The sequence below is a fragment of the Salvelinus namaycush genome, chromosome 6, assembly GCF_016432855.1.
Source record: "Salvelinus namaycush isolate Seneca chromosome 6, SaNama_1.0, whole genome shotgun sequence".
Classification (NCBI taxonomy): domain Eukaryota; kingdom Metazoa; phylum Chordata; class Actinopteri; order Salmoniformes; family Salmonidae; genus Salvelinus; species Salvelinus namaycush.
In genome coordinates, this window is record NC_052312.1 from 26,280,800 (window position 1) to 26,342,119 (window position 61,320).

General features: G+C 40.7%; 1 protein-coding gene across 1 annotated transcript; it reads right to left on the bottom strand.

Moving 5' to 3' along the window:
* Positions 1 to 20,353: 20,353 nt before the first annotated feature.
* On the bottom strand, positions 20,354 to 53,248 carry lgi2a (leucine-rich repeat LGI family, member 2a). Its single transcript, XM_038995557.1, has 8 exons — positions 53,002 to 53,248; positions 44,331 to 44,402; positions 34,314 to 34,385; positions 34,039 to 34,110; positions 31,573 to 31,644; positions 24,583 to 24,752; positions 22,629 to 22,793; positions 20,354 to 21,171 (listed from the first exon to the last, which is right to left on the bottom strand). Exons 1-8 carry the CDS (start codon positions 53,178 to 53,180, stop codon positions 20,354 to 20,356), a joined length of 1,620 nt encoding a protein of 539 aa, XP_038851485.1. The 5' UTR covers positions 53,181 to 53,248.
* Positions 53,249 to 61,320: the final 8,072 nt, after the last annotated feature.

Below are 61,320 nucleotides of genomic sequence, written 5' to 3' on the forward strand. Positions count from 1 at the left end.
GCAGGGCGCCAAATTCAAACAGAAATCTCATAATTAAAATTCCTCAAACATACAAGTATTATACAACATTTTAAAGATAAACTTCTTGTTAATCCAGCCACAGTGTCTGATTTCAAAAAGGCTTTACGGCGAAAGCACAACTTGCGATTATGTTAGGTCAGCGCCTAGTCATAGAAAACCATACTGCCATTTTCCAAAGAAGGAGAGGTGTCACAAAAGACGGAAATAGCGTTAAAATTAATCACTAACCTTTGATGAGCTTCACCGGATGGCACTCCCAGGACTCCATGTTAGACAATAAATGTGTGTTTTGTTCGATAAAGTTCATCTTTATGTCCAAAGACCTCATTTGAAATTGGTGTGTTATGTTCAGAAATGCATTGTCTCAAACAAACATACTGTGAAAGTGCAGAGAGCCACATCAAATTACAGAAATACTCATCATAAACATTGATAAAAGATACAAGTGTTAAATACACAATTAAAGATAAACTTCTCCTTAATGCAACCGCTGTGTCAGATTTCAAAAAGGCTTTACGGCGAAAGCACACCTTGCGATTATGTTAGGTCAGCGCCAAGTCAAAGAAAAACATATAGCCATTTTCCAAAGAAGGAGAGGTGTCACAAAACTCAGAAGTAGCGTTATAAATATTCCCTTACCTTTGATGATCTTCATCAGAATGCACTCCCAGGAATCCCAGTTCCACAATAAATGTTTGTTTTGTTCGATAAAGTCCATCATTTATGTCCAAATACCTCTTTTTAGTTGCGTGTTTAGTCCAGTAATCCAAATGCAAAGTACGCAAGCAATTAGTTCAGACAAAAAGTCCAAAAAGTTATATTACAGTTCGTAGAAACATGTCAAACGATGTATAGAATCAATCTTTAGGATGTTTTATCATAAATCTTCAATAATGTTTCAACCGGACAATTCCTTTGTCTTTAGAAATGAAAAGGAACGCAGCTCGCTCTCACAGCCGCACGCCTGACTTAGCTCATGGCATTCTGCCAGACCTCTTAGTCAAACAGCTCTTATTCGCTCCCCCTTCACAGTAGAAGCCTGAAACACAGTTCTAAAGACTGTTGATATCTAGTGGAAGCCTTAGGAAGTGCAATATGACCCCATAGACACTGTATATTGGATAGGCAAAGACTTGAAAACCTACAAACCTCAGATTTCCCACTTCCTGGTTGGATTTGTTTCTCAGGTTGTTGCCTGCCATATGAGTTCTGTTATACTCACAGACATCATTCAAACAGTTTTAGAAACGTCAGAGTGTTTTCGATCCAAATATGGCAGAATACAAACAGTGTAGTTATTCCCTCCACAATGCAATCAAACAGGCAAAACGTCAGTATTGAGAGAAAGTGGAGTCGCAATTTAACGGCTCATACATGAGACGTATGTGGCAGGGTCTACAGACAGTCACGACCTACAAAAGGAAAACCAGCCTTATTCGCCCGCTTTAAGGATAAGACAGTGCCACCGGCGCGGCTCGCTACCAAGGACTGTGGGCTACCCTTCTCCGTGGCTGACGTGAGTAAGACATTTAAGCATGTTAACCCTCGCAAGTCTGCCGGCCAAGACTGCATCCCTAACCATGTCCTCAGAGCATGCGCAGACAAGCTGGCTAGTGCATTTACGGACATATTCAATCTCTCCCTATCTCAGTCTATGTCCCCACATGCTTCAAGATGGTCACCATTGTTCCTGTACCCAAGAAAGCAAAGGTAACTGAACTAAATGACTATTGCCTCGTAGCACTCACTTCTGTCATCATGAAGTGCTTTGAGAGACCTGTCACCCTAGACCCACTTTCATTTGCTTGCCGCCCCAATAAATCCACAGATGATGCCATCACACTGCACACTGCCCTATCCAATCTGGACAAGAGGAATACCTATGTAAGAATGCTGTTCATTGACTATAGCTCAGCATTCAACACCATAGAACCCTCCAAGCTCATCATTAAGCTTGAGGCCCTGGGTCTCAAACCCGCCCTGTGCAATAGGGTCCTAGACCCAGGTGGTGAAGGTAGGTAACAACATCTCCACTTCGCTGATCCTCAACACTGGGGCCCCACAAGGGTGCATGCTCATTCCCCTCCTGTACTCCCTGTTGACCCATGACTGCGTGGCCATGCACACCTCCAACTCAATCATCAAGTTTGCAGATGACACAACAATAGTAGGCTTGATAACCAACAACGACGAGACAGCCTACAGGGAGGTGAGGGCACTCAGAGTGTGGTGTCAGCAAAACAACCACTCACTCAACGTCAACAAAACAAAGGAGATGATCGTGGACTTCAGGAAACAGCAGAGGGAGCACCCCCTATCCACATCAACGGGACAGCAGTGGAGAATGTGGAAAGCTTCAAGTTCCTCGGCGTACACATCACTGACAAACTGAAATGGTCCACTTACACAGACACTGTGGTGAAGGCGCAACAGGTGAAGAAGGCGCAACAGTGCCTCTTCAACCTCAGGAGGCTGAAGAAATTTGGCTTGGCACCTAAAACCCTCACTAACTTTTACAGATGCACAATTGAGAGCATCCTGTCGGGCTGTATCACCACTTGGTATGGCAACTGTACCACCCGCAACCACAGGGCTCTCCAGAGGGTGGTGCGGTCTGCCCAACGCATCACTGTGGGCAAACTACCTGCCCTCCAGGACACCTACAGCACCCGATGTCACATGAAGGTCAAAAAGTTAATCAAGGACAACAACCACCTGAGCCACTGCCTGTTCACTCCGCTATCACCCAGAAGGCGAGGTCAGTACAGGTGAATCAAAGCTGGGACCGAGGGACTGAAAAACAGCTTCTATCTTCTAGGCCATCAGCCTGTTTAATAGCCATCACTAGCTCATAGAGGCTGCTGCCTATATACATAGACTTGAAATCACTGACCACTTTAATAAATGGAACATTATTCACTTTAATAATGTTTACATATCTTGCATTACCCATCTCATATGTGTTGTGTCTTTGGCTATGCCGGATTAAGTGATATGACATGCTATTCTAGAAAATTCTTTCTCCGTAATTAATATTACCTGATTGAGCTAATCATGTAAATGTAATTAACTAGAGAGTCGGGGCACCACAAAATAATATTTATAGAGCTGTTATCTTCCGAATAAACTCTTAAAGACCTAGTAATATTTTACATCAATAGCAGTCAATATTAATCGTCACCTTATTTCAGTCTCATCTGAAAGTTGTAAATTCTTGGTTCTTCACGAACCCTGCTAACAAGTTGAATCAGTAATACAAAATCGGGTTTAATTATTTATTTACTAAATACCTAACTAATCACACAGAATTACATATACACAGAATGAATCATACCTTGATTACAAATTACGTCATAAAGGAAAACGTCCCTAGCGGGCGGAACAGATATGACATCTGGTTACACAAAAGAAAAGGGGCTGGGTTTGAGTGAAAGAGCGGGAAGACTGAGGAACAAAGGGCGAAGCCGTGCTATCGTAAATGCAGTATCTTATGCTTTTTCCATTTGGAAAAGGAAAATGCAATAAATATTTACTCTGAGCTGCGCTTCGGTAGGTTGGTGGTAGATGGGAGGCCGAGTTGCCCAACTGAGTCCTTTGTCCTTTGAAGAATGTCTCTGTTGGTAAAATGGATACGTTGTAGTAACGTCGTGGTGTGGTAGACGGGATACTCTGTCTGTCCTTTCCTAATTTACGTTTGCAGCTGCTGTTGCTAACTCAACGTCTAGCAGGTATCACTTCTGTAGTGAATAAGAGTTCAAAGTTCATACCATTCGCAACCAAAGCTCACGCTGATGTTGGCTTAGTTCTGTAGTTGACATGTTAGTCCTTTTTAACGCAGAGGCTGCAGACCTCACGTACTTGGAACAGGAGGTTACATTTTCGTCAAGGGCTTATATAGTGGAGGGAGAAAAGGGGTGTGTTTCATAATTTACAACCTATGTCTCTTCACGTGGGCGGGCCACTGAGTCGGGCCTAATTCACTCATGAAAACCCAATTCTCACATTTTAGAAGCTAAAATCACATTTCATCCCATCACGAATAATTTCATATTCAAACATTTAAATTGAACAACAATTCCATGTGAATCCGATACCTCTGATGTGTAGACTTTCCACTGTAGAGTTTATGTCATTCTATCATTGATGAGAATGTATCAGATGACAACCGAACTGACATCATATTCATTAAGTACCACCGCATATGTTCAGTTGGTCGGATTATCAGAATATAGTTCATTTCCCCCCACCTTCTGATGTTCCCAGAATCTCTATGTTAACCAAGGGGTTTTCTAATGTCACATCAGTAGGGTGGAGAGAGGAAAAAGGGGGGAAGAGGTATTTATGACTGTCATAAACCTACCCCCAGGCCAACGTCATGACATGTGTATATACTGTATTCTATACTATTCCACTGTATCTTAGTCTATGCCACTCTGACATTGCTCATCCATATATTTATATATTCTTAATTCCATTCCTTTACTTAGACTTGTGTGTATTGGGTATATATTGTGAAATTGTTAGATGTTACTTGTTAGATATTACTGCACTGTCAGAGCTAGAAACTCAGGCATTTCACTACACCCACAATAACATCTGCTAAACACGTGTATGTGACCAATACGATTTGATTTATCTCACATATTATCTTACTTTCTTAGCAGATGATGACAACATGACAACAACAGTAGCTGTAGAATATTTAATGAAAAGATGGAGGGTGGTTGGTAATGGAGGACATCAGGTGGATCTATGTCTGGGTGTTGGGCAGAACCTCCAGTTCCTGGGGAACAAGAGCAGAGTTAAAGGGAACAAGGTAGGAGACAGAGACATAAACAAGCAAACACACAGTTTACACTTTACTGTGAAAACATTTGATGGATTAGTGCAGTGTTATAAATGAGAGATATGTACTTTTCAACACTTTTAGAAGGTATAGCCTACCTCAAGCTGGTCCCCCTCCGACTCAGAGAATCAGACTGATCCGAACTCACTGGTTCTGGTGGATGGGATACCTCCTGGGGGGCTCTGACAGTTGATGGTCCTAATGTCATTTGGAGAGGTAAATTGATCAGGTACATTTTTATAAGCTCAGCATAACTACCATTTCTTGCTTTCTCAAATGTAAACCAAAGCTTAACATACTTGGTCTATTGGGCTTCACTGAAGTGTAGGGCGTCAGTGCTTTCAGTGGTCGACCGTCAAACTGCTCCAACTGTAGAAGATTGTTGACTTCCGCTGAGGTAACCCTAGGAAGACAAACAGAAAATATTAGTGTTACGGAATCTAAAACTAACTTCAGGTTATTTTGTGGGCTAATGCAAATAGTAATTATCTAAGAGGTTTTATATTTACTTTAACAGATGGTGACCCCAGCTAGGAGTGAAAAAACAGCGAGGTTTCCCAGGTCTCGCCTTCCTTTCGTCCTTCTTCCAAACCAAGTAATTCGCCCGGATGTCGTAGCACTTGGTCCCCTTCTTGATTCTGCTCCGGTAGCTCTCCTTCTGTTTTTTTTGCGCCTTGTCCATGTTCAGTCTCACCTTTATTGATAACAGGAATAAATGCAATTATATTTCATATTACAAATACATTTCTTACATATCTCATATCTACATATTTTCTTACAATAATTTTTACCTGGTCAAAAACCTCCACATCCTTCTCAGTCCATGCCTGAATTGAACCTCGAAGGCATTCTGATTTGGTTCGACAACTTCCACCACATCAAGTGGGGTTTCAGTTATCTGAAAGTACGTTATACAAAAATACAACAGACAAACAACACTAAGTCAATCACAAATTTGAAAGACTACAGCATATGTGTTACGGATACAAGTATTATGTGTGTATCCTGTGTGTATTTCTTTTCTCTCCTTCTCCCCTTCTCACAAGTACCCAATCACATCCCCTTTCCCTTGGTTTAAAAACCCTGTCAGTTGTTTTCTCTGGAGCTCAATCTCTCTGTCAATGCCATATGTCTGTAGATCTCTTGTGTGGTTTAGCACCTACATGTCACTTTGTCCCCACCTGTGAGTATTGTTTTTGTTATGGTGTTTGAGTGTTTGTTTGATGGTGGGAAAAGGGGGTAACCAGACAGGTCGCCCATGGGCATACACTACCCGTAGGTAAACTTTGTCTAAATACACTAGTTAGAACTGGGCGGACCACCCTCTGTATTTTTGGTTAGTTAGTTAGCTGTTGTTGAAGTAGGCTAGTCTAGCTTATGGGTGTTTTGGGATATTTTTTTCTTTCCTTGGGTCCAGCTATTGACAATGTAAGATATTGAAATATATCTGATTATGTACCATGGAAAAACAAACAAAAAATGTAAAAAAATAAAACACGCCATTGGTGACAGAATATAACCTACAACATCCGTACCTTGTCCCAGCGCTCATTACCTCGGTCACTCAAGATGACCTCAGGAGAACCATGTGTGTTGAAGATGTCCACCATCACCTTGGAGGTGGCCTTGCCAGTCTCGTTCTTGATAGGTATCATACAAAACGAAAATCAATTTATTTGTTCCAACCACCCTTTTTAATGGGTTACAGAAGGGAATTCCGAGCACATACTCTTCCTTTACTGATCTTAATGGGTATTGCCTCCACCCACTTGGTAAAGTGATCGGTCACCGTCAGACACCAGCTGTTGCCATTCCTGGATTTTGTGAAGGGTCCGATGAGGTCCACCAATAACATTCAAAGTGTTAGAGAGAAGATTACTTTTCTTACCCGTATCTGTGTCATACAGTATGCAGCTTTCATATTTGCAAGGATACTGACACACACACACATTCTATAATATTGAACTCTGCTGTGGTCAAATAAAGCAAACATTACAAACCAACTTATCAGGGCTAACTTTGAATTGGGACACTTACCAATCATGTGCCATGGTGAAACAACTTTGATGGGCTTCAACTCCGGTGCCACAGTCTTCGCCCTCTCAAACTTCTGGCAGGCTAGACAGTGTACTGACCTTTAAGCAAAAAAGTGACAAATTGAAACATTGTTTGCACTCTGATATGACATTCATTGAAATCATAATAATTTCAGATATAATATATATTAAAAAATATATATTTCACCTTCATTTAACCAGGTAGGCTAGTTGAGAACAAGTTCTCATTTACAACTGCGACCTGGCCAAGATAAAGCAAAGCAGTTCGACACATACAACAACACAACACATGGAATTAACAAAAATACAGTCAAAAACACAGTAGAAAAAGTCTATATACATTGTGTGCAAATGAGGTAAGATAAGGGAGGTAAGGCAATAAATAGGCCATGGTGACGAAGTAATTACAATATAGCAATTAAACACTGGAGTGATAGATGTGCAAAAGATGAATGTACAAGTAGAGATACTGGGGTGCAAAGGAGCAAGATAAATAAATAAATACAGTATGGGGATGAGGTAGTTGGATGGGCTATTTACAGATGGGCTATGTACAGGTGCAGTGATCTGTGAGCTGCTCTGACAGCTGGTGCTTAAAGTTAGTGAGGGAGATATGAGTCTCCAGCTTCAGTGATTTTTGCAGTTCGTTCCAGTCATTGGCAGCAGAGAACTGGAAGGAAAGGCGGCCACAGGAGGAATTGGCTTTGGGGCTGACCAGTGAAATATACCTGCTGGAGCGCGTGCTACGGGTGGGTGCTGCTATGGTGACCAGTGAGCTGAGATAAGGCGGGGCTTTACCTAGCAAAGACTTGTAGATGACCTGGAGCCAGTGGGTTTGGCGACGAATATGAAGCGAGGGCCAACCAACGAGAGCATACAGGCCGCAGAGCATACAGGCCGCACTGTGATAGACTGCATCCAATTTGTTGAGTAGAGTGTTGGAGGCTATTTTGTAAATGTCATCGCCGAAATCCAGTATCGGTAGGATGGTCAGTTTTACGAGGGTATGTTTGGCAGCATGTGAAGGATGCTTTTTTTGCGAAATAGCAAGCCAATTCTAGATCTAATTTTGGATTGGAGATGCTTAATGTGAGTCTGGAAGGAGAGTTTACAGTCTAACCAGACACCTAGGTATTTGTAGTTGTCCACATATTCTAACTCAGAACCGTCCAGAGTAGTGATGCTGGACGGGCGGGCAGGTGCGGGCAGCGATCATTTGAAGAGTATGCATTTAGTTTGACTTGCATTTAAGTGCAGTTGGAGGCCATGGAAGGAGAGTTGTATGGCATTGAAGCTCGTCTGGAGGATAGTTAACACAGTGTCCAAAGAAGAGCCAGAAGTATACAGAATGGTGTCGTCTGTGTAGAGATGGATCAGAGAATCACCAGCAGCAAGAGCGACATCATTGATTTATACAGAGAAGAGAGTCGGCCCGAGAATTGAACCCTGTGATTGATAAACAAAAGGTTATTTCACTTGCCCAGCTGTCCACCTTCTTGACAATTCCCTGTCAGAAGAAGCATAGGTTGATTTTGGCAATCATGCGCTTCATTCCGAAATGGCCAGCATGCATCTCGGTTAGCACGGCCTCCTCTCCTCCTTAGTAAAAATCACCCTCCTGTGTGTCTAGCCATCCTTCCCCCGTAGGTAGATATGATTGCCTAACAAGTTGGAAGAGAAGAGTTGTTGAAATACTCAAGCCTAAGAACATTTGCACTGATGTCTTTCTCTCTCTGGTTCTCTCTCTCCATCTCTCTCTGTCTTCCACTCTCTTCCCATCTTTCTCACTTTCTTCCCACCCCCTCCCTCTCTGTGTCTGTCTAGCGAAGACACCTATTTAAGGGAATTTGGAATTACCATAATTGCTTACACCTATCCATTTGATTGATCAGGTTTAATTTATAGCTAGACACCTCAATATGACAGACATATAACTCCCCTCAGCAGCCTCCACTGAACTATATGTATAGCTAGCAATTAGCTAAGTTAGATGGAAAATGGTTGTGGAAAAATGGTTGTACATCGCTAAATCTGTCCAGTTATTTAATAGAAGTAAACTGCTTAATGTTACCCTGAATTGTGAATTTCTCAGAATGTTACGCCTCTTTTCGAGATCAGTGCTGTTTTCTGAGTACTTCACCTGGTTGGAAAGATAAAATAAAATCTCCTCGAGGGATGTCATTAAAGTGCAAGCTACATACAAACAGAAAGCTACAATAACAGGTACAGTAGCTAGCTAACGTTAGCTAAATAAAACTGTCTGGCTAGCTAGCTGGCTAGCTGACTAGGCAGGCTGAGATAAATAAATACAGTAGCTAGCAACGTCAATCTAAAAACAGCTTAAATTATTTATTCCTATTTAACAATATGTTCTTACAGCCCTAGCAACAGAAGCTAGAACTCATCGAATCCCATTGTGACGCAGAGAGGGACACTATTTGGCCTGGTGCTCCAGTGTCTTGACACTTTTTCTAGCACTTTACATTGGTTCTTAAAAAGCCTCTCATCTTGCTCTGAGGCATTTTTCACATTTTGCTTTCTTTTCCCAATAAATGTTTTTTGAATGCATTATTACAGAAAATAATTCCAAAATGCGTATATTTCCCTTTGCCATGCATTTCCCTTTGCCATGCAAATGCACACTAACCTCTAGAATTAGTTTTTTCTCCACCTCCTTTTCATGCAAGCCAACTGTTTACCAGTAATCAGGTATTTCATCGCTTGACGAATTAAAACTAAGACCATTCTTGCCTTTTTTGATCAGCTTTGGAGCCAATTTATGAATACGAGATTCCCTCAACATAAAAAGGTCTATGTAGCTTGCACCTTATCCATTGCATAGGCTAGGTGTTTGTTATATATCGGGGAATCAATCTGGAATAAATAGTCAAAACTTCCAATGGACCTGCAGGTGCAACACTGAAGGATACGACAAACATCTACATAAACAGACCCAAACCCGACCTTCACAGTAATCAATAATACTCCAAATTGTCCGTAAGATGCAACAAGTCACCATTTAGCTATTGATAATCTAAGCAAGGTTTTACCTGTGGTCGTGGAGCTTGCAGGAAGTAGTTTAAATAAACATCTACATTTTGAAAGTCTTATTTATCATTATTCTATTAACGAAAACATAAAGATGTTGATGAACAAATATCGTATATGCATCTATATGCGTGTTACATGGTCCATTTACAGCTTCTTCAGACTAAGTAGAAACAACAACAAAAAGTATTTTTTGAGTGTGCGCACGGAACAGAGGAAGAGCAATTCATACTAATGTTTTAAAACCTCTACGGGATCGGTGTCCCTATACCGGGACGGTTGAGCAAACGTGCGCTAATGTGATTCGCATGACAGTTCTAAGTAACAGCAAACTTCCCAGGACATAGACATGTCTTATATGGGCAGAAAGCTTAAATTCTTGTTAATCTAACTGCCTGTCCAACTTACATTAGCTATTACAGTGAAAAAATACCATGCTATTGTTTGAGGAGAGTGCACAAAAACAAAAAACTTATCACGGCAACTGGCACCTCTGAAGGTAAATAATGTACTTACATTCAGTAATCTTGCTCTGATTTGTCATCCTGAGGGTCCCATAGATAAAATGTAGCATATTTTTGTTTGATAAAATCCATTTTTATATTCAAATGTAGGAACTGGGTTCTACAGTTTGAACCCCTGCTGTCTCTGTCTCCACACCCACCCAATCAGGCCATCTAGATGTGAGAAAGTTAGTGTATAAGCTAATGACCCATCATGTATGACATTCCTGGGAGTGTGTAAACTAAAATGTTGTATTACCATATCATTTTTGTATGTTCTCTATAGTTATGTACTTGAAAATGTAGAAATTGACCAATTCAGCACATTTGGGCAGACTTGATACAAAATATTGTCCAGTATTGCAATGCTTCATTGGATCAATCTGGAACTTTGCACACACACTGCCTAAACTGGAATATTATATTATAGGCTTTCTCTTGCATTTGAAAGATAATAAAAAAATATATATAATAGAAAACGCATGTTTTTTTTTGTATCATCTTTTACCAGATCTAATGTGTTATATTCTCCTACGTTAATTTCACATTTCCACAAACTTCAAAGTGTTTCCTTTCAAATGGTATCAAGAATATGCATATCCTTACTTCAGGTCCTGAGCTACAGGCAGTTAAATATGGGTATGTCATTTTAGGCGAAAATTGAAAAAAAGGGTACGATCCCTTAAGAGGTTTTAAATTCAATCTCTCGTCTTCTTCATCCTCATCATTCAGTTCATTCAAATTCAATTGTAATAGATTTTGTCATTCCTGTTCAACAACTCCAAATCGCTTTTGCATGTGCTCCAAAGGGATAACTTGAAATATCATGATATAGATCAATTAAACAATTGAAAGGAAAAATATGATTTATTTATTAGCCTAGTGGATATAAGTATTTTAGGCATATCATGTGAATTAGGCCTCATGTAAAATCATTGTCAAAAGTGCAAGAGATACTGTTGCATGACAAGCAGGTGCTGTTAAATTATATTGTAATCTATCTGCCAGTTTGGAACAGTGTGAATAACACTAAAGAAAGTAGAAGTAATACCAGAGAGTCTGTTCTAATGAAAAACATTGTAAAGCCTTTAATACAGCATAGCAACGTTTAAAAACAGACGGATTTGTGAATTTTTTTTATCCAACATTTTGCGGTTGCATGAGGCTTGGTGATCACAGAATCAGTAGGATATTAAACAAACACTCAAATAGGCAACAGAAGCAGGAACAGAAGCATAGGGCAGAGTGACTCATTCCTTGCTTTTTGTTCAAAATAAGTAATATTATAATGCATGCTTAAAGACACATTATTTCTATTTGTCTTTAGCATGCAGTCTCTCTCCTATAGCTACAGCTAATTTCGTTTGAATTATTATGTGCATTATAATACATTAGAATATATTTGTAGGGGTTGATGCAATGGCGCAATTACACTTGACATGTGGACTGACGATTTTCGAAAAATAGGATACCTGTGTCTTACAGCCCATTACATAAACGAAGAGTGGATGTTATCCACCACAGAGTGTGACAGTGCACCTCGAAACTGCAGATAACATAAGGCCAGCTAGTGTGAAAGAATACTTGCGGATCTTGTTGATTTCCTCTACTGCTTCAAGAGGCCTACTGTCCACCTGGTAATTGCGTGGTTCCAAAGGATAAAGCGTCACCTATAGATGGATGTGTGGTTTCAGAGAGAAGCCAGCAGCGAGCCTGCGACCAGGCACGGTGGATGACATCCTTTTCCTGCACAGCAATTTGAAGAAATCCAGTTATGAATGGACTGTTTATGAAGTTATTGTTTTAGTTTATTTATTTGTTGTCTCATATTAGAAGGTTCTTTAAAGCGATTTGAGTTGTCAATGTGCCGCATTGCATTGTGAAAAAAAATATATAGATCGTTCTTAATTCATGGCATGGTAAATTTTTTTGCCAAATGTTGAATAGACATGCAGACAAATTAATTAATGCAGGAAAAGAGGAATATTAGCCTACTGTCTGTAGTCATAAAAACAAATAGTCTAAATAAATTGATGTTATTTTGTTGGGTAACTGATCGGATCTCGGAACTCCTTTAGAGCCGGCTTCAATCTTCAATATAATCATTCATTAAAGAAGGTTAAGAGCCAGTTTGGACTGTTCTGTGAAGGGAGTAGTACACAGCGTTGTACGAGATCTTCAGTTTCTTGGCAATTTCTCGCATGGAATAGCCTTCATTTCTCAGAACAAGAATAGACTGACGAGTTTCAGAAGAAAATTATTTGTTTCTGGACATTTTTAGCCTGCAATCGAACCCACAAATGCTGATGCTCCAGATGCTCAACTAGTCTAAAGAAGGCCAGTTTTATTGCTTCTTTAATCAGAACAACAGTTTTCAGCTGTGCTAACATAATTGCAAAAGGGTTTTCTAATAATCAATTAGCCTTTTAAAATAATAAACTTGGATTAGCTAACACAACGTGCCATTGGAACACAGGAGTGATGGTTGCTGATAATGGGCCTCTGTACGCATATGTAGATATTCCATAACAAATCAGCTACAATAGTCATTTACAACATTAACAATGTCTACACTGTATTTCTGATACATTTTATGTTATTTTAATGGACAAAAAAATTAGCTTTTCTTTCAAAAACAAGGACATTTCTAAGTGACCCCAAACTTTTCAACGCTAGTGTAGATATGAGATGAGTAATGCAAGCTATGTAAACATTATTAAAGTGGCATTATTAAAGTGACAAGTTTATTATTATTATTTATTAAAGTGGCCAATGATTTCAAGTCTGTATGTAGGCAGCAGCCTCTCTGTGTTAGTGATGGCTGTTTAACAGTCTGATGGCCTTGAGATAGAAGCTGTTTTTCAGTCTCTCGGTCCCAGCTTTGATGCATCTGTACTGATCTCGCCTTCTGGATGGTAGTGGGGTGAACAGGCAGTGGCTCAGGTGGTTGTTGTCCTTGATCTTTTTGGCCTCCCTGGACATCGGGTGCTGTAGGTGTCCTGGAGGGCAGGTAGTTTGCCACCGGTGATGCGTTGTGCAGACCGCACCACCCTCTGGAGAGCCTTGCAATTCTTGGCAGTGCAGTTGCCGTACCAGGTTGTGATACAGCCCGACAGGATGCTCTCAATTGTGCATCTGTAAAAGTTGCGCCTTCTTCCACACACTCTCTGTGTGGGTGGGCCATTTCAGTTTGTTCGTGATGTTTATGCCGAGGAACTTAACTTTCCACTCTCTCCACTGCTGCCTCGTCGATGTGGATAGGGGGGGTGCTCCCTCTGCTGTTTCCTGAAGTCCACGATCATCTCCTTTGTTTTGTTGATGTTGAGTGAGTAGTTGTTTTGCTGACACCACACTCTGAGTGCCCTCACCTCCTCCCTGTAGACTGTCTCGTCGTTGTTGGTAATCATGCCTACTACTGTTGTGTCATCTGCACACTTTATGATTGAGTTGGAGGCGTACATGGTCACGCAGTCATGAGTTAATAGGGAGAACAGGAGGGGGCTGAGCATGCACCCTTGTGGGGCCCCAGTGTTGAGGATCAGCGAAGTGGAGATGTTGTTACCTACCTTCAACACCTGGGGGTGGCCCTTCAGTCCAGGATCCAATTGCACAGGGCGGGTTTGAGACCCAGGGCCTCAAGCTTAATGATGAGCTTGGAGGATACTATGGTGTTGAATTCTGAGCTATAGTCAATGAACAGCATTCTTACATAGGTATTCCTCTTGTCCAGATGTGATAGAGCAGTGTGCAGTGTAATGGCGATTGCATCGTCTGTGGACCTATTGGGGCAGTAAGCAAATTGAAGTGGGTCTAGGGTGACAGGTAAGGTGGAGAGGATATGATCCTTGACTAGCCCCTCAAAGCACTTCATGATGTCATAAGTGAGTACTATGAGGCGATAGTCATTTAGTTCAGTTACCTTTGCCTTGGGTACAGGAACAATGGTGGCCATCAGAGTTATCCTCAGTGAACAAGCTACCAAACATGGATACTATAGTATTATTCTATCACACATTCAATAGTCAGACCTCTGGATACTGTAACAGATACATTTTGGCCCCTCCGAGGGGCTGACTAGTCCTTGGACATTGTCCTTTGTGCTTTCCTTGTGCTCACACAATTTCTATTAGGCGCAAAATTTTTAAACAAAGTAACTGGGAATCAAAATGGCATGAATATACTGCAATATTTCACAATAATGCCTTACAATCTGCAGGGCTATAACGGACTAACATTTCAGTTGCCGAGGACGCAATAGGATAAAAGACCGTAAATACACAACTTGAAGCAACCACATATTTAGCCATCGAGCATGTTCTGATTGGCCAGTGAGGGGCCAAGCCTCGACACACCCACAACTTGTTTATTCATCAGAACCCAGGCCTGTTGCATCCCCCAATGGTCCAAATGTGGAATCCGTACCCTTGCAGATATCATGGACAATAATGGTTTGAGAACATTCCAAGATTTGAAAGATACATACACATTACCAGACAACTCCTTTTTTTCTATCTTTTTTTCTAACGTAAGTCATTCCCTTGGGAAACCGAACTGCTGAACCATCCAATAATGGGATATATAAATAAATTATCTGGGCTCCCAAAAGGACTGATCACTATAATATATATTGAACTTTTGGAAAGCTCATATTCTGTGCTAGCCATTAAAAAAGTATGGTCCACAGATCTAATTGAATCTGAACAACCCTTTAACTGGAACAGAATATAGACAAATAAAGCCTTGGCATCCTGTAATCCAAACCATCGTTTTATACATTTTAAGTTTGTTCACAGACTGTATTTAACACCAAGGAAACGTTTTACGATTAAAATGGCCCCAACTTCCAACTGTTGACTGTGTCCCCTAAATCAGGTAGGCACATTTCTTCATATGATGTGGGAGTACCCTGCAGTTAAATGCTTCTGGGCCAAAGTTACAAAATTCACTTTGAAGTGCAGAATGTACATATTCAATGCTTTTCATCTGTTATGTTACTTAATGATGATAGCTCCTTGAATCTCTCAATCAATCAGAGACGATTACTGCATACAGGCATTACTGCTGGCAAAAAATGGGGTGTGGGGTCTGGGGGGTGACGAGCAACCTTAGTTGCTAGGGGGAATGGGAAGCGGTAGGAAACGTGGTCCCCGGGGCAGGGGGCTGGAGACATGTTGGCTGGGTGGGGCTGGGGTTGGGGGAATGGGATGGGATGGGAGGTTGGTGGAGGCTCACTTCTTTTGTTGTTTTCTTTTCCTGTTTAAATTACATTTATTATTACTTAAACTCTAAGTATTTCATACTGTTGTTTTTCTTTTGAGTGGCAGCCTACAGGTACATATTTTATAAACGTATACATAGAAATGGATAATGTACCCCCCCCAATAAAAAATTACAAAACAAATACAAACTTGGCCAATAAAAATGTATATATAGTATATATTTAACAAATTACCCACTCGGCCTTTCTTATAAGGGTTTGGGACAGCTGGGACCATCACGTGATGTCCTGACGACTGGTAAAGCAAATGTCTTGAGAACATCTTACAAACGTCCTAAGATGGTCCTCAATGACATCATGGTAACTTACAGGGAACTAGACAAAGGTCCCAGAAATAGCTTTTCCTTGGGACCATCACACAATGTCCTAATAACTAGTAAAATAAAAAACCTGAGAACATCCTAAAAAGGTCCTGACATGGTCCTCAGTGACGTCCTGGTAACTTACAGGGAACTAGACAAATGTCCTCCAGAGAACGTTCCCTTGCGGCCATCACATAACATCCTAAGGACTAGTAAAATGAAAGTCTTGAGAACGTCCTAAAAAAATCCTGACATGGTCCTAACATGGTCCTCAGTAACATCCTGGTAACTTACAAGGAACTACCAAACGTCCCCCAGAGAACGTTCCCAAGCAGCCATCATGCAACATCCTAAGGACAAGTAAAATGAAAGTCCTGACATTGTCCTATAAAGATCCTGACAAAATGTGAAGAAATCCAAAGGGGATGAATACTTATGATAGGCACTGTATCTGGTAAAAAAAAGTGGACGTGTAAAAACATGTTTGCACCCCCTATTTTTATTTGCTCCATGGCTCAGGCACCCAAGTGGACTTCGAAAGGCTGTTCGGCTCAGCTCAGTCGCAACTCGCGAAGACTTATTAACTTAAATTGTTGTGCAACATCACGAGTAAGCTCTGGGCATCGTCTTTCAGCTGAAAAGGGTTGTTTTCACTGTTGTGGTTCTTTAAGGTACCTTGGGATTGGAATACGCCCATTTTGAAGGCAGCATCCTTGTCGATTGGGAGCCAGTGGGTGTGTTTGAGTAGTAAGGTTAACGAAGCTAACTGTAGACGAAAGTTGACGAGGGAGATTGGGGGAGGTACATCTGCGACAGCCGGAAGTCGGACACTGTAGTGGTTTTCCAACAGCAAAGCTCAGATCAACATGGCAGTGTCACCATAGCTGCTATTGGTTATACGTTTTTCTTTATAAATGTCGAAATAAGCTTTTCTATACCCCTATATCACACACTCACAAACTAAAAGTGATATTTGAGGTCTCTCAAATATCACTTTCATTTGTATCCCCTGTAGCTTTTAGAATTCCTTATTTCATTAGTTTATTTTTTGTACCCAGCATAAACTACTTTCGAAAACTAAACAATCATGAAACAGGAAGAAGCTCTCCGGACCAGCTAGTCTTCTGAGAATAATGAGCTGTCAATTGTGTGGGCTTTACCTTGTTATTAAGCATGTGCTAGAAATTTCCAGGTCGTCAGCGTATGAATATTACGGCAAATAATAAACCGATGTTTGGTATGTTTTTTACCAATACCTGTCAGTCCCATGTCACCCCCCATTGCTCAGCTTTGAATTTTCTGTGATCATGTGTCAGTCAAGAAAGTTGAATACATTGTAGAGTAACATCGTTTATCAAATCAAACTTTATTTAAAGTGCATTTAAAATCACAACACATATTACAGTAAAAACAATAAGAGGTAAGAGATTTTTTTAAACAGAAGGCAATAAAAGATTAAGAAAAGAAAATGAAGCAAAAAAGGATGTTAAAATAACAACAAAATCATATTTTAAAGGCAAAGTAAAAAGGTGGGTTTTCAAGCGTGATTTAAAAACCTCAATTGTCTCTGTCCCTCTTACCTAATAGGGTAAGTCGCTCCATAGCTATGGGTCTCTGATAGAGAATGCGCCGCTCCCGGCCTTGGTTCTACACCTAGGTATCGTCAACAGGCCACCTGGGGAGCGGAGCTTTCTCCCTGGGTTATATGGAACGAGCATGTCAGATAAGACTGAGCAAGGCCGTGCAATGATTCAAAAGTTTAAGAGTAAAATTTGAAAATTAGACTGATACTTTACAAGCAGCCAGTGAAATTAGGATAACATTGGAGTGATGTGTTCATGCCTTCTAGTTTTGGTTAAAATATTGGCAGCATTATTCTGTACAACTTTTTAATTTACTATTTAATCATTATAATTTACCTACACAAGTCATCTGTTCATGCAAGAACATCACAGATCAAAACGTTAGGCATAAACAATTGCTGTGGGAAATCACGCAAAAAAATACTTTACAATGCTAAATCTCTGTTGGTGACTGTTGAACTTCTAATTTATTTGGCCTGGTCTTTTGACTATATGCAGGTTATAGGTTGACTAAATCTATAAAAAGCATAAAACATGCCATTGTCTAATAGGCAGACATCTAGTTATTTACAGAGCTGTGACGCTGGAAGGGTCAGTGTTTTGCTAAAATAATTACTCACCCCTATCAATAATGCCTGCATGCAGTACATGAACTTGTCTGAACTCATTGGGGCCATGCTTACAATGTAGCATATTAGTGGCTAATGTAGAGGAACAAGTCTGGTTTAACACTCAGCTAACAACTTAAGCAGCTGTTAGGATTTCCCATAGGCAAACATGTCACACTTAGCCACCATACTAATGCTAGCTGGTTATGCCTAGTTGTATACTGGATATTTCAGCCTGCGAGTGAAAAAAATTATCATTGGGAGCCTGCAGACTGTGCAGGAATTTCCTCTAGCAGCCTATAGTCTAAAGTAGACTCATACTCTTAGTCGGCCTCATTTATCAACATGCAGAGAACATACATATATTTGTTTCTATGAAAAGCCATTTTTACTAGTCCTCAAGACAGGAGTTTACAGTGGACAGTTCCCCGCAGCATACACATGTGTTTCTTTAGAAGAGGAATTGTTGGAGGTATGGCTCAAATATTGGCATATGGTGGTTAAATACGCTACCAGTAAAATTATATACTATGCTAATGTTACATTTGAGGCCGGGAAATGTATGTAAAAACAACTACAATACAATTATTGTGTCTGTGTTCTCTTCAAAACAAATGATACATTTTCATTTGAACTCTGATCACTAACTCTAACTTTGCTGTTTTAAGGCAGAGCTTGATCCACTTAAGACAATTTCACAGAGCTGATAACAATGAGTTAGTACATGAGACTGACCAGCAAAGCACAAGCTGTGCAATATGGAGGGAGAATGCGATCATACTTTCTGTCAAGTATGTGTTAATATGTATCATTATTGTTCAAAAGAATACATCTGTAGAGCATTAATGTTGACTTGTTTGGTCAATGTTTTTAATAATAAAACTAGCATAGTCAATATCTATGATGATGCCTTAGGCCTAGACTCAATCAGATCAAGAGTTAACCGGCAACAGCCAAAACCCGCATTACTGATGTTTTGTAGGTGTCGGAGGTGTAACTGCATTGTAGCTGTCAAATCGGTGAGCAGATAAGCAGATCATTGTTACGAAGCCACAACCATCCTACTTGCGTTAGAAGTTCAGAACGAGAAAGTGTAGGCTATATATACAATGTAGAAATAATGATGCTCAAAATGAAAATCATTAAAACGAAAAAATGTCTATCAGCCTAATTGAGCTCTAGATTACATCTCACATTCCAGTGTTTGAACTTGTAATCAAGGCTGCATGGGATTTCTCGTAATGTGACTCCATGCAGCCAATGGCAATGTCTGCTTTAGGTACAGTATAATGCCATGTGCTGCTTGTGGATTTGACAGCTCTAACACATTTCCACCTCTGACACAGCCCCAAAAATACGGTTGTTGGCTAAAGCAGATCTGATTGAATATAGCCCTTAGTCAATCAATACACACATATCTAGTTGTACTCTGCAGCAAGGACTTGTTTAGGAACTTGAGTAATTGTACATTTATGTGTAATAAAGAACAAATCTGAGCAACGAAAACCTTTGTAAATCCCCAAATATTTGTGAAACTGCTTATATGAACGATATAAACAAGATACAAACATACATGTGTTCTGCTAATGATTGTTTTAGAGTTCTGGTTCTGTGTCACAAGGGTTCTGTGTCACATAATATTGTTATTAAAGGTTTGTGCTGCTGCGACTTTTCCCTGTATCTACAAAGCAGTTGGGAGTGATCACTGTTCATAGCTAGGTGGCGCAGCAGCAGGACAAACAAAACACTAAAATGCCTGTGCTGATAAGGCAATGTACATTGTGGAAAAGGAAAAGAGTTACCTTTTGAAAGACTTTGCAAACCGGAACTACCACGTATAGATCCACAACTTAATCACTGAGGTGACCAAATTACTTGAGATTTTAGTTCTGGGTTAACCGAGATTACCTGTGCGTATAAAAGTCAATAGAACAGTAGGGACATGACAGATTTTAAAATGGTATACAAACACAAGAGGTGCTTAATAGGAAAAAATATTTGATAATGCTGCTTGAGTTACCTCTCCCTCTCTTGGCCCCTTTTCCCCCACAAAAATGTCAACGTTTATAATGGAAGACAAGATGCAGGGGCTGAAGCCCTGGCTATCTCATAAGCTCAAGTCGATGATGATATGTTCAAAGATCTGCGTATTGCCCTTGAAGCTGGAGGAGAAAATGAAGTCCCGGCGGTCGGTGGATACCACGGTAAAGGAGCGTGGCGCCATGATGTACACCTCTTTGAAGCGCTCAAAGAGTTTCTTATCAGCGTCCCACAGGTAGATCTGTGAGAAGGTATAGTCGCTGCCCAGGGCCAGATAGTGGCGCTCTTTGAAGGAAAATGGCTGGAGAATCATAGCACCTCGTGAGGGCAGGGATTGGATCTCCATAAACTGTTTGCCACTCCAGCGAAGTACCTTAGAGTCACCTATATAGCGCGTCATGGCCAGGTAGAGGTCCTCCTTGACTCGGAAGGTCTTGACGGCCACCACATCCTCCATGTTGGGAATCTCTCCCTGCAGGGCAAACGTCTGGGCATTTCTGCTCCACTGGTAGATTACAGGCACCTGGGAGCGGCTGGCCAAGATGAGGTGGGACTTGCCATCCAGATCCACAAACTCAGCATCAGTGTCACGGAACCACTCATGCAGGGACTGATAGGAGTAGAAGCCCTTGTCGTTCCACTTGTAGAGAGTGGAGAGCCCCGCCTTTGAGCTATCGGCAATCACAAAGAACCACTCGCCAGCAATCTGGAAGGCTTCAATGTCGTTGGGCTTGGAGATCTTGGATACCTCGATATCCTGAAACTTGCTGAACCTGCTCTGGTCTTCATCAAACTTGTATATGTGAGAACCACCAAAGAGCTGGGCCACTATGACAAAGACCTGGTTCTGGATGATGACCGATTTGCACCCAACGATTGACTGGCCTGAGATTTGAGACACAGAATAGACACATTTAGAAATTCAAATTATAGTTTTTTGGCTTTAAAATACTGGAAATATATTAATTAAGAATAAGGAAGAGAAACAGCACTAGATATAAACCACAAAATGCAGCACAATTTATGTTCTCTGTATATGTATATGATTTATGTTCTATGTATATGTTCTCTGTATATATCAATGATGTCGCTGGTGCTTCTCTGATCCACCTCTACGCAGACAACACCATTCTGTATACTTCTGGCCCTTCTTTGGACACTGTGTTAACAAACCTCCAGATGAGCTTCAATGCAATACAACACTCCTTCCGTGGCCTCCAACTGCTCTTAAATGCTAGTAAAACTAAATGCATGCTCTTCAACCGATCACTGCCCGCACCCGCCCGTCCGACTAGCATCACTACTCTGGACGGTTCTGACTTAGAATATGTGGACAACTACAAATACCTAGGTGTCTGTTTAGACTGTAAACTCTCCTTCCAGACTCACATTAAGCATTTCCAATCCAAAATTAAATCGCAACACAGCCTCCTTCACTCATGCTGTTAAACATACCCTCGTAAAACTGACTATCCTACCGATCCTTGACTTTGGCGATGTCATCTACAAAATAGCCTCCAACACTCTACTCAGCAAATTGGATGTAGTCTATCACAGTGCCATCCGTTTTGTCACCAAAGCCCCATATACTACCAACCACTGCGGCCTGTATGCTCTCGTTGGTTGGCCCTCGCTTCATATTCGTCGCCAAACCCACTGGCTCCAGGTCATCTATACGACTTTGCTAGGTAAAGCCCTGCCTTATCTCAACTCACTGGTCACCATAGCAACACCCACCCGTAGCACGTGCTCCAGCAGGTATATTTCACTGGTCATCCCTAAAGCCAACTCCACCTTTGGCCACCTTTCCTTACAGTTATCTACTGCCAATGACTGGAACAAACTGCAAAAATAACTGAAGCTGGAGACTTACATCTCCCTCACTAACTTTAAGCATCAGCTGTCGGAGCAGCTTACCGATCACTGCACCTGTACACAGCCCATCTGTAAATAGCCCACCCAACTACCTCATCCCCATATAAATACTCACCAATATTTAAGCAGTGATTTTGTCACTTGACATTCAGGGCGGCATTTTCCTCTCACCAACACACACGTTATCAGTAAACACACTGTAATTAAAAAAAAGGGAAATATGATACTGGAGCTCACTAAAGCTTTGTGTGTACAGTGTTAGCAGGTATCTGCATGTATACTAACACTCTGGTTAAATTAAACATCCTTCCCATTGAAAAAATAAGTTAAAACATAAATCGTGCTGCAAATAATAATTTCACTCATCCGGTCTATTTGAAATGTTACTGTGCGCTTGCCCACAACAAGTGTGTTTGAGAGAGGAATATGTCAGCCTCAGTGACATAAGATGTCATGTTACCAAATACCTGTGATATTGTCATAAGTCCTGAAGTTCATCTCAATGTGGTCCCACTGTAAAACCATACAACTCTCTGTGTTGGGTGCAGCGATGGCCACATAGACGTCATTTTTATAAGAGAATGTGTCCACAGACAGAGACTCTGATGGCACCGACTGATGGTGGATAAAATCTGTGGAGAGTGGGCAATCTTAGCATTAGTATGATTTGTAATAAAAACTGTTGTGTAGTGTAAACTGATCTTGAACTAAAGTTTCACGTAATTGGTTAGCTGCTCAATTAAGTTCTGGGTCCACACGTGTTAAGAGATGCGAGTATGAGAAGCGGAACCGGAATGAGGAGCTGCACCCTCTCTCTTTGCAAGTTACGGGCTGAATGTCTCCTCCACTTCTGAAATTTGAAAGATGCTAACACCTGCAAAATTGTGATTTGTCCAAATAACCAGTGATGAAAAACCCAAACACTGGATCAACTGCTGCTCGTTATCCTATGCATCCCATTCCTTTATGACAGATTATACGGTACCAGTTATGTTTATGTAGATCTGTCCACGAGAGATTAAGTGTAGACAACAACAGTAATTGTGAGATGTTGAGGACGCATGGGTGTGATCTATACAAAAACCACAAGTGGTGTTGCTTCAGTTGCTCCAAGGGACAGCCAGGAGAGCTAAAGAAGCACCAAATAGGCTCTTTCCGTAAATCATTAAAGTGTATTGAAAGGAATTAGGAACCGTGCACACTTTGGAAGTTGTGGCCATTTGGAGACACCAGTTAGACCTCTCACTCAAACCTTTTAAGTCGTATGTTGTATCAATCCCTAAAGTGTTCATTAATATTCTTGTTATGTTACTGAATGTATCCTGAGTAGTCCCAAATTCTGTTATTGCCAAATGCTTGCGAAAAGTACAGTAAAAGTTGCCTGGCTACCCATCCACATCGGTCCGGCCAAACGCCACGCCATGCCCATGATAAGTCGCGATTTATCTCTATCCTAGACAACTTCTGGAAGGTAAACACATTCTGACTGTTCTGATTGGTCCCAGAAACCGATGGGTTGGTCCTACACGATGATGTTATCAACTTTGATACTCTGATTGGATAGATTTGTTAGAGACGATCCAATCACTGATGAATTTGTTTTGTAGAACGGCCCTCATTTTGAAGTCACACAAACGACTTCTAGGATGGCAGATTCAGACAATGTCCTGTATGTAGCGATCAATAGAGCAGCTATATTAAATGCAGTCGTCAGGCAACAATAAAAGTAAATTGCACATAAAAACAAAACGGTAATGTTTGAATTCAGTCTTGTCAGGTAAACTGATGAGAATTTCCTCATAACCTCCAAAGTGCTACTATGGTTATGCATAATATGCTTCTCATAGTTTATGGCAACTCTTATAAATTATACTATCATTGTAATGAGTTTATGTTAAGTAGGCCTTATGATGGAGGGCTCAAGTAAGACCATGGCAATTAGCAGTGGTGTAAAGTACTTAAGTAAAAATTCTTTAAAGTAATACTTAAGTAGTTTTTTTGTGGTATCTGTACTTTACCATTTATATTTTTAACAACTTTTACTTCACTACATTCCTAAAGAAAATTATGTACTTTTTACTCCATACATTTTCCCTGACACCCAAAAGTACACGTTACATTTTCAATGCTTAGCGGGACAGGAAAATGGTCCTTTTCAATGCTTAGTGGGACAGGAAAATGGTCCAATTCACACACTTATCAAGAGAACATCTCTGGTCATCCCTACTGCCTCTGATCTGGTGGATTCATTACACACGTGTTGGAATATGCCCCTGCCTATCTGTAAATAAAAAAATATATTAAAATGGTGCCGTTTGGTTTGCTTAATATAAGCAATTTTCTATTAAGGTATCTTTACTTTTACTCAAGTATGACAATTGGATACTTTTTCTACCACTGGCAATTAGTCTGCTCCCTCACCAGTGGAGATGCATTCATTGTGCAGGCTGGCCATGTCATTCAGCCGCTTGTCCTTCATGTCCTTGGGTCCGGCACAAATGACATCGGAAACCGTGGCATTGGTGCTCTTCAGCCATATCATCAGCCACTTCGCACGGCAGTCACACTCAAAGGCATTTCCTCGCAGGTCACTTTGCAAGGACAGACAACCAGATATCAGTCACAGCATAACCATACCCTAGCCCAGCAGTTTACAGATTTTCTAAACTCCAATTCTGTCAATGAAACCTATCAGTCACCATAGCACTGAACCCGCACTTATAAAACATTCAAATGAACATCTCTCTCTGTACTCATGCGTCTCGCTCTAAGTGCAGCATGTGATACTGTTGACCATCATATTCTTCTCAGTCACCTAGAGACAAATGTAGGTCTTCGAGGTCGGGCGCTCTCTTGCTTTCGCTCGTACTTGTTCGACAGACTCCAATTCGTGCTATTAGATGATGACTCCTCCCCCTTAACTAGTGTCAAATTTGGTGTCACTAAAGGGTCTGTTATTATTTTCATTGTATGATTTGATTGATTTTACATTAATGTCATGCATCTTTCCCAGCCCACATGGGCTTATAAAACACTTTATTGGCTGTATCCAAATAAAATGATGATAATTATAAATGCACATACAGTACCAGTGAAAAGTTTGGACATACCTACTCATTCCAGGGTTTTTCTTTATTTTTACTATTTTCTAAACTATGAACTTTTCTAAACTATGAAATAACACATATGGAATCAGGTAGTTACCAAACAAGGTGTTAAACAGATAAAAAATATATTTTATATTTGAGATTCTTCAAAGTAGCCAACCTTTGACTCGATGATAGCTTTGCACACTCTTGACATTCTCTCAACCAGCTTCATGAGGTAGTCACTTGGAATGCATTTCAATTAACAGGTGTGTTTTGTTAATTTGTGGAATTTCTTTCGTCAATGTGTTTGAGCTAATCAGTTGTGTTATGACAAGGTAGGGGAGGTATACAGAAGATAGCCCTATTTGGTAAAAGACCAAGTCCATATTATGGCAAGAACAGCTCAAATGAGCAAAGAGAAACGACAGTCCATCATTACTTTAAGACATGAAGGTCAGTCAATCTGGAAAATGTCAAGAACTTTTAATGTTTCTTCAAGTGTAGTCGCAAAAACCATCAAGCGCTATGATGAAACTGGCTCTCATGAGGACCGCAACAGGAAATGAAGACCCAGAGTTACAGAGGAAAAGTTCATTAGAGTTACCAGCCTCAGAAATTGCAGCCCAAATAAATGCTTCAGAGTTCAAGTAACAGACACATCTCAACATCAACTGTTCAGAGGAGACTGGGTGAATCGGGCCTTCATGGTCAAATTGCTGCAAAGAAACCACTACTAAAGGACACCAATAATAAGTAGAGACTTGCTTGGGCCAAGAAACACGAGCAATGGACATGAGACCACTGGAAATCTATCCTTTGGTCTGATGAGTGTACAAAGAGGTGTACATCATGGCGCTAAATTGGAGATTTTTGGTTCCAACCGCCGTGTCCTTTTCTAAACTATGAAATAACACATATGGAATCAGGTAGTTACCAAACAAGGTGTTAAACAGATAAAAATATATTTTATATTTGAGATTCTTCAAAGTAGCCAACCTTTGACTCGATGATAGCTTTGCACACTTGACATTCTCTCAACCAGCTTCATGAGGTAGTCACTTGGAATGCATTTCAATTAACAGGTGTGTTTTGTTAATTTGTGGAATTTCTTTCGTCAATGTGTTTGAGCTAATCAGTTGTGTTATGACAAGGTAGGGGAGGTATACAGAAGATAGCCCTATTTGGTAAAAGACCAAGTCCATATTATGGCAAGAACAGCTCAAATGAGCAAAGAGAAACGACAGTCCATCATTGACTGACCTTCATGTCTTAAAGTAATCTGGAAAATGTCAAGAACTTTTAATGTTTCTTCAAGTGTAGTCGCAAAAACCATCAAGCGCTATGATGAAACTGGCTCTCATGAGGACCGCAACAGGAAATGAAGACCCAGAGTTACAGAGGAAAAGTTCATTAGAGTTACCAGCCTCAGAAATTGCAGCCCAAATAAATGCTTCAGAGTTCAAGTAACAGACACATCTCAACATCAACTGTTCAGAGGAGACTGGGTGAATCGGGCCTTCATGGTCAAATTGCTGCAAAGAAACCACTACTAAAGGACACCAATAATAAGTAGAGACTTGCTTGGGCCAAGAAACACGAGCAATGGACATGAGACCACTGGAAATCTATCCTTTGGTCTGATGAGTGTACAAAGAGGTGTACATCATGGCGCTAAATTGGAGATTTTTGGTTCCAACCGCCGTGTCCTTCTGAGACGCAGAGTAGGTGAACGGATGATCGCCGCGTGTGTGGTTCCCACCATGAAGCATGGAGGAGGAAGTGTGATGGTATGGGGGTGCTTTGCTGGTTACACTGTTGATTATTGATTTATTTAGAAATCAAGGCACACTTAATGAGCTTGGCTACCACAGCATTCTGCAGCGATACGCCATCCCATCTGGTTTGGCATAGTGGGACTATCATTTGTTTTTTAACAGGATAATGACCCAGCACACTTCCAGGCTGTGTAAGGGCTATTTGACAAGGAAGGAGAGTGATGGAGTCCTGCATCAGATGAACTGGCCTCCACAATCACCCGACCTCAATCCAATTAAGATGGTTTGGGATGAGTTGGACCGCAGAGTGAAGGAAAAGCAGCCAATAAGTGCTCATCATATGTGGGAAGCCTTCAAGACTCGTGGAAAAGCATTCCAGGTGAATCTGGGTGAGATAATGCCAAGAGTGTGCAAAGCTGTCATAAAGGCAAAGGGTGGCTACTTTGAAGAATCTAAAATCGAAAATATATTTTGATTTGTTTAATGCTTTTTTTTGTTACTACATGATTCCATATGTGTTTTTTCATAGTTTTGATGTCTTCACTATTATTCTGCAATGTAGAAAATAGTAAAAATAAAGAAAAACCCTTGAATGAGTAGGTGAGTCCAAACTTTTGACTGGTAATGTACATACAAACATACAGTTGAAGTCAGAAGTTTACAAACACCTTAGCCAAATACATTTAAACTCAGTTTTTCACAATTCCTGACATTTAATCCTAGTAAAAATGCCCTGTCTTAGGTCAGTTAGGTCACCACTTTATTTTAAGAATGTGAAATGTCAGAATAATAGTAGAGAGAATGATTTATTTCAGTTTTTATTTCTTTCATCACATTCCCAGTGGGTCAGAAGTTGACATACACTCAATTAGTATTTGGTAGCATTGCCTTTAAATTGTTTAACTTGGGTAAAAAGTTTTGGGTAGCCTTCCACAAGCTTCTCACAATAAGTTGGGTGAATTTTGGCCCATTCCTCCTGACAGAGCTTGTGTAACTGAGTAAGGTTTAAAGGCCTCCTTGCTCGCACACGCTTTTTCAGTTCTGCCCACAAATGTTCGATAGGATTGAGGTCAGGGCTTTGTGATGGCCACTCCAATACCTTGACTTTGTTGTCCTTAAGCCATTTTGACACAACATTGGAAGTATGCTTGGGGTCATTGTCCATTTGGAAAAACCATTTGCGACCAATCTTTAACTTCTTGACTGATGTCTTGAGATGTTGCTTCAATATATCCACATCATTTTCCTCCCTCATGATGCCATCTATTTTGTGAAGTGCACCAGTCCCTCCTGCAGCAAAGCACCCCCACAACATGATGATGCCACCCCCGTGCTTCACGGTTGGGATGGTGTTCTTCGGCTTGCAAGCCTCCCCATTTTTCCTCCAAACATAATGATGGGCATTATGTCCAAACAGTTTTTGTTTCATCAGACCAGAGGACATTTCTCCAAATAGTACGATTTCTCCAAAATGTACTACGCAGTTACAAACCGTAGTCTGGCTTTTTTATGGCGGTTTTGAGTAGTGGCTTCTACCTTGCTGAGCGGCCTTTCAGGTTATGTCGATATAGGACTCGTTTTACTGTGGATATAGATACTTCTGTACCTGTTTCCTCCAGCATCTTCACAAGGTCCTTTGCTGTTGTTCTTCTCTAGGAGACAGAACGCATCTCCTTCCTGAGCGGTATGATGGCTGCATGGCCCCATGGTGTTTATACTTGCATACTATTGTTTGTACAGATGAACATGGTACCTTCAGGCATTTGGAAATTGTTCTCAAGGATGAACCAGACTTGTGGAGATCTACAAAAAATGTTCTGAGGTCTTGGCTTATTTCTTTAGATATTCCCATGATGTCAAGCAAAGAGGCACTGAGTTTGAAGGTAGGCCTTGAAATACATCCACAGGTACACCTCCAATTGACTCAAATGATGTCAATTAGCCTATCAGAAGCTACTAAAGCCATGACATCATTTTCTGGAATTTTCCAAGCTGTTTAAAGGCACAGTCAACTTAGTGTATGTAAACGTCTGACCCACTAGAATTGTGATACAGTGAATTATAAGTGAAATAATCTGTCTGTAAACAATTGTTGGAAAAATGACTTGTGTCATGAACAAAATAGATGTTCTAACCGACTTGCCAAAACTATAGTTTGTGAACAAGAAATTTGTGGAGTGGTTGAAAAATGAGTTTTAATGACTCCAACCTAAGTGTATGTAAACTTCCGACTTCAACTGTAACAGTTGATCATTTTTCTTTGTAGCTAAGGGTTAACTTGTGTTTGATCAGGATGACATTGCATCGTAACTTGTTTCTAAATATGTGTTGTGGATCAGCTTCCTTACATATGTAATTGAGTTCCTTTGTCCAAGGGTAATTGTGTGTTTTATCCCAGTTGAAAACCCTTTTTTGTTACTCTGTCCTCAGGCATATCAATAAAACGGTACCATAACCTAATAATTTCACCCCTCTGTCTTATTTCATTGGGCTCCCATCCCATGTCTCCTTGAATAGCAAGGCTTATGCACTCCAAGGAAGCATTTTATGGCTCTGTTTTCAATAGAGTAGGCTGTTTTGGCTACTTTACAACCCCAGATTTCAGCAGCATAGTTCAATATAGTACACACACATGAATTATAGACTTGTGAATATGTACAATAGCCAAGTTCTTTACAAATTTCCAATTTACTACCAATGGACCCCAACGCTCTACCTGCAGAATCAGATATGGACTTTATACACCTCTCAAATGTCATGTATTCATCAAAAAGGAAACCAAGGTATTTATATGAGCAAGTGTACTTTAGGCATATTGCTCCAAAATAAAAGTAATGATTACTTCTTATTGTAGACTTTTTTCTGAAGTGCATTATATGGGTATTATCTTGTTTGATCATTATCTCCACTTCGTACACCAGAGATTGCAAGGACAATATAATCTGTGTCCCGAGTCGTGTCATTTAGTTTAACTCCTAAATGTTCATGTTTGATTTGATGGGCCAAGTTGTTTACAAAAAGGACAAATAACGTTGGGGAGAGCACCTCACCTTGTTTGAGCCCAAACAGAGCAGGAAACCATCCAGTCCTCTGTTCATTTGCCTGTACACAGGCAACTGGACATCTACACAGGGCTTTAATTGCATCATAGAACATTCCATCAATTCCAATTTTTGTCTAAAAGCAAGATTTCTATTAACCAAATCGAAAGCCTTCTGAAAATCAATAAAACAGGCAAAAGTTGGTTTTCTCTCTATCATTCTATCATTCGTATTACTTTAGAGACAGTATACTGTATACACAGAGTATACCAAACATTAGGAATACCTTCCTAATATTGAGTTGCGTTAATTGAGTTAATGTTTGTATACTCAGTGTACATGTACGTGGTCTATACAGGCTCTGACTTTCCTAAAGCCATTTCCTAAAGCCATTCAGCAGCAAGTGGGAGAGCCTTTTATTTAGAATGAAGGAATACAATTTATATACAGTGCTAATGAGAGTAATCCCTCTGTAGTTCAATGGGATTTTAGGGTCATTTTTTGAGAATTTTGGAATAGGCTTGATTGTAGATTTGTACGATACATTTGTACGATTCAATTCCTGTGGCTTTCTTTGGTTTAGACCGCTCAACCTTTCTGACCTTCTCTAGAGTAAGAATGGCATTCAAATAGTGGTTAGGGGTGTAAGAATCCTTCTTCATTTCCTCCTCCAACTCATCCTTACGAGAACATGTTTCTTTCAAGAACTCATCAAAATAAACTCATTGTATGTGTTACCTTTAGGAGAAACACAAAATTACTTTCATTGTTATGCTGATGAACATTTTTCCAATTGTGATTTTGATGGTTTGTATTACATTATAGATCAGATTACCTGTTTAAAATTGTCATCAGTAATGTAATCCATTGGATTACTCAAAATAATGACTTTTAGATTACTTTCCCTGCATGAATATTAGGATAGGTTAAATTAACCAGAGAAATGAGCAATTCAGTATGTATAATACAGCTGCAACACATGCAATGTTTGCCATTGCTGTTCATTTGCAGACAGTCTGGGAGCTGTGCTCAGCATTAAAGAAAACATTTAAAAGACAAGTTCATCTTTTTTCAACCAAATTATTATTTCTTATGTAAATGGCATGTTAAAGAAGAGTGCGCATGCGCTGGCTAGCCAGAAAGTATTGCTCGAGTCGAACACAATGAAATATAACGTTGTCAAAAAAAAATGTACAACATCTAAAGACCTGCATCACTATACAGAGAGTGTAAAATGACATATTTCATTCCTACCCTGGAATTGCAGAACAAGTTTCTCAAAACAGTTTCTAATAACCAACTAAAATCGCCAAAAAAAGTGTCTGAACTCTTCTATAACATGCATTTACATAAAAAATAGAGATTTGGTTGAAAAATAAGAACTTGTCCTTCAAGTCTTTCTTTGAAAACTGCCTTTGTTGAAGTCATCCTGAAAGTAATCATACATGTTTTATATAGTTAAAGAAAGAATCACTACACATCGAATGCACATGCATAACAACTCACAGCTCTATCAATGAGTCCAGGTCGATGAAGGAATCCCTGGGTAACGCTTTTAATTTATTGTTTGCCAAAGACCTGAGGGAAAACAGCATTGTCAGATTAATTCAGCAGATATTCCTGTCAATTAGTCACCATGGAAATACAGAGGGCCAAAGGGCAAGATTTTCCAGAAAAAAATATACCCACAAAGATTGAAAAATATATTTTTCACATAGCAATATTGTATGTTCATACATTTTTTTTAAAATTTCAGTAGTAGTCTGTGTTTTCACACACTTTAACAGCTCTATTTCCAAACGCAATGTCCAGTGCAGCAGTAATAACAACAATAAGTATCCATCCATTTTTCTACATTTGTTAGAAATGTTTGCAGTTCACATTTTTGTTAAGCTTCAACATGGAAGTCTATCAGTCTACACATCGCATTTGCACTACACCATAGTAAATTACATTGCATGTGCGAGCCAAACATTTTAATAAGATTAGCCTACATTTGTTGTTGTTATGCCAAACTTTGTCATCCGAAGAACGAGTAAACAAACAAACAGGCAAATATTGGCAATAGCGGAGAATTCAGCAACATGGACAACGGTCGAATCTCCACAATTTTACATTCAGGTCAGACACTCAGACTGTATTGGTATAATAGCATTGTAGGCTATAGAAAGTAGAGGGTATAATGCACATGATGCTCATCCAAACTTTTCACAGGAGCTGACCAAAAAGAATATCCAATATAAAAAGAAAAGAGGGATGTCCGCTGTTTTGCTGCTCCCAAAGGTGATCTTTTAAAAGAGCATTGGTGATAAACTACCGATTAGGCTATAATATACTACTCTGCCCCACCCACTGACAAAATCATTGACATAAAAAAACTGTATTACCACTAAGACGTGCTGGTTGGTCTTAAAGGTCCAATGCAGACATTTTTTAAATTTATTTTTAATTCAATATCAAATCATTTCTGGTTAACAATTAAGTACCTTACTGTGATTGTTATCAATTAAAATTGTCAAAATTAAACAAAAATAGCTTAGCTAAAAGCAATTGTGGGGAGGGGAAAACTGAAAACTAGATGTTATTGGCAGAGAGGTTTGGAACTCTCTCTTATTGGTCTATTAACTAATTTACCACCTGGTGATATCACCAGGCAGACTAAAACTCCATCCCACCAAAACAGGCTGATATTTCTGGCGGTCTTTTCAAACAGCTCTTACACTAAAAGGGCATTATCATAATTTTCTAAATTTCACAGTATTATTCCAACCTCATAGTGTGGAAATATATATGAAACACAGGGAAATCATGTTTTTGATGGCACTAGCTCATTAAATGTTACCATTTGAGTTTTCACCTCAGTGCAGGCGAGCTGATGTTAGACCGGTAAATTGCCAACCCTGGCGATATGGTTAGAAAATAACAGCACCAGTATTAACAAGCCAAAATGGCCAACCTACTTGCATTTGACAATAGCACTGCCTTGTGACAAGCTAAAAGTAGACCCCTTAGCCTCCAATTGACATTAATACATCACTACTACCAAAACGCAAGTGGAAAATAAGTGGGAACCCATTAGGTTGCATTTCGGGTAGAATATCATTGTAGCTCTGGTAAGCCCTTGTAGCCCTGGTAATTCCCTGGTAAGAAGACAATGTGGGCTAAAATACTACTGCATTATCCCCAAACATACATTTTCTTCACTGGAATAAAAGGAGAAGTTCAGGATTCAACAACTTGAAGTTAGATGGTTCCTCACCCTTATTAAAGTAGTCTATGAGCCAGGAGATACTATAATCCATAGTTCAGTTTTCTTTAAACAGCCACTATAAACTTCAGCTAATTTTAGCCACCGCTAGCTAACAATCAATGGAAGTGATTGTAAATGGCCTAATCACTTCTAAAGCTGCATTATGTAGAAATTGCTCTGCCATTAATTGGTTGCTAAAATTCTAAAATGTTCACCTAATTTCAGTTTATGTGACAAAACAAGCAATGTATTTTGTAGAGAATCATTGTACAAACTATACCGTTGTGAAATATATTTTCAATAACCAACAATATTGTAGAATCTGGTGTACAAAAAGAAACAAAAACAAAACTTAAGGAGGAAATAGCACACATACTGTATAACAGCACACAATAACACACACACGTATCATACTTACCTTCAATTAGAATGACAGATCTATAACTCAAATTTCTATCTGAATTCTGTCAGGTTACGTAATGTCAAACCACTAATAGTTGATTTCAGTTGATTTGGCCATGATTTTTTGTTGTTGTTGATTGCTCCTATCACTTCTATTGCTTGTGGTGGCTAAAGTTATCTGAAATTCTTAGTTAAACCAAACCAAACCATGGATTATAGTTTATTTTGGCCCATAGATTACTTTCAAAGTGAGGAACCATCTAACATCAAGTTGTTAAATCTAACTTCCTCTAATGACAATGATGATTATTTGAACTTACAGGTGAGTCAGGTCCCTGAGTCCTCTGAAGGAATATTTGGAGACAGTCTCTATCTTATTACTCTCAATGAACCTAAAGAACAAAGGATATACACCACTTCAAAAGAGAAAATGGATTGTGTGATCACATGGGGCTAATGTATAGTAGAATTAATCCCGACTATAATAAAAGGGATACAGTTACTCAGTATCTCTGTAACTCATTTCTTGAACAACAAAATTAGCTTCAGTATATCATTATTTTAAAGATGAGTGAATGAAGGGAAAGGCACTTACAGGTACTCCAGGTGTGGAAGGCCAGAAAATGCATCGTCCCTTATTGTCATCACTGAATTTGAATTAAGAAGTCTATGATAAAAATATACAAAGAGTTAGTTACTTTGAACACAAGTGCAAATATAGAAAGACATTGTAGTTTAAAAAGTAAATGTCTAATTATGATTTATTATAATTCATTATATCATAACATTTAATGTCACACATCATTGACAAACATTCACATGTAGAATCACTGATATTTTAACATGATATATACTATACAACTAAAAGGTTAAGTTAATTTCTAAGAATAGCAATCAAAAAATAAGTCAAAATTGTATCCTCAAATGATGGTCATCTCACCATAGTGATATCATAGTGTTACCCAGCGTGGGGATGTTTAGGTTTGAGGATAAATCTACCTCTGTCCTCCAGTATATCACTGCCAATACATTATCTCCATGTTCCCTTTCTGTGACTTTGTAATCTGAGATGAGCTCAAAAGTACAGCACACAATAATAAGCTAACACTATGATAAGCTTTTTAATAAACATGAGGGTCACAATCAATGTCATGCTTGCACTAAAATGTAAATTGCTGATGGACAACTGTACCTTACACTGGAAGAAGGCATCTGTCCTTAAAATTGCCTACTGAGTACAGACTAGTAGTGTGGCCATATTATGTATTCCTCACTTTCATAATAAGGATATACCCTGCTAACAACAATGAGCCGTTAGTATGTCCACGGGACGTCATAAAACGGCCACCTGAAGTCAGCAGGACATTCTGTCATTGTACCCTAGAGGTTTTGTCTAGTTCCCTGGGACGTCCCCAAGGACATTCTTGGGATGTTATGTCATGGTCCCCTGGAGGTTTTGTATTTAACACAATTTGACATACATTGTGTATGTTTATTTATACAGTAATTATTATTGAACACGTCCTCACCTGGGATTTGAACTCACAACCTCTAGGTTCACGACATTCCAATTTTCCTGCTATGCCACCATGTCTGTACCAACGACTGATTACACCTGTAGGTAATGTTCCCTCTGAGTGCCGCACAGAAGAAATATCAGCCTGCGCAGAGAAGCATGAGGTTGAACTTCCCTCAACTCTCTAGTTTTCCCCTTTAGTTAACACTATCAATGTTTAGCTCTACTGTGTGAATTGTGCTCGAATCAACGCAATATCAAATAAAATAAAATTTTATTAGTCACATGCTCCGCATACAACAGCCTTACAGTGAAATGCTTACTTACGAGCTCCAAAACAACAGTGCAGTTTCAAAAAAATACAGATAGGAATAAGAGATGAAAGTAATAAGTAATTAAAGAGCAGCAGTAAAAAATAACAATATATACAAGGGGGTACCGAGACAGAGTAAATGTCACCTGTTACACCTGTTAGTTGAGGTACTATGTACATGTACATACAACGGTATGTAGGTAGAGTTATGCATAGATGACAACAGAGAGTGGCAGTGGTGTGGAAAGGGGGGGGGGGGGGGGGGGCAATGCAAATAGTCTGGGTAGCCATTTGGCTAGTTCAGGAGCCTTATGGCTTGGGGGTAGAAGCTGTTTAGAAGCCTCTTGGACCTAGACTTCGGCGGTCTGGTACCGCTTGCCATGTGGTAGCAGAGAGAAGTCTAGGGTGGCTGGAGTCTTTGACAATGTTTTTGGCCTTCCTCTGACACCGCCTGGTATAGAGGTCCTGGATGGCAGGAAGCTTGGCCCCAGTGATATACTGGGCCATTCACACTACCCTCTGTAGTGCCTTGCGGTCGGAGGCCAAGCATTTGCCATACCAGGCAGTGATGCAACCAGTCAGGATGCTCTCGATGGTGCAGCTGGAGAACCTTTTGAGGATCTGAAGACCCATGCCAAATCTTTTCAGTCTCCTGTGGGGGAATGGGTTTTGTCGTGCCCGCTTCACGACTGTCTTGGTGTGCTTGGACCATGTTAGTTTGTTGGTGATGTGGACACCAAGGATCTTGAAGCTCTCAACCTGCTCCACTGCAGCCCCGTCATGAGAATGGGGGCATGCTTGGTCCTCTTTTTCCTGTAGTCCACAATCATCTCCTTTGTCTTGATCACGTTGAGGGAGAGGTTGTTGTCCTGGCACCACATGGCCAGGTCTCTGACCTCCTCCCTATAGGCTGTCTCATTGTTGTCGGTGATAAGGCTGTTGTGTTATCGGCAAACTTAATGATGGTGTTGGAGTCGTGCCTGGCCGTGCAGTCATGAGTGAATTGGGAGTACAGGAGGGGGCTGAGCATGCACACCTGAGTGGCCCCTGTGTTGAGGATCAGCGTGGCGGATGTGTTGTTACCTACCCTTACCACCTGGGGGCGGCCCGTCAGGAAGTCCAGGATCCAGTTGCAGAGGGATGTGTTTAGTCCCAGTGTCCATAGCTTATTGATGAGCTTTGAGGGCACTATGGTGTTGAACCCTGAGCTGTAGTCAATGAATAGCATTCTCACATAAGTGTTCCTTTTGTCCAGGTGGGAATGGGCAGTGTGGACTGCAATTGAGATTGCATCATCTGTGGATCTGTTGGGGCGGTATGCAAATTGGGGTGGGTCTAGGGTTTATGGGATGATGGTGTTGATGTGAGCCATGACCAGCCTTTCAAAGCACTTCATGGCTACAGACGTGAGTGCTACAGGTCAGTAGTCATTTAGGCAGGTTACCTTAGTGTTCTTGGGCACAGGTACTATGGTGGTCTGCTTAAAACATGTTGGTATTACAGACTCGGACAGGGAGAGGTTGAACATTTCAGTGAAGACACTTGCTACTTGGTTAGCGCGTGCTCACAGTCCACGTCCTGGTAATCCCTCTGGCCCTACGGCCTTGTGAATGTTGACCTGTCTAAAGGTCTTACTCACATCGGCTGCGGAGAGCGTGATTACACAGTCCTCCGGTACAGCTGGTGCTCTCATACATGTTTCAGTGTTATTTGCCTCGAAGCGAGCATAGAAGTAGTTTAGCTCGTCTGGTAGGCTCGTGTCACTGGGTAGCTCTCGGCTGTGCTTCCCTTTGTAGTCTGTGATGGTTTGCAAGCCCTGCCACATCCAACAAGTGTCAGAGCTGGTGTAGTACGACTCAATCTTAGTCCTGTATTGACGCTTTGCCTGTTTGATGGTTCGTATTCGGCTAAGGTGTATGTAAACTTCCGACTTCAACTGTAAGTTTTCAGACCATTTGCTATGAGACTTGAAATTGAGCTCAGGTGTCCTGTTGCCATTGATAATACTTGATGTTTCTACAACTTTATTGGAGTCCACCTGTGGTAAATTAAATTGATTGGACATGATTTGGAAAGGCACACTCCTGTCTTTATAAGGTCCCACAGTTGACAGTGCATGTCAGAGCAAAAACTAAGCTATGAGGTTGAAGGAATTGTCCGTAGAGCTCTGAGACAGGATTGTGTCATGGCACATATCTGGGGAAGGGTAACAAAACATTTCTGCAGCATTGAAGGTCCCCAAGAACACAGTGGCCTCCATCATTATTAAATGGAAGAAGTTTGTAACCACCAAAACTCTTCCTAGAGCTTGCCGACCTGGCCAAAATGAGCAATCGGTGGAGAAGGGCTTTGGTCAGGGAGAAAACGAAGAATCTGATGGTCACTCTTACAGAGTTCCTCTGTGGAGATGGGAGAATCCTCCAGAAGGACAACCATTTCTGCAGCACTCCACCAAATAGGCCCTTATGGTAGAGTGGCCAGATGGAAGCAACTCCTCAGTAAAGGGCACATTAAAGCCCTTTTAGAGTTTGCCAAGAGGCACTTTTAGGACTCTCAGACCACGAGAAACAAGATTCTCTGGTCTGATGAAACCAAGATTGATCTCTTTGGCCTGAATGCTAAGCGTCACGTCTGGAGGAAACCAGGCATCTTTCATCACCTGGCCAATACCATCCCTATGGTGAAGCATGATGGTGGCAGCATCATGCTGTGGGGATATTTTTCAACAGCAGTGACTGGGACAATAGTCAGGATCAAGGGAAAGATGAGCTGTGCAAATTACAGAGAGATCCTTGATGAAATCCTGCTCTAGAGCTCTCAGGACCTCAGACTGGGGCGAAGGTTCACCTTCCAACAGGACAACGATCCTAAGCACACAGCCAAGACAACGCAGGTTTTGGCTTCGGGACAAGTCTCTGAAGGTCCTTGAGTGGCACAGCCAGAGCCCGAACTTAAACCTGATCAAACATCTCTGGAGAGAGCTGAAAATAGCTGTGCAGCTACGCGCCCCCCCCCCCATCCTACTTCAAATCAAATGTTATTTGTCACATACACATGATTAGCAGATGTTAATTCGAGTGCAGTGAAATGCTTGTGCTTCTAGTTCCGAACATGCAGTAATATCTAACAAGTAATCTAACAATTTCACAACAACTACCTTATACACACAAGTGTAAAGGAATGAATAAGAATATGTACATAAAAATATATATGGATGAGCGATGGCCGAACAGCATAGGCAAGATGCAGTAGATGGCATAGAGTACAGTATATACATATGAGATGAGTAGTGCAGGGTATGTAAGCATTATATAAAGTGGCATAGTTTAAAGTGACTAGTAATACAGTTATTACATCCAATTTTTTATTATTAAAGTGGCTAGAGATTGAGTGTTGGCAGCAGCCACTCAATGTTAGTGATGGCTGTTTAACAGTCTGATGGCCTTGAGATAGAAGCTGTTTTTCAGTCTCTCGGTCCCAGCTTTGATGCACCTGTACTGACCTCGCCTTCTGGATGATAGAGGGGTGAACAGGCAGTGGCTCGGGTGGTTGTTGTCCTTGATGATCTTTTTGGCCTTCATGTGACATCGGGTGGTGTAGGTGTCCTGGAGAGCAGGTAGTTTGCCCCCGGTGATGCGTTGTGCAGACCTCACTACCCTCTGGAGAGCCTTACAGTTGTGGGCGGAGCAGTTGCCGTACCAGGCGGTGATACAGCCCGACAGGATGCTCTCGATTGTGCATCTGTAAAAGTTTGTCAGTGATTTTGGTGACAAGCCGAATTTCTTCAGCCTCCTGAGGTTGAAGAGGCGCTGTTGCGCCTTCTTCATCACGCTGTCTGTGTGGGTGGACCATTCCAGTTTGTCCGTGATGTGTATGCGGAGGAAGTTAAAACTTTCCACCTTCTCCACTACTGTCCCGTCGATGTGGATAGAGGGGTGCTCCCTCTGTTGAGCTTTAGAGGATCTGCAGAGAAGAGTGGGAGAAATTCCCAAAATACAGGTGTGCCAAGTGTATCGTCAAACCCAAGAAGACTCAAAGCTGTAATTGCTGCCAAAGGTGCTTCGCCAAAGGTGCTTCAACAAAGTACTGAGTAAAGGGTCTGAATACTTATGTAAATCTGTTATTCTTTTATATATTTTTTTATAAACTTCAAAAAAATCTGTTTTTGCTTTGTTATTATAGCGTATTGTGTGTAGATTGACGAAGAAAAAAAGTGTTTTAATCTATTTTAGAATAAGGCTGTAACGTAACGAAATGTGGAAAAGGTGAAGCGGTCTGAATACTTTCCGAATGCACTGTATATGCAAATAGCCATTGCCATATATGGATCTGTGCAAGAGCTGCATGTTGTCACTTGAGCACATTTGTTCATATTCTTTACTAGTTAGTGATTCATTAGCACAGTCATAGCTCATTTCTAGTCAACAATGGGTAGTGGTTGCTTCCTACAAGAGCACAAAATGTGTGCATTTCTAGATATCTTTGAAAAGCGAGTAAGGTAAAGAGCTTTTCTTTATGTCTTAAAGGGGCAGTGTTGTAATTTGTCTGATTCTCTGTAATAATGGTATGGGAATAATAATTAACTGTATTTTGTAAAGTTGTTTCTTGCATCAAACACAATATTTTCAGTCATATTTTTGTCCGAAAGACAAGTGGATAAACAGGTTAATGTCAAGCCCTGCATGTTTTTTTTCTAAAGTTTCATGGAATGTAGACCTACATTGAACACCACACATTTGCTGCTACTGTAGGTTGAATGATCTAACAGCTATTTTCATGTTAAAATGTAATGGGATGCAATTTTCTCCATTGTTTTTGACGGTAGGCCACTCTGGCAGGCCTACATTATGATCAAATGGCCACAGTAGTCTACTTGGCCACTGTTGAAACTGTAACTTAAAGCGGGTACAGTGCTCATAGTAAACGCGCGCTGGAAGTTGCACAGAATTTCCACAATGTTCAAGTTTACGCTCAGCAGACCTGGCATTTTCTCAGTGCCCAAAAAATGTTGAGAGAACATTGCCTGTAGGCCTATTCCTACACTTTTCACTTCAAATTAAATCTAAGCTCAATTACAAATACACTCAACAGCCTCCCGAGTGGCGCAGCAGTCTAAGGCACTGCATCACAGTGTTGTGACGACATTACAACCTGGGGTTCGATCCCACAACAGGCCGTGACCGGGAGTTCAATAAGGCGGTGCAACATTTGCCCAGCATTGTCCGGGTTAGGGCAGGGTTTTGCCGGGGGGGCATTACTTGGCTCATCTCGCTCTTGTGGCGGCCCAGGCGCCTAGCAGGCTGACTTTGGTAGTCCGTTGAACAGTGTTTCCTCCGACACATTGTTGCAGCTGGCTTCTGGGTTAAGCGAGCAGGTGTTAAGAAGGTTTTGGCGGGTCATGTTTCGGAGGATTCATGACTTGACCTTCACCTCTCACGAGCCCGTTGGGGAGTTTCAGCGATGAGAGAAGATGGCAATTGGGGAGAAAAAGGGGGTATTTTTTTTATATCAATAACACTCAACAAAACCCATTATATTTATCATAGTGATTCAGGAGTAACATTAAAACAGAATAATATGCCCCACCAACATTAGACAACTATACTAAAAAACCAACCTCAAATAAATTAAATCAATGAAAGAATAGTCAGATTAACTGATAATTAAAATAGCAGTGCAGATGGCACTATAGGTAACACATGTGTAGGGGACTTCTGAAATTCTACAAACTGTGGCACAGCAGAAAGAAAAAGCATACTCCAAATCCAGAGGTTGTGAATTCAAATCACAGGTGGGGTCACATTGGAAAGTCAGTACTAAATGATCATGTCAAATGCAATACATTGTCATTATTTATTAAAGAATGTACACTATTTTAGCTGAATAGCATACCACTTACCTTAAAACCCTGATACATTTTTCTTTACTTTATTTACACTACATGACCAAAAGTATGTGGACAACTGCTTGTCGAACACCTCATACCAAAATCATGGGCGTTATTATGGAGTTGGTCCCCCCTTTGCTGCTGTAACAGCCTCCACTCTTCTGGGAAGGCTTTCCATTAGATGTTGGAAAACTGCTGCAGGGACTTGCTTCCATTCAGCCACAATACCATTAGTGAGGTCAGGCACTGATTTTGGGTGATTAGACCTGGCTCGCAGTCGGCGTCCCAATTCATCCCAAAGGTGTTCGATGGAGTTGAGTTCAGGCTCTGTGAAGGCCAGTCAAGCTCTTCCACACCGATCTCGACAAACCATTTCTGTATGGACCTCGTTTTGTGCACGGGGGCATTGTCATGCTGAAACAGGAAAGGGCCTTCCCAAAACTTTTGCCACAAAGTTGGATGCACAGAATTGTCTAGAATGTCATTGTATGCTGTAGCGTTAAGATTTCCCTTCACTGGAACTAAGGAGCCTAGCCCGAACCATGAAAGACAGCCCCAGACCATTATTCTTCCTCCACCAAACTTTACAGTTGACACTATGCATTTGGGCAGGTAGCGTTCTCCTGGCATCCGCCAAACCCAGATTTGTCCATCAGACTTCCAGATGGTGAAGTGTGATTCATCACTCCAAAGAACACATTTCCACTGCTCCAGAGTCCAATGGCAGCAAGCTTTACACCACTCCAGCCGACGCTTGACATTGTGCATGGTGATCTAAGGCTTGTGTGCGGCTGCTCGGCCGAAGCTCCCGACGACCAGTTCTTCCAGTGGCAGTTTGGAACTCTGTAGAGTGTGTTGCAACCAAGGACAGATTTGGCAGTCCCATTATGTGTGCTTGTGTGGCCTGACACTTTGTGGCTGAGTCGCTGTTGCTCCTAGACGTTTCACAATAACAGCACTTACAGTTGACTGGGGCAGCTCTAGCAGGGCAGAAATTTGATGAACTGTTGGAAAGGTTGCATCTTATGACGGTGCCAAGTTGAAAGTCACTGAGCTCTTCAGTATGGGCAATTCTACTGCCAATGTTTGTATATGGAGATTGCATTGCTGTGTGCTCGATTTTATACACCTGTCAGCAACGGGTGTGGCTGAAATAGCCGAATCCACTAATTTCAAGGTGTGTCCACATACTTCTGTATATATAGTGTATCATGTTTTGGGACACCTAGGACAATCAGGGGAGCTTCAGGGGACCATGACACAACGTACCAAGAACGTCTTAAAAAACATCCTCAAGGATGTCCCTGGGACAAACCGGGAATTAAACAAAATGGCACAACTTCCCAAGAATGTTCTAAAAATGTTCTCGGGGACATCCCCGGGACAAACCAGGAACTAGACAAAACCTCCAGGGAACAAAGACACAATGTCCCAAGAAAGGTCCTAGAGAACGTTCCCTTGGGACCATCACGCAATGTCTAAGGACTAGTAAAATGAACATCCTGAGAATGTCCTAAAAAGGTCCTGATATGGTCCTCAGTGACATCCTAGGAACTTACAGGGGACTAGACAAAGGTCCCCCAGAGAACCTCCCCTTTGGACCATCACACAACGTTCGAAACTCTTAAGGGACCTAATGGGAATGTCGCCGAATGTGCTCAGGACGTCCCCTGTTTGCTAGGTATGCTCATAATCAAATTCAGAACTGAGCACTCCACTAAGCTTACATTCTCTACATGCTCAAATAGACAAGTCAAACGTTAAGGTAATTAAAAAACACACAAAAACTATGTGAATATCAAGTCATGTGTAAGGTAGAATATGGTAAGAACAACATTCATGTCTTAGTTTTGGCTAAATAGATATGCGTCGTTCCATAAATAGAGTGCTTTTTGGGTAGTGTAATTCTGTCAAAAATAACTATTTTATAGTTAAAATAACATTTTTTTACCAAAAGTTTATATTCTGTCATAAGAGCACATGGTAAAACATTATTTTTATTAAGTTGAACATCTCAAGAGATCAAGTTAAGAAAAATGCCAATTAAAGTAACAGGGTTGACAATTTAATCTTAAAATCAGCTATAACTCCCCTTGTGACAGGAGGAATGGCAGCATGTTGTGTGCAATTAAATGCAAACTTAACAAAACATTTGAACTTGTTAAAACATCTGTAGCCCATCTATCTATGGGTAACAGGGTTGATGTGTTATGCTCAACGTGCTCAGTTTTCTACCACAAAACACAATAAAATGGCCAAAAAGAGTATCACCTGCTTTTACACTATGATTTGACTACTAGATGTTAAATTTTTTCTTTTGATAAAAAAAGGTATAGTTTTACTATATTAAAACAAGAGTTCAGTTCACGTTACAGGGTTGAGCTTAAAATGAGGGGCAAACTTAAATGAATCACTAAATCGCATGAAATAAATAGTTATCTTCAGAAATGTCAAAGCAACAAAGATTCTCCTGCCACCACAAAACACATTGGAGAAAGCGTGTGTCAAGTACAGAACATTTCCTAGGCTTTTCTACCTGCAGCAACACTAGCAGGGGCTTAACTATGATGTGAATAAATGTAACTACAGTCGCAAACTTAAATATAATAATAATATATAATAATATATGCCATTTAGCAGACACTTTTATCCAAAGTGACTTACTGTCATGTGTACAGACACGTTGTTGTTGTAGGTCAAACATCACATTTTTTTAAGAACGACACTGTTTACATTCCGAGTTTTCACTTCTAAAATTGACTTTTTATGACCATCTGTTGTTGAGTTCAACTTAATTTCCCAACTGGTTAAACCCCTACCCATTCCCATGGACACACATACTGGAAGTCATGTCTCATTTGTATATTCATGTATAGTACAAGTGTCATTGACTCACAGGAGTTGGAGAGATGGCATGTGAGCAAACATGGTCTCCTTGATCTCGGAGAAGGACCCGTTGACAATGCTCCTGAAAGATAGTAAGATTATGAAGTAAGCACAGAGCAAATTAAAAGTAGAAAAGATTAAGTTTAGGGAACCGAGTGACACAGGGGTCTAAGGCACTGCATTGCAGTGGTAGAGGCATCACTCCCGACCCGGGTTCGATCCCGGGCTGTATCACAACCGGCTGCGATCAAGGAGTCCCATTGGGCGGCGCACAATTGGCCCAGCGTCGTCCGGGTTAGGGGAGGGTTTGGCTGGGGTAGGCCGTCATTGTAAGTAAGAATTTTTTCATAACTTAAATAAAGGTAAATACACTGCTCAAAAAAATAAAGGGAACACTTAAACAACACAATGTAACTCCAAGTCAATCACACTTCTGTGAAATCAAACTGTCCACTTAGGAAGCAACACTGATTGCCAATAAATTTCACATGCTGTTGTGCAAATGGAATAGACAAAAGGTGGAAATTATAGGCAATTAGCAAGACACCCCCAATAAAGGAGTGGTTCTGCAGGTGGTGCCCACAGACCACTTCTCAGTTCCTATGCTTCCTGGCTGATGTTTTGGTTACTTTTGAATGCTGGCGGTGCTTTCACTCTAGTGGTAGCATGAGACGGAGTCTACAACCCACACAAGTGGCTCAGGTAGTGCAGCTCATCCAGGATGGCACATCAATGCGAGCTGTGGCAAGAAGGTTTGCTGTGTCTGTCAGTGTAGTGTCCAGAGCATGGAGGCGCTACCAGGAGACAGGCCAGTACATCAGGAGACGTGGAGGAGGCCGTAGGAGGGCAACAACCCAGCAGCAGGACCGCTACCTCCGCCTTTGTGCAAGGAGGAGCACTGCCAGAGCCCTGCAAAATGACCTCCAGCAGGCCACAAATGTGCATGTGTCAGCATATGGTCTCACAAGGGGTCTGAGGATTTTTTTTTACAGTGCAGGAGAGTAGTGGCAAACTGAACACTATGTACATACATTTGAAGTCGGAAGTTTACATACACCTTATCAAAATACATTTAAACTCAGTTTTTCACAATTCCTGACATTTAATCCTAGTAAAAAGTCCCTGTTATAGGTCAGTTAGGATCACCACTTTATTTTAAGAATGTGAAACGTCAGAATAATAGTAGAGAGAATTATTTTTTTCAGCTTCTATTTCTTTCATCACATTCCCAGTGGGTCAGAAGTTTACATACACGCAATTACTATTTGGTAGCATTGCCCTTAAATTATTTAACTTGGGTCAAATGTTTTGGGTAGCCTTCCACAAGCTTCCCACAATAAATTGGGTGAATTTTGGCCCATTCCTCCTGACAGAGCTGGTGTAACTGAGTCAATTTTGTAGGCCTCCTTGCTCGCACACGCTTTTTATGTTCTGCCCACACATTATCTATAGGATTGAGGTCAGTGCTTTGTGATGGCCACTCCAATACCTTTGTTGTCCTGAAGCCATTTTGTCACAACTTTGGAAGTATGCTTGGTGGTCGTTGTCCATTTGGAATACCCATTTGCGACCAATCTTTAACTTCCTGACTGATGTCTTGAGATGTTTCTTCAATATATCCACATAATTTTCCTCCCTCATGATGCCATCTATTTTGTGAAGTGCACCAGTCCCTCCTGCAGCAAAGCATCCCCACAACATGATGCTGCCACCCCCGTGCTTCACGGTTGGGATGGTGTTCTTCGGCCTGCAAGCTTCCCCCTTTTTCCTCCAAACAAAACAATGGTCATTATGGCCAAACAGTTCTATTTTTGTTTCATCAGACCAGAGAACATTTCTCCAAAAAGTACAATCTTTGTCCCCATGTGCAGTTGCAAACCGTAGTCTGGCTTTTTTATGGCAGTTTTGGAGCACTGGCTTCTACCTTGCTGAGCGGCCTTTCAGGTTATGTCGATATAGGACTCGTTTTATTGTGGATATAGAAACTTTTGTACCTGTTTCCTCCAGCATCTTCACGAGGTTCTTTACTGTTGTTCTGGGATTGATTGCACTTTTCGCACCATAGTATGTTCATCTCTAGGAGTCAGAGCGCGTCTCCTTCCTGAGCGGTATGACGGCTGCGTGGCCCCATGGTGTTTATACTTGCATACTATTGTTTGTACAGATGAACGTGGTACCTTCAGGTGTTTGGAAATTGCTCCCAAGGATGAATCAGACTTGTGGAGGTCTACAATTATTTTCTGAGGTCTTGGCTAATTTCTTTTGATTTACCTATGATGTCAAGCAAAGAGGCACCGAGTTTGAAGGTAGGCCTTGAAATACATCCACAGGTACACCTCCAATTGACTCAAATGATGTCAATTAGCCTATCAGAAGCTTCTAAAGCCATGAAGTTAAAGGCACAGTCAACTTAGTGTATGTAAACTTCTGATTGAACCATTTTATGCGGCAAAGGTACGTTGATTGGTTAAATTTGAGAGCCCTGTTTTTGTAGTGCAGTGATCTGACGGTAATATTGGGATGATTTGACTGTTTTATGTTATAATAGGACTAGTGCGTGATTGGTCAAATTTGCAATCCCTGCATAATATGCGGCAAATTGTTGCTAAATCCTGAAGGAACTGACTATTCATGGGTTTCACAGAACCTGTGAACAGTACAGAAGTGTGCAACTTTAGGCTACTGCATTCTCAGTTGGCGCTAACAACGATTTCACACACATGGCATTTGTGGAGTGAAGATTACGCTGCTTTGTGAGTGTGTTTTTGGGAACAGAAGATTGATTGGCTGTGGCATACAGTATGAGGAAAAATTGTATGGGTGCACTGGTTTTTGAGATTTGGTTCTGGGTTGCCGAGATTAGGTCTCACTGTCTCAGGCAAGGTTACTTAACACGTTACAATGGCATAAATTGCTTATGTCCTACCCAGACCTGGCTTTAACTTGTATTTTAAATCTTTCAATACTTTGAGCGTTTACATGAGACTGGAGTGCTAGATGGACAGGGACTTTTGGGACTATTCCATTGATTTCCATTGTGGCAGGCAAGAATAATACTACTTACACCCAGGTCTGGTTGCATCCCCTACTGCCATTTAGACCTTGAACTCTGAGGCTGACCTTGTGCTACTCCTAGCTTATTGTGTGAAATGTCCATTGTACAATTAAAAAATAAAGATCTAATTGAGGGGTACTTGTATTTAAAAACTGTTGAATAAATACAGTACCAGTCAAAAGTTTGGACACACCTACTCATTCAAGGGTTTTTCTTTATTTTTACTATTTTCTACATTGTAGAATAATAGTGAAGACATCAAACTATAAAATAACACATATGGAACCATGTAGTAACCACAAAAGTGTTAAACAAGTCGAAATATATTGTATGTTTTAGATTTTTCAAAGTAGCCACCCTTTGCCTTGATGTCACCTTTGCACACTCTTGCCATTAGTGGGACTATCATTTGTTTTTCAACAGGACAATGACCCAACACACCTCCAGGCTGTGTAAGGGCTATTTGACCAAGAAGGAGAGTGATGGAGTGCTGCATTAGATGACCTGGCCTCCACAATCACCCGACCTCATCCCAATTGAGATGGTTTGGGATGAGTTGGACCGTAGAGTGAAGGAAAAGCAGCCATCAAGTTCTCAGCATACATGGGAACTCCTTCAAGACTAGTGAAGACATCAAAGCTATGAAATAACACACATGAAATCATGTATTAACCAAAAAAGTGTTTAACAAATCAAAACATATTTTATATTTGACAATCTTCAAAGTAGCCACCCTTCACCTTGATGACAGCTTTGCACACTCTTGGCATTCTCTCAACCAGCTTCACCTGGAATGCTTTTCCAACAGTCTTGAAGGAGTTCCCACATATTCTGAGCACTTATTGGCTGCTTTCCTTCACTCTGCGGTCCAACTCATCCCAAACCATCTCAGTTGAGTTGAGGTCGGGTGATTGTGGAGGCCAGGTCATCTGATGCAGCACTCAAACTTTCTTTCTTGGTCAAATAGCCCTTACACAGCCTGGAGGTGTCAAACAGATTCAACCACAAAAACCAGGGATGTTTTCCAATGCATCGCAAAAAAGGGCACCTATTTTTAGATGAGTAAAAAAATAAAAATACATTGAATATCCCTTTGGTGACTTTAAAACAGTTACAGAGTTTAATGGCTGTGATAGGAGAAATCTGAGGGTGGATCAACAACACTGTAGTTACTTCACAATACTAACCTAAATGACAGAGTGAAAAGAAGGACACCTGTACAGAATAAAAATATTCCAAAATATGCATCCTGTTTGCAATAAGGCACTAAAGTAAAACTGCAAAAAAATGTGTTAAAGACATAAACTTTATGTCCTGAATACAAAGCATTATGTTTGGGGCAAATCTAACGCAACGCATCACTTGAGTACCACTCATGTTTTTTTTGTGTTATTTCATACATTATTTGCCCAGGACGTTTTTTGTGTTATTACATACAGCCGGAAATAACGTTTTGATATCAGAGCGGCGGTAACTCATCAGCATTACATCCAGGAATACGACTTCCCAAATTGGATCCTTTGTTCATACAGCCCAGGGCAATTTAATTGATTCCAGAGGCTGATCCAAAACACCGCCGGCGGAGAAGAGGTTTTCGGAGTGGACTTCTAGTCCATTGGACTTCTTGTGCACACCATCCACCGCTTCCGATTATATTACTAATGTTCAGTCTCAGGATAATAAAGTAGACGAGCTCAGGGCGAGAATCTCCTTCCAGCGAGACATCAGGGATTGTAACATACTCTGTTTCACAGAAACATGGTTCTCTCAGGATATACTGTCTTTGTCCATACAGCCAGCTGGGTTCTCAGTATATCTCGCAGAGAGGAATAAAGAACTCTCCAGGAAGAAGAAAGGCGGGGGTGTATGTTTCATGATTAACCACTCATGGCGTGATTGTGATAACATACAGAAACTTAAATCCTTTTGTTCACCCAACCTAGAATAGCTCACAATCAAATGCTGACCGTATTACCTCCCAAAATAATTATCTTCGGTTATAATCACAGCCATGTATATTCCCCCTCAAGCCGATACCACAACGGAAACCACATATCGTGAGGCTGCATTTATTGTAGCTGGGGTTTTTAATAAAGCAAATTTGAGGAAAAAGCTACCGAAGTTCTATCAACACATTGACTGTAGCACTCGACCACTGCTACTCCAACTTCTGGGATGCATACAAGGCCCTCCCCCCTCCCTTCTGCAAATCTGATCACGACTCCATTTTGCTCCTCCCTTTCTATAGGCAGAAACTCAAACAGGAAGCACCCGTGCTAAGGACTATTCAAAGCTGGTCTGACCAATCGGAATTGTTTTGATCATGCGGACTGGGACATGTTCCGGGTAGCCTCTGAGAATAACATTGACGAATACACGGATAATGTAACTGAGTTTATCAGGAAGTGTATAGGAGATGTTGTACCCACTGTGACTATTAAGCAACCCTAACCAGAAACAGTGGATAGATGTCAGCATTTGCACAAAACTGAAAGTGTGAAGCACTGTATTTAACCATGGCAAGGTGACTGGGAATATGACTGAATACAAACAGTGTAGTTATTCCCTCCACAAGGTAATCAAAATGTCAGTATAGAGACAAAGTGGAGTTGCAATTCAACGGTCTGAGACACGAGACGTATGTGGCAGGGTCTCAGACAATCACAGACTACAAAGGGATAACCCAGCCACGTCACAGACACTGACGTCTTGCTCCCGGACAAGCTAAACACCTTCTTCGCCCGCTTTAAGGATAACACATTGCCACCGACGCGGCCCGCTACCAAGGACTTTGGGCTCTCCACCCAAGCCACTGCCTGTTCACCCTGCTATCATCCAGAAGGCGAGGTCAGTACAGGTGCATCAAAGCTGGGATAGAGAGACTGAAAAACAGCTTCTATCTCAAGGCCATTGTTAAATAGCCATCACTAGGCAGCTTCCACCCAGTTGCGTAACCCTGAACCTTAGAGACTGCTGCCCCATATACATAGACTTGAAATCACTGGCCACTTTAATAATGGAACACTAGTCACTTTAATAATGGTTACATATTTTTGCTTTACTCATCTCATTTGTATATACTGTATTCTATTCTACTGTATTTTAGTCTATGCCACTCTGACAATGCGCATCCTAATATTTATATATTCCTTAATTCCATTCTTTTACTTTTAGGTTGTGTGCCTTGTCTGTATTGTTGTGAATTTTAAGATATTACTGCACTGTTGTATCTAGAAACACAAGCATTTCGCTACACCCGCAATAACATCTGCTAAACATGTGTATGTGACAAATAAATAAAATTTGATTTGAGCTGTAATCATTGCCGAAGGTAATTCTAAGATGTATTGAGTCTGGGGTGTGAATACATATGTAATTGAGATATTTCTATATTTCACTTTCAATAAATGTGCTAACATTTCTAAAAACATGTTTTCACTTTGTCCACAAAATGTGGAATAAGTCAAGGGGTATGACTACTTTCTGAAGGCACTGTGTTATTTAAATCCATCAGTTTCCTTTTTGTATTGACAAAAAAAGAATTTGAGCCCTAAAATAAATATTCTTGCCTGCCTCTTTTTTGATTATTGACCTGTGGAACATTCCCCATTTAACCTTTACTTAACAAGTTAGTTATTTAAGAACAAATTCTTATTTACAATGAAGGCCTACTCCGGACGACACTGAGCCAATTGTGCGCTGTCCTATGTGATTCCCAATCACGGCCGATTGTGATACAGCCTAGAATCGAACCAGGGTCTGTAGTGACCCCTCTAACACTGATATGTAGTGCATTAGACCGCTGTGCCACTCGGGAACCCTCTGGAGTGGTTACAGATACAGTTTCTGTATCCCAATTTGCCGCAAAATACGGATATTGCTGTGCATGTGCAGGATATTTTTTGTGCCCACTCCGGTGATTACTTAGCCGCTGTGCTGAGTGCCCTGGCGCCACTCACCCCTCCTTGATCGCCGTTGTCTGGTCACTGAGGTAGTTTACACATTTCATGTTGTACACAAAACTGTTCAAACTATTGTATTCCGTTCCTCAGTAGGCATAAGCGCGATTTCATGTTATTTTTTTCAGGAGGGGAGTAGGCTACATGCAGCTATTTCTATTTAAATGTTTTACACAAAATACAATATCGACATGTTTGTACAGTGTGTTGTCAGTATTGCAAGCATACTGTAAATACGACACAAACAGGCCGTCTAGCGGTTCCATGCTCTTCTTAGCTGCTGACATGCATTCAGCTATTTATTATCGACACGATATCAGTATATATGGCATAACTATGGCACCGGGCGATGCAAAACGAACTCGCCCAATGTCAGATTATTTTTTAGCGGTCCTTATACACCCGGAACCATGATATGGCAGCAACTATAAAGATTAGCCTACATAATCATACAAAATGTGTCCAAAGTGTAAGGACTGCGTCCTGCTTGTGCAACTGCAATATCCGTTACAACAGACAGACAGACAGACAGACAGAGAAGGTTCATAATATATATGTTTTGGAATGTTCATTCAAATCGCTGCAGGGTTTCTATTTCAGATATTCAGAAAAATATGAGGCAAAGACAAAGGCTACATCATGGTTCAGAAGAGCGAAACGTGAAGGGGGGGGAGTATGAGCAGCAGCTAAATTAGAAAAAACGTAAAATAACACATGCGCAGAACGTGATTCGAATCCTCATTTAAAAAAGAGCTTTCCGGGCGCAAAAATACCATATCCGTAGCCATGGCCTAATTTTGATCAGTATTAAGAGGTATTTTGATTGGTATAGTTGATGACATTCATTATTGTTGTATTTCCTCACAAAACTCAGATTAGACTCAGATTAGTAAATGGGAGCTAGTTTTAACAGGGTTAGAATGAAAACGCAGGTTACCAAAAATTACATTATATTTTATTATGGTATTTAGACATATTTACATAATTGTATAAAATGTCACGTCTTTACATCAACTACAAATAAGATAATAAAAAAAATATATATTAAGTCTAATTCATACATTTCAATGCTAATAAATTCTGGCTACACCGTTTTTGGTCAATATTGCATTCTTAACCTGTAAAAAACATTTTTTGTCCATATAGTGTATTTTTATGTTAATATCAGTTTCCAATCGTAACATTTTTCTATAACCCTTCATTTTTACAATTGAAGGCAGTGTTACATTTAACCCAGTCTGTGGGGTTAAATGTAACATTTCACCTCCACCACTTTCGGTTTAAATTGTACATGACTGGTATGTCCTAGAAACGTAGTGACAGTGGGCAATGGTAGCTGAGACATGTAGCCTATGTTTGTAAAAAAAATATTATTAATCTAACTCAGTTTTTTCAGATATAAGCAAAAGTGTTAGCCCCGGTCTCCCCTATGTCATTGCATGTGTATATATATATATATATATATATATATATATATATATATATATATATCATTTTTTTTAATAACAAGCTTGTGCGAGTGTCACCACAAACATATCTTAGCCTATACAATATCAGATATGTAGGCCTACTATAACTCGTTCGTTCATATGTCATAACTTGCATTAGCGGCAAAGACATAATTATTAGTAGCCTAGACTAAATCAGGTATGACTGAAGTTACTTACAGTGAATTAATGTCGTTCGGGATGATCCTTGGGACATAGGAAGATCCAAAACAAATGATGGACTCCTTGGAACAGCTGCATGCTGAAGGACATCTGGAAACCCTTTTTAAAGAAATCGGCGTAGCTATGTACAAGCACACAAATGAAAATAACACGCAGTTTTTAACTATTGACAGCATATTTTTTGTCGGACTTGCATGTGTGAGATAGCAATAAACCCCGGGCAGATTGCAAGGCTTCCTTCCACTCTGCGACATGAAATGCTGCACTGAACCCCTTACATCAGCAATTCAGCTGCAGCTCCCTTCGCGCAATTTAATTATTTATTATACCCAGTACTCTGTTGATAGTTTGGGTAAAGAGCGATTATCTCCACAGCGGACTTTCGAGTGTAGCCGCATAGGTTCAGCTTGCATTTAGGGTGCGCTTGTTAATAAACTTCAATGAATACCGGTATGATTTTTGTAGGCTAATTGCAATTATAGTCTAGCATTGACTGAAGGCAACATGTCATACTCCTAGCCTATGAAGCGTTCGTTCTACTCACATCACCTTACAGGCCAAAAGTCAGTTGATGAAACATTGAAGTGCTTATTTCAATAATTAATATTACTAGATACATCATGCTTAGAGCCAATACAACATTTGATCAACTGCTACCCATTGAGCCAAATAACGTTTTCCGGACATTGAAATCAGGTTAATTTTCGGGTTCTAAATTAAATGTGAAAATACGTATTTTCTGGACATTGAATTACAATTTAAAAGAGAAAATGGAGCCAACTGAAGATTGCTGTGTGGAATATGTATTATTGCTCCCATCTGTCACATGCACTTATGTTTATTTTTCAAAAGCTGACCAAGAGAAAACAACAACGGAACACTTCAACTACAACATTCTCAGTAAAGGTTACAGAAACGTTTTTGTCTTGCTATGACTGTGATATGTGGTTGTTTATATACTTTAATTGAATGCACTGACTGTAGATCTCTAAATGATCAAAATGTAAATGTAAAATTTACCTGGTATGGTTCTAATGAGCTCCGCTCCAAACATGACCACGTTTGGTTGGTCTGGACCGGACCAAATCTGAACCGATCGTAGACATCTACATTTCACAAGTTGGACAGTACAGCACAGTACAGTGAGCAGAGTGCAGTGCAGTACAGCACAGCAGTGTTTAGTTCAATAGAGTGGAGTACAGTACAGTAGACTACAGTTAAGTACAGTATAGTATAGCAGAGTACAGTACATTATACTTTACTCTACTGGAACTCTCAGGTGTGCCGCAAAACATTTCCTAATCTTGATAATTTTTTGGAACACACTTAAACGTGACCTGTGGAATGCACATGGAATTTTGATGTGGGAGCACCAGTGCCACTCAGAAAATACATTGTATGGCACACATGGTTACATCTGTATTGTTGTTTCAAGTTCTGTGCTCTCAGGCTGTTGTTACATTTGTATCATTTGAGGGGCATGCATCAAAAAGGTCATTTGTATCATTTTACTTTGCCTGGAGGCCCATTAGCACAGGCAAGTCTGATTAGGAGTAGCTGTACCACAGCCTCTGCAATAGAAACAAATGGAGCATGGCTCTGTCCATGCACAGCAAATTTGCAGGTGTTAAAATCTCGGTGTTGAGGTAAAAAGTGTTGTAAGTTTTATATCTGAATGTTGATTCTAGAGGGGTTAACACCAGTGGGATTGAAATTGATGCCACCTGCAGTGAATAAATTAAGGGTTATTTGAATCACAGTCACATGGTGATGTTGTTACTCAACTGTATTGAATTGCTTTCTGTTAACTCTGAGTGAAAAAGACATGGGAGAGGCCTCATTATCATATTTCCCAGCATGCAGTTTTTTTTGAATAGTTTGTTTTAATATCTATGTTTCTGCATGCACATTGATTGATTAATTTATCTTCTACTACAGAAAGATACATTGACAGTCATTCTAACTGCAGATTGCAGGTGATTAAAAGTTCCAATTGTTGGATATCCTAACTCTGGCTAGATTCCAATAGGAATTATATAACACTATGTATGCCAGCATAATGTGACTTGCCGATGTGGCCTGCAAACCAGGAATTTCAGACCAGTGTGTTAGGGTAAAACGAGTAGTGATGGTGTCACGCCCTGACCGTAGATTGCTTTGTATGTTTCTATTTTTTGTTTGGTCAGGGTGTGATGTGGGTGGGCATTCTATGTTTGTATGTCTAGGTTTTGTATTTCTATGTTTTGGCCTGGTGTGGTTCCCAATCAGAGGCAGCTGTCTATCGTTGTCTCTGATTGGGAACCATACTTAGGTAGCCTGTTTTCCCACTGTTAGTTGTGGGTGGTTATTTTCTGTTTAGTGTTTGTTGCACCTGTCAGAACTGTTTCGGTTATTCCTTTTGTTATTTTGTATTTAGTGTTCAGTTTCGATTAAATAATATGAACACGTATTACGCTGCACCTTGGTCTTCTCCTTCTTCCGATGAATGCCGTTACAGATGGGTCGTTCGCGAACGAGTCGTAGGTGAACGTTGGGAGCCGGCACGCATACCAGAAGAGCCGAATCTATTTATAAAAAATAAAATAAAAATAAGATATGAATAATCAAAAGATTTAAATGAATACAATTAACTAATTCAAAGAGCGAAAAAATAAATTAAATATAGGCCTAAATGCTCAGACTAACAGCCTCACCTGTTGTTCCTGTCAATCAGACACGCAGTGTCAACCAATGAACCAAAGATGCGTGAGGGAGGGCCCGAGCCAACTCACTCACAGTCACACATTTAGCAGCTGAGGGGAGAGAGGAAGGACAGCTGTGAAATCAACAGCTGGAAAATGAGTCGGAAGCACAGTAGCATTTGGATGCATTTTAACAATGTAGACAATGTTAGAGCACAGTGTCGAATTTGCCAAAACAAAATCTCATATATAGCCGGTTCTACGCACAACCTCACAACCTACACCGGCATATGCAAACTGTGCACCCAACTGTGAAGCAAGCTATAGCGGAGCTTCGAGACACTAGCGGGCCTGCTGTGGATAGTGGTGGAGCCAGCACCTCCACACGTGGAGATGTATCCACTCAGTCAAGTAGGCCTACTCCGCGACCCACAGTAACGCAGTCTTCTATGGACCAGTTTATGCCAAAGTCTATGTCTATAGCAAAACAAGGCCAAATTGATATTGCATTGGCTAAAATGATTGCTACTGATTTCCAGCCATTTTCGATCATGGAGGACAGAGGTTTTAGAAATTATAGCAATAGTCTAAATCCAATGTACACAATTCCAAGCAGGAAAACCCTTTCAAAATCACTTATTCCACAACTGTACGAGAGCACACAGGCTTCAGTGCGGGAAAGAGTCCAAAAAGCTGCAGCAGTTTGCCTTACCACTGACTGGTGGACATCAAGGGTAACCAATTCTTACATGTCGGTTACATGTCACTTCATTGAAGATTTTTCAATGTCTAGCTGTCTTCTGGACTGCTTTGAGTTCAGCGACAGACACACCTCAGAGAACTTGGCAGAGGAACTGTTGAGAGTGGCCAGAGAATGGCAAGTAGATGGAAAAGTGGTCTGTTGTGTTAGTGACAATGCAGCTAACATAACCAAAGCCATGAAAATGTTAAAATGGACCCATCATCCATGTCTTGCCCACACAATCAACCTGATTGTAAGATATGCTCTGAAGGTGATGAAGCCCACTGTGGACAAAGTGAAAGCAGCTGTGGAAGACTTCCACAGGAGCACAGTAGGTGCTAGTCTACACAATGCCAGATGGGGAAGCCTGAGCTGAGGCCTAAACAAGACTGCAGAACAAGGTGGAATTCAACATTTTATATGTTGAAGCGGTTTCTTGAGTCAAAGGATGCCATCATCTCTACCCTGGCCATTGTCAATGCACCTGTTAATGCTCTGACCCAAGAGGAATGGGAGGTGGTGGAGGAGGTGTGCAGAGTCCTGGAACCCTTTGAGCAGGTCACTGTGGAGATCAGTGGAGAGAGTTACAGTAAGCAGTTATTACTACATCATTATTTAATACGGTATTATATACAGTGGGGCAAAAAAGTATTTAGTCAGCCACCAATTGTGCAAGTTCTCCCACTTAAAAAGATGAGAGAGGCCTGTAATTTTCATCATAGGTACACTTCAACTATGACAGACAAAATGAGAAAAAAAAATCCAGAAAATTACATTGTAGGATTTTTTATGAATTTATTTGCAAATTATGGTGGAAAATAAGTATTTGGTCAATAACAAAAGTTTATCTCAATACTTTGTTATATACCCTTTGTTGGCAATGACAGAGGTCAAACGTTTTCTGTAAGTCTTCACAAGGTTTTCACACACTGTTGCTGGTATTTTGGCCCATTCCTCCATGCAGATCTCCTCTAGAGCAGTGATGTTTTGGGGCTGTTGCTGGGCAACACGGACTTTCAACTCCCTCCAAAGATTTTCTATGGGGTTGAGATCTGGAGACTGGCTAGGCCACTCCAGGACCTTGAAATGCTTCTTACGAAGCCACTCCTTCGTTGCCCGGGCGGTGTGTTTGGGATCATTGTCATGCTGAAAGACCCAGCCACGTTTCATCTTCAATGCCCTTGCTGATGGAAGGAGGTTTTCACTCAAAATCTCACAATACATGGCCCCATTCATTCTTTCCTTTACACGGATCAGTCGTCCTGGTCCCTTTGCAGAAAAACAGCCCCAAAGCATGATGTTTCCACCCCCATGCTTCACAGTATGGCTATGGCTACACCCACCCGTAGCACGCGCTCCAGCAGGTGTATCTCACTGATCATCCCTAAAGCCAAAACCTCATTTGGCCGCCTTTCCTTCCAGTTCTCTGCTGCCTGCGACTGGAACGAATTGCAAAAATCTCTGAAGTTGGAGACTTTTATCTCCCTCAACAACTTTAAACATCTGCTATCTGAGCAGCTAACCGATCGCTGCAGCTGTACATAGTCCATCGGTATATAGCCCACCCAATTTACCTACCTCACCCCCATACTGTTTTTATTTATTTACTTTTCTGCTCTTTTGCACACCAGTATCTCTACCTGCACATGATCATCTGATGATTTATCACTCCAGTGTTAATCTGCTAAATTGTAATTATTCGATTTATTGCCTACCTCCTCATGCCTTTTGCACACATTGTATATAGATTATCTTTTTTTCTACCATGTTATTGACTTGTTTATTGTTTACTCCATGTGTAACTCTGTGTTGTTGTCTGTTCACACTGCTATGCTTTATCTTGGCCAGGTCGCAGTTGCAAATGAGAACTTGTTCTCAACTAGCCTACCTGGTTAAATAAAGGTGAAATAAAAAAATGAAAATAAACAGTAGGTATGGTGTTCTTTGGATGCAACTCAGCATTCTTTGTCCTCCAAACACGACGAGTTGAGTTTTTACCAAAAAGTTATATTTTGGTTTCATCTGACCATATGACATTCTCCCAATCTTCTTCTGGATCATCCAAATGCTCTCTAGCAAACTTCAGACGGGCCTGGACATGTACTGGCTTAAGCAGGGGGACACGTCTGGCACTGCAGGATTTGAGTCCCTGGCGGCGTAGTGTGTTACTGATGGTAGGCTTTGTTACTTTGGTCCCAGCTCTCTGCAGGTCATTCACTAGGTCCCCCCGTGTGGTTCTGGGATTTTTGCTCACCGTTCTTGTGATCATTTTGACCCCGCGGGGTGAGATCTTGCGTGGAGCCCCAGATCGAGGGAGATTATCAGTGGTCTTGTATGTCTTCCATTTCCTAATAATTGCTCCCACAGTTGTTTCCCTCCTTTCCCCCTGTGGAATGTCCATGGTCCTCTCTTGGTTTAGCTAGATATCAGAAGCACAACCCGTCCATCTTCATTGTCCTGGGCCTGACCCTGCTCTCTGATCCTAGGCAATTTCCTCTTATCTGATTAGGTCAACCTTCCTAAATTCATTCTCACAGTAATCATTCACTAAACAGGATACAAACAAACTACAGTTAAACTTGAAACATGTTATATTTGAATAGAATCGATCACATGTTAATCTCTCTCGGATAAGTTAACTTTTATCAATATATTTGTCTCTATTTACTCTCAGATTTGAAAATGGTAATTAGCATTAAAGTAGACCGTGCAAAATTACAAATCCCTGCAAGCTGCTGCACGTCATCTCTAGCTGACACCTTTGCTTACAGGTATTGCGTCAATTTAAAACTTGAACAAGACAGTTAACAGTCCGTTTAAAGAAATGTTGCCAATTTAATCATTACATTTAGATAACATTAGATAGTTAATACACATATTCTTACCTTTGCTTCGTTTCGGCAGTCTTGCCCAGATCATCATGGAATTTGTAGTTCTTTATGATAACCACATTAGCAGCTAATTATCATTTAATTTTTTGGGGGTAATACAGGCGAATATATTGATAAGTCATCTTGTACTAGAGAGATGTACACGCAGGAGTGGAAAAAGTACCCAACTGTCATATTTGAGTAAAAGTAAAGATACCTTAATAGTAAAAGTCACCCAGTAAAATTCTACTTGAGTAAAAGTCTAAAAAGTATTTGGTTTCAAATATACTTAAGTATCAAAAGTAAAAGTAGAAATAATTTAAAAATCCTTATATTAAGCAAACCAGATGGCACCATTTTCTTGTTTTTTATTTATTTACGGAAAGCCAGGGGCACACTCCAACACTCAGACATAATTTACAAACAAATAATGTGTTTTTAGTGAGTCCGCCAGATCAGAGGCAGTAGGGATGACCAGGGATGTTCGGGTTGATATGTGTGAATTTGACTATTTTCCTGTGCTGCTAAGCATTCAAAATGTAACAAGTACTTTTGGGTGTCAAGGAAAATGTATGGAGTAAAAAGTACAATATTTTCTGAAGTAAAAGTAGTCAAAAATATAAATAGTACAGTACAGATACCTCAAAAAATTACAAGTATTTCTACTTAAGTACTTTAAACCACTGTTTACACAGTTATCAAAACATCATGCCAGGGTAACACAGCCCTTATTTTAAGTGTTTCTCTTGGCCCCTATGGGAAAAATCAATGGTGGGAAAACGACTGGAACCATTTCCCTGTTTGACCGCTAGGTTTTATGGGTATAGAGTACCACAGTATGAGTCATAATACCCATAAAACCTAGAGGTCACGCTGACGTGACGTAACAAGGTGACTTATCAATATATTTGCCTGTAATTACCCCCAAAATTTACTATTGACTATTTCAAAATGGAGATATCCTCAAAGGCGCTGCCCATGCTGTCACAGATGCTATAATGGCACAGATATAAAGATGAGTCCTCTATGGTTGGTTGTATCTCTTTAAAATGACATTTTCTGTCTGAAAAGATCCCATCGTACTACCTGAAATGCTGCCCCTCACAAAAAATGTATGTTATTGTTTTCATTCTTATTCAGAGAAAGCAGCATACCATCCTGCATCCCACTGCTGGCTTGCCTCTCAAGCTAAGCAAGGTTGTTCCTGGTCAGTCATTGGATGGGAGATCAGATGCTGCTATAAGTTGTGTTGGAGTGCCAGTAGAAAGCACTCTTTCCTTTGGTCCAAAATAATAATAATGTCCCATGGCAATAATTGGGGACATTGCCCTGTGTAGAGTGCCGTTCTTTGGATGGGTTGTTAAATGAGTGTCCTGACTCTCTGTGATCACTAAAAATCCCAAGGCACTTATCGTTAGAGTAAGGTTGTTAACCCCGGTGTCCCGGCTAAATTCTCAATCTGACCATCGTAGCCTCCCGGGTGGCGCAGTGGTCTAGGGCAGTGCTAGCTGCGCCACCAGAGTCTCTGGGTTCGCGCCCAGGCTGGGCTGGGTTCGCGCCCAGGCTCTGTCGCAGCCGGCCGCAACCGGGAGGTCCGTGGGGCGACGCACAATTGGCATAGCGTCGTCCGGGTTAGGGAGGGTTTGGCCGGTAGGGATATCCTTGTCTCAGTATGTAAAAAATGTAATGAAATGTAAAAAAAATAAAAAATAAATATATATATATGTAATGAAATGTATGCACTCTACTGTAAGTCGCTCTGGATAAGAGCGTCTGCTAAATGACTAAAATGTAAATGTAAATCATGGCCACCTAATCATCCCCAGCTTCCAATTGGCTCTTCAGATTGCCCACCAGCTGCATTAAGCACTGCAGTGCATCTCCTCCTCATGGGCTGCACCAGATTTGACAGTTCTTGCTGTGAGATGTTACCCCACTCTTCCACCAAGGCACTTGCAAATTCCCGGACATTTCTGGGGAGAATGGCCAGCCCTCACCCTCTGATCCAACAGGTCCCAGACGT

What these genes read in the sequence shown, in the direction of transcription:
- lgi2a (XM_038995557.1), bottom strand. Translation starts at nt 53,180, where the DNA reads ATGCTGTCAATAGTTAAAAACTGCGTGTTATTTTCATTTGTGTGCTTG. An exon ending in CCGAACGACATTAATTCACT is followed by an intron (nt 44,403 to 53,001) that starts GTAAGTAACTTC and finishes ACTATCTTTCAG; the next exon opens with GAGCATTGTCAACGGGTCCT. An exon ending in CTCAGGGACCTGACTCACCT is followed by an intron (nt 31,645 to 34,038) that starts GTAAGTTCAAAT and finishes GTTTTCCCTCAG; the next exon opens with GTCTTTGGCAAACAATAAAT.